General features: G+C 40.2%; 2 protein-coding genes across 2 annotated transcripts; one reads left to right on the top strand and one right to left on the bottom strand.

The window, feature by feature from the left end:
- Positions 1–29,787: 29,787 nt before the first annotated feature.
- On the bottom strand, positions 29,788–34,560 carry LOC136877533 (2-aminoethanethiol dioxygenase). Its single transcript, XM_067151655.2, has one exon. It carries the CDS (start codon positions 34,417–34,419, stop codon positions 33,688–33,690), a length of 732 nt encoding a protein of 243 aa, XP_067007756.1. The 5' UTR covers positions 34,420–34,560; the 3' UTR covers positions 29,788–33,687.
- A 20,892-nt stretch (positions 34,561–55,452) lies between these two features.
- LOC137501492 (uncharacterized) lies at positions 55,453–58,238 on the top strand. The gene is made up of 4 exons (XM_068228538.1): positions 55,453–55,970; positions 56,072–56,203; positions 57,461–57,672; positions 57,762–58,238. The coding sequence occupies exons 1-4, from the start codon at positions 55,739–55,741 to the stop codon at positions 57,828–57,830; spliced, it is 645 nt and encodes a 214-aa protein (XP_068084639.1). The 5' UTR covers positions 55,453–55,738; the 3' UTR covers positions 57,831–58,238.
- The last annotated feature ends 13,226 nt before the right edge of the window (positions 58,239–71,464 follow it).

The raw sequence follows: 71,464 nt of genomic DNA, 5'->3' as shown, positions 1-71,464 counted from the left end.
GTCACAGAAGTCTGCCACCTGGAAATGGAACCAGCATGTGGTATTCGTCTTCAGCTCTTCGTCCATGTGAAAATGCTGACAGGAGGACAGGAATTTTTTGAGGTGCAAGGAAAGATGTTACCCCCTGTGAGTGGAGATGCAGGCGAAGAATACAGCCAGGGTATCCCCTGCCTGTCGTAAGAGGTGACTAAAAGGAGTGACCAAGGGATGATCAAATTAGAACTATGGGACTATTTATAATTAGTACCATCACGCAAGGAACACCATGGGTCGCTTTTACTTGCGCAAAGTACCACTATGTTAGGTACACAATGTGTTTGTGATTAGTAGCGACAGTGTGTGCTTCCAGCTGGGTTTTACAGTACCTGTGATTAGTACCACTATATGAGCGACACCATGGGTCTGCCTTGCCTGTGATTAGTACCCACTATGTGAGGAACACCATCAGATAGTACGAGTCCCTGTGGTTAGTGCACTTATGTGAGGAACACCATAGGTTTGCGTTGCCTGTAAATGGCGCCGCAGTGTGAGAAACACCATAGGTCTGTGTTGCATGTGCACATTACATTACCTGTGAGTAGTACCATAATGTGTGGAATACCGCAAGTCTACGCTACTTTTGATTAGTACCGCAACATGACAAATACCATGGTTCTACTTTCCTAGCGATAAGTACCATTATGAGGGGCCGATGACCTGGATTTTGGACCCCTTTAGACTACAAGCAACATTGTTTCAGTATAGTGCTTTAGAAGCAGTCCCTTGGTCAGTCATACTGTTGTTAAATGCTAGTTTCTGGGAATGTGGGGCATTGCAGGTCGGATCCACTGATTGTTTTAAATTCATATCCATCCATTCATTCTTCATCCTCACATTTTGCATTCTGGTCAGTGAAGGATTTTGGACTTTCAAATTGTCATTATATTTCACCTCATTTCGTACCATTAGTGGTCGATGACCTAAATGTTGGGCCCCTTTAAACAACAAGCATTATCATCATCAGAAAAGATAAAAATTGCTGGGAGCAAGATCAGGACTATATGGTGAATGATCAAATACCTTCCCAGCCAAACTCCTGCAGAACAGTTGCTGAGCTGCATGTGGGCGAGGATTGCCATGGATCAGCACAACCCCTGCACTGAGCATTCCACCCCTCTTGTTTTGAATGGAACCATTGACGCCTTTTTAAATATTTTGTATAATTTCTTCCAAACGGTGGAGTCCAAAAAGATGTGAGTATAATATACGAAATGCATAATATTTTGGATTAAATACTACATGGAATAAGGGAAACTGTTCCAATGAAAACATTTATTAAAGTATGAAGGCTTTCACGGCCGGTGTCAATATAATAAAAATCTTCCGGGCTATTATGCCGTGGTCCACTCCTCTCGCTTCTCCCAGACGTTTCGACTACTGCTGCGGTAGTCATCTTCTGTGGCGTCGTGTAGATACGCTCTCCTGTATCCCGCTGGCGACTGCATTTATGCAAGAAGATTACCCGAACATCATTTGATAATATCAAATACCAAAATGTATTCTAAGTTACACCCAAATATATTTATACATGCAAAAATAAATAAAAACTAACAAACATACTGGTGATTTCACAATTGAAAAGGGCTATAGATTTTAAATACTTTAATACTTGCAATCAGTGAAATTAAATTATGGTTCCCATCTGGGAACTTAATTTTTTTAATTACTATTTGTACAACCCCCAGTTATTTTCCCGAATTCACAACTCTGTAACTAGACTATTATTTTAGTCTTCATTCATGACTATCTGCAGCTGGCGCCTAGTTTTGTATATCTGTAGGAGGCTAGGAGCCGATAAGTTTGCAAAACTGTGGGTTAGTTCGTAGAGAATTTTTGCTTATATAGGGACAGGGAAGCTTGAGGTGTGGCTTCTTTTTCTACTGAGAAAAGTTTATCAAAGTCCTTAACATGGGTCCCAACATACTTACAGAAGAAACTAAAAGAACATGGGAAATGTTTCTGTTTCAAGAAGGCTTTTATTTGAAATGGTGTGAACATATTTGTTCAGCTTGAGCAATATACAGCCACATATTTTGCATAAAAGCATCGTACACACATTTATTCAGGTATTCTGCCTTATGGCAAGTCTTGTCATGGGATGAACTTCTTCCACTTTTGCCTGTCCATAGCCAAGTTTTTCATCTCCAGATACTTCTTTCCTTTGATGTTGTCCAGCGCTGGCCCCGCAGTTAGGGTTAGCATGTCTGCCTCTTACCCGGAGGCCCCGGGTTCGATTTCCGGCCAGGTCAGGGATTTTTACCTGCATCTGAGAGCTGGTTCGAGGTCCACTCAGCCTACGTGATTACAATTGAGGAGCTCTCTGATGGTGAGATGGCGCCCCTGGTCTAGAAAGCTAAGAATAACGGCTGAGAGGATCCGTCGCGCTGACCACATGACACCTCGTAATCTCCAGGCCTTCGAGTTGAGCAGTGGTCGCTTGGTAGGTCATGGCCCTTCGGGGCAGTTGCGCCATGGGGTTTTGGGGGGATGTTGTCCAGCATTTTATATCTTTTCCTTCCTCTTCTTCTTTTGCTTTTAACCATTCTTTCTATTCCTTCTTTCAGTAATCAGTCTCTCCTCAAACAATGTCCAATCCAGTTCATTTTATCCTTCTAATGATTTGCAACATAGTCTATTCTTCTCGAACTCTTCATAATACTTTTTCATTTCTTACCTAGTCTTCCCATTTTTCTTGTTCTATTTTCCTCCATACCCACATCTCTAGTGCCTCCAATTTTCTTCCATCTTGCTTCCATACTGTCCAAGTCTTTGCAACATACAGCACAGTGCTCCAGATATACCACTTGGCAAGTTTTTTCCTCAAATCTTTGTTTATTAGCCCACAAAGCAATTTAAATTTTCTCTTGAAACCTTCTTTTGCCATGTCAATTCTTTTCTGAATTTCTGTTGTGTAGTACATATCTTCCCTGATCATACTTCCAAAATATTTAGTTATTGATTTGCTCGGTTTCTTCATCCCCTATATTAATACAACATTTTCTACCGCTTCCTCCGATTATCATACGTTTGGTCTTCTTCTTAATTCCCATTTCATATTATTCTAGTTTTGTGTTGAGTTCATCTAATATTTGTATCATTCCTAATGCGCTTTCTGTCATCATAACCATATCATCTGCAAATCTTATAACTCTACTCTCAGACCTCCAACACACAATCCACCTTTTTCATTAAAACTTTCATTGATTATTTTCTCGAGATAGATGTTGAACAGTATCGGTGATAAATAGCAGCCATGTCTTACACTTCTTCCTAATTCAATTTCTTCACTCATCTCATCTCCTATTCTTGTTCAATCAATCAATCAATCAATCAATCAATCAATCAATAACTACTGATATGCATTTAAGTCAACTGCCTGGGGCAAGGATTCTAATCCTGACTTATGTTTTGTTACCTGCAATGAAAGAGGTTTCCCAATCAGTGCCACAAGAAAAGTGATAGATGCGTTCCCCCACGGCCAGCACAGACCTGTAATAATACAAATTGGTTGTACGGTCCCTGTCATACGATCAACTCCACATGCTAGATGGAATTTCCAGAAAGCTGACTGGACAAAGTTTTCAAGGGAACTGGATAAGTGCATTCGCTGGATCCCTCCATCTCATAAGAACTACCATCGGTTCAACGGTGCAGTAACAACAACAGCTAAAAAGTGTATGCCAAGAAGATATCGAAAAGAATATATCCCAGGATGGAATGATAATGTGAAACACTGTACCAACAATTCCAGCAAAGTAGTGACCAAGAGATAGCTACAGAACTTTAGACCAGCTTAGACTTACCTCGAAGGCAAAAATGGACAGACACAGTTGAAAGTATGGACTTTACCCTCTCAAGCAGGGAAGCATGGAGCCTTCTGAGGAGATTGGGAGGAAGTGGATCAGTATGCAGAAAACCTTTAGGAGTAACACCTGACCAAATTGCTTCCCACATCATTACCACATTAAGAGTGCCTCCCGACAAGAAACATACCAAACATATTAGACGACAGCTTCGTGATTTGAAAAAGACGACATCTCCCTCATCTGAATATGCACGTCCCTTCACAGTTTTAGACATTGACATGGGACTGAAGGACCTCAAACCTTTCAAGTCACGTGGTTTCGATGGCATCCATCCAGAATTTCTGATTCATTTGGGAGGATATGCTAAGAAATGGTTGGCAGAGTTCTTTACTGGCATCCTGCTGACTGGTCAACTTCCATTGGAGTTCAAGAAGGCAAAGATAATTTCTATTCTGAAACCTGGCAAACCCAGCAACAAGGTAGAAAGCTATCGACCCATCGCCCTTCTTAGCTGCTGCTACAAACTTTTCGAAAAGTAGCACAATCCTAGAGCATATTCCAGTTGAACAGGCAGGCTTCAAACCAGGACGTAGCTGCTGTGACCAAGTATTGTCCCTTACATCCTTTATTGAGGCAGGATATCAAATGAAGCTGAAAACATCTGTAGCATTTGTTGATCTTACTGCTGCCTGTGACACTGTATGGAGGGAAGGCCTTATCTACAAATCTCTTCGTATCATACCCTGTAGAACGATGGCTCAACTGATTAACATGTTAAGTGATCAGAAGTTCCAAGTAATCACTGAAAGCGAGATAAGCAAGGAGAGGAAGCTAAACAACGGATTGCCCCAAGGATCAGTTCTCTCACCATTATTGTTCAACTTATATCTCTCTGACCTTCCTGAGACTTCATCCAGAAAATTCTGCTATGCCGACGACTTCGCTCTAGCTATACTAGATCAGGTAATGGAGACGACTGAAGAGATTCTGACCAAAGACCTGTCTTTACTGGAAAATTACTTCAAAATCTGGAGACTTCAACCCAGTGTGAGTAAAACAGAAGTGTCTTGCTTCCATTTAAATAATCGTTTGGCAAGCGTGAAACTGAATGTTAGTTTCAAAGGGAGAATTCGTCATAACTGGAACCCAAAATACCTTGGTGTCATCTTGGACCGTACACTATCCTTCAAACACCTCCTGAACTTGGCACAAAAGTTGAAGTCTCGAAATAACATCCTTCATAAACTGTGTGGAACTACCTGGAGATCTTCAGCAATCACTTTGCGATCTTCAGCCTTGGGTTTGGTGTATTCAAGTGCTGAGTATTGTGCACCTCTTTGGATGAACAGTCACCATACAAGGCTTGTTGACACTCGGCTTAATACCACAATGCGCATCATATCTGGCGCAATCACATCTACTCCAGTTCATTGGCTTCCACTGCTAACTAGTATAATGCCATCTGATCTACACCGATCTAATGCCTTTATGAAGGAATTCCACAAGATCACGAGAAATCCTAGTCTACCCGTGAACGGTGATCTGCCACTTCTGAATCTTAATAGACTAAAATCACGCCATCCAACTCTGCGTGATGCTGCTAACATGGATGCTAAGGATTTTAAATCTCTTTATGAGTGGAAAAGTAGGTGGGAATCAGCAACGGATGTGCACCTTCATACCTTCTTCTCAGGTCCCAGACTTCCAAGTGGATCCCACCTACCATGCAAGACCTGGACTGCCCTGAATAGAAACAGAACAGGACATGGCTGGTGCAGAGCCGTTCTCCATAAGTGGAATTTATTTATTTATTTATTTATTTATATATTTATTTATTTATTATTGTATGGCATATACATGAACAGTGCAATAAATTACAGGTTTATACTACATTATTTACATAGGTAATCGCCTGTGGCGTCGCCAGGAAAAATTCACTTGTTTCTCCATTGAAACGTCTCAGTGGGCATTCTTGTGTGATGTGCTTCACGGTTTGCCTCTCAGCACCACAGTCGCAGCAGGATGATGACTTTTTCCTCCATTTATACAGCAGATCTGCACACACACACACACACACACACACACACCATGGTTAGTCCGGATCCGGTTTAACTTGGACCATACTTTCTGAGGTTGTTCAGATCCAGGTACCTTCTGTGCAATGCACAGCATATCTAAGGATTCTGCTGAAGCAAATTGTCTCCATTCATTAGACCATCTCTCAATTAGATTGAAATGACTGGCTATAAGGTTCTCCGCCGTACAGATGGGTGGACGTCTTGACTTAAGTCGTATATATGTAGGTGGGGCATATCCTCATGAATGGGCAATCTTTGATTATTCTGGATCTTATTGTATTCATCATGTATTCATAAGTGGAAAAGCTACCTAATCCAGACTGTGACTGCGGAGCTCCACACCAGACTATTCATCATATCATCAGGGAATGTAAGATTCGAGTCTATCATGGTGATGAAGATGACTTCCTGCTGGTATCTCCAGATGCTGTACATTGGATTGAAAAACTTGATATTCAATTGTGAAGCACAAATTACTTTGTTTCTCAGCTGTAAATATGTATATAAATATATATATATATATATATATATATATATTACTGTCTGTTAGGTCATCAGCCCAGAGGCTGGCTGGATACTCAACTCAAATAGCACCACCAAAGGTTATGCGGTTATAAGGAAACCCCCAAAAACTAATGGCAGCACCAAAATGAGGCGTACTAGGCAATATGAGGAGTGAGGTAGTTTGCCATTGCTTTCCTGATATTGTCTGTATAAGCCATTCGCTAAATAATAATAATAATGCATTTAGGGCAGTCGCCCAAGTGGCAGATTTGCTATCTGTTGTTTTCCTAGCCATTTCTTGAATGATTCCAAAGAAATTGGAGATTTATTGAACATCTCCCTTGGTAAGTTATTCCAATTCCTAACTCCCCTCTTATAAATGAATATTTGCCCCAATTTGTCCTATTATTCCAACTTTATCTTCATATTGTGATCTTTCCTACTTTTTAAGACACCACTCAAAGTTATTGGTCTACTAATGTCATTCCACGCCATCTCTCCACTGACAGCTTGGGCCATACCAATGTAGTTGGTCCGTTATTGGACATTATAAATTTTCCAGCTAACTCATTCCTGGTTGCCAACATTTCACCCCAGTGTGCTAAGTTGGGCTCATCAGTTGGTAAATAGCACACCTACGAAGATGCATGGCTAGTGCATACCATAGAGGCCACTGCGTAGGCTAATTGGAGCCACCGGCAGTGCCAGTGCACTATGAGGCACTTCGTCTCCTTTTCTTCAAAAATTGATGCCTGCCTGGCCATCAGATGATATAGATGTCGATTCTCATAGGGAACTTTAAATATTTGTCCTGAATGAGTAAATTTATAATACCAATGTAGTTGGTCCGTTACTGAACATCGGCACTGCCGGTGGCTCCAATTAGCCTACGCACTGGCCTCCACAGTATGCACTAGCCATGCGTCTTGGTAGGTGTGCTATTTACCAACTGATGAGCCTAATGTAGCACACTGGGGTGAAACGCTGGCATCCAGGAAAATGTATAATGTCCAATAAAGGACCAACTACATTACTCTTTCGGGACAAATATTTAAAGTTCCCTATAGGAATCAACATCTGTATCCTAACATACCACTTAGTTGAGCACCTCGTCTTCTTTCTCCCAGCCCAAACTTTGCAACATTTTTGTAACGCTACTCTTTTGTCGGAAATCACCCCGACAAATTGAGCTGCTTTTCTTTGGATTTTTCCAGTTCTTGAATCAAGTAATCCTGGTGAGGGTCCCATACACTGGAACCATACTCTATTTAGGGTCTTACCAGAGACTTGTATGCTCTTTCCTTTACACCCTTACTATGACCCCTAAACACCCTCATAACCCTGTGCAGAGATCTGTACCCTTTACTATATTTACAATCCCATGTATGTGATTACCCCAATGAAGATCTTTTCTTTCCTTATATTAACACCTAGGTACTTACAGTGATCCCCAAAAGGAACTTTCACCCCATCAACGCAGTAATTAAAACTGAGATTTGTGAAACCTACAACCCAACTTTTAACCCATTTTTGACCATACCAATGCCTGCTGTCCATCTCACAACATTATCGGATCCTTTTGCAGTTGCTCACAATTTTGTAACTTATTTATTACTCTATACAGAATAACATCATCTACAAAAAGCCTGATCTCTGATTCCACTTCTTTACTCGTATCATTTATATAAATAATAAAACATAATTATTACAGGGTCAGATAAAGTTTCACCTACTCTAATTCTCTGAGGTCTACTTTCTAGAAATATAGCAACCCATTCAGTGAGTCTTTTGTCTAGTCCAATTGCACTCATTTTTGCTAATAGTCTCCCATGATCCACCCTATCAAATGCCTTAGACAGGTCAGTCACGATACATTCCATTTGACCTCCTGAATCAAAGATATGTACTATATCATGCTGGAATCCTACAAGTTAAGCTTCAGTGGAATCACCTTTCTTAAAGCCGAGTTGCCTTCTATTGAACCAGTTATTAATCTCGCAAACATGTCTAATATAATCGGAAATAATACTTTCCCAAAGCTTACATGCGTGCATGTCAGACTGAATGGCCTGTAATTTTCAGCTATTTGTGTAGCACCCTTTCCTTTGTACACAGGGGCTACTATAGCAACTCTCCATTCATTTGGTATAGCTCGTTCAACTAAACAATAATCAAATAAGTACTTCAGATATGATACTATATCCCAACCCATTGTCTTTAGTGTATCCCCAGAAACCTTATCAATTCCAGCTGCTTTTCTAGTTTTCAATTCTTGTATCTTATTGTAAATGTCATTGTTATCATAGGTAAATTTTAATACTTCTTTAGCATTAGTCACCTCCTCTATCTAGACATTATCCTTGTAACCAACAACCTTTACATACTGCTGACTGAAAACTTCTGCCTTTTGAAGATCCTCGCATACACACTCCCCTTGTTCATTAATGATTCGTGGAATGTCCATCTTGGAACCTGTTTCTGCCTTAAAGTACCTATACATACCCTTCCATTTTTCACTAAAATTTGTATAGCTGCCAATTGCACTTGCCATCATGTTATCCTTAGCCGACATCTTTGCTAGATTCAATTTCCTAGGAAGTTCCTTCAATTTCTCCTTACTTCCACAGCCATTTCTAACTCTATTTCTTTCTAACATGCACCTCCTTCTTAGTCTCTTTACTTCTCTGTTATAATATAGTGGGTCTTTACCATTCTTTACCACCTTTAAAGTTACAAACCTGTTTATACATTCCTCAACAATTGCTTTAAACCCATCCCAGAGTCTGATTACATTTTTATTTATCGTTTTCCACCTATCATAGTTACTTTTTAAAACTTACTCGTGCCTGCTTTACCAGCCATATGGTACTCCCTAACAGTCCTACTTTTAAGACCTTCCTTTCTATCGCATTTATTTTTAACTACGACAAAAACAGCTTCGAGATCACTAATATCGTCTATTACTTCGGTTTCTCTATGGAGCTCATCTGGTTTTACCAGCACCACGTCCAGTATATTCTTCCCTCTAGTTAGTTCCATCACTTTCTGAATCAACTGTCCTTCCCATTATAACTTATTTGCCATTTGTTGGTCATGCTTCCTGTCGTTTGCATTACCTTCCCAATTGACATTTGGTAAATTAAGTTCACCCGCTACAATTACATTCCTTTCCATGTTGTTTCCCACATAGCTGATTGATTATCTTATCAAATAATTCTGAATCTGCGTCAGCGCTGCCCTTTCCCGGTCTGTACGCTCCAAAGACATCAAGTTGCCTATTATCTTCAGAAATGAACCTTACACCTAGAATTTCATATTCTCTGGTTTGAGTACATCGGCACATTAATTAAGATCTGCAAGGCATCTTCATAAGCTGTCAACACATAACAGCACTCGCCATGCTTACCTCCTGACAGTTCAGGAATGTTGCATTTCAGTTTTTTCTGCTGAAGTAAAATGATCCCAAGCACTTTGCCTTTGCAGACTGAATGTGCACAATTTTATTCATTTGAAAAACAGATAAACGTTCTGTGAATGTAGATATACAGAGATAACTGAAATATGATATAAGCATAAGTCCTTAGGCACAAAATTTAAAGTAGCTACTTTTAAACACCCCTTCTCCCTTTGGTATCCATTGTGTACCACCCTTTTTTCAAACCACCAGCCACCACTGCAATAGGGCTCCTGGCACTTAAAAGTTTTAAATGACATGTGTAAAAGTGTTAGAGGGCCAGGAATCAATTTTGATGTCTGAAACTGCTAAATATAGATTGTTTCTATGTGATTGATTGATTGATGAATTATATCCTGAGATATATCAGTTTTTATTGCAAAATTAGTCCAAAATCCTAAACTGAATGGTAAAATCAATAGGAATTTGAAAAGAAAAAGTGAATTACATAAGAATTAGTGAAAAAAATTACAAAAATGGCTGAGGTTTCACAACTATAAATTGTTCTCAAATAGTGCAGCAGACATGGAGACACTTATAATGCTTTACCTTATACTGTTATTTATAAGAATTTGTGAAAAAGGGTCTTACCAATCACTCATGGACTAAAATGGTTGTGCACCAAGTAGGATGCTGGTTTGCTACAAACCTGAGCTGTGGCGAGTGCAATTTGAATAGCGGTAACAAACCTAGGCCTACAACAGTCAACTAATCGCTGGCGTCTCATTCCTTGGAGGATGGAGGTAATGATAATGTACTTGTAATTCTCTCTTTATTGCAACAGGTTTACAAGCATTAAAAGCGGAGAATGAGATTTTAAAGGAGAAGGTACGTTTACTGGAATCGAAAGTACCGGTACCAGCAAACACTCAGAACACGGGTGGCTCCATGAATTCTAGCGCGTGGTGTCAAGTTGCTTCAGATTCTAGGAGGAAAAGTGTACAGTTAAATAAGGACAACTTTGTAACTGATACCAAAAATAGAAAAATTCTAAATTCCCATGGAGGGAATTAGATATTTTTCACCAATAGAGCATGTCAAAATGTCAAAAACATATCAGATGTAAGGCTTTTCAGGCGTTTGCTCTATTAACCAGCGTTTCGTCTTAGGTCTGACACCTGCATACACCCCAGCGTCAGTGGGTAGGGTCTGACATATCCCAATCTGATGAGTCTAGTGTCAGACCTAAGACGAAACGCTGGTTAATAGAGCAAACGCCTGAAAAGCTTTACATCTGATATGTTTTTGACATTTTGACATGCTCTATTGGTGAAAAATATCTAATTCCCTCCATGGGAATTTACAATTTTCCATTTGGAATTGCTAGGTGGGCAATAATTCCATTGTGGAGATTTATCTCCCGTATGCAGTTATCAGACTGTGCCTCTTATAAGGGCTTCTGATAAGTTCACTTGCATACACCCCAGCATCAGTGGGTAGGGTCTGACATATCCCACTCTGATGAGTCTAGTGTCAGACCTAAGACAAAACACTGGTTAATAGAGCAAACGCCTGAAAAGCCTTACATCTGATATGTTTTTGACATTCTGACATGCTCTATTGGTGAAAAATATCTAATTCCCTCCATAGGAATTTAGAATCTTCCATTCGGAATTGCTAGACGGGCAATAATTCCATTGTAGAAATTTATCTCCCGTATGCAGTTATCAGACTGTGCCTCTTATAAGGGTTTCTGATAAGTTCACTTGCATACACCCCAGCGTCAGTGCTTAGGGTCTGACATATCCCACCCTGATGAGTCTAGTGTCAGACCTAAGACGAAACGCTGGTTAATAGGGCAAACGCCTGAAAAGCCTTATATCTGATATGTTTTTGACCAAAAATAGATTTTCAGCCCTGAGGGAAGTAAGCGATACGCAAGGAATTATCTGTATGGGAAGCAGTCAAACGTATAGTGCAAACTCCGTTATGACACGCGGCAAAGTTAGGCCTAAAATCCCGCACAGTGCACCGGCGAAAGTGTCGAACATTGTTAAATTTGGTGATAGCCAGGCGAGGAGAATTGCGAAGGAAATGAAGATATTGCAGAATCGGCCGTCATCTATCCTGGGGTCCCAATCAAGAAGGTATTGGAAAACACGGAGCAGGCAGCAAGAAATCTCGGAAGTAGTGATCATCGGCGGGACGAACGACGTAGCTCACAACGATGCTAAGAATGTCATTTCTCAACTTAAATGTACACTAGGTAAGCTGACTCACACTGACTCATCTTTGTAGTGAACGTGCCCCTCAGGCATGATTTGATTAGAGACTCGTGTGTCAACATTGAAGTGGACAAAGTTAATACAGATATGGTTAAAATTTGTAAACATTTTCGTAATACTCGGGTAATTGAGTGCAGCAGTTTCAAGAGACACTGTTACACAAAGCATGGCCTTCATTTAAACAATTCAGGTAAATGAAAGATTGCAACTATTGTTCTAGATTTTATTAATCTTAAGATATGTTCTGTTAAAAAGGCAACTCCCTTGAGTTATAATACTGACCTGGAAAACTAGTAGAAAGAGCCAGTTGTACTTCAAGCTGGCTCAGTCAACTAGAAAATGAAACTCAGGAAAGTTAAGAATTTCAAGTCACCCAATTGCAACAGTCAAGTTTTAGGGAGGAAGGGGGTCTGAGATTGCTCTTGATAAACTGTCAGAGTGTAGTAAATAAATAATTAAAATTCGGTACATTGATGGAATCTTATGAGACTGATGTGGTAATAGGAGTGGAATCGTGGTTGAGAGAAGGGGTGGGTAATAGAGAAGGGTATACAGACTATCGTAGAGACCAAGGAAATAAAATGGGAGGAGGGGTGTTTATTCTGGTGAAGGAAACGTATTGTTCACATGAATGGTTTACTGATGAAAGGGATAAAATTAGTTTGTGATAATATGAAGGAGGTGGGAATTATAGGAACATATAGGCATGGAAGAGAGGAAAGAGACATGGAAATATTTGAGAAAATAATAGATTATACTCATAAAAACAATGATAATGATATGGTAATAATTGGGAGAGATCTAAACTTGCCTAAAGTTGAATGGAATGGAGCTGCAAGTTAAGCCCATGAACAGAAACTGGCAAATAAGTTAATTTGGGAGGGAGGATATACACAAGTAGTACAAGAACCGACTTGTCTCAATAACTTACTAGATGTATTCTTGGTAAAACCATGGGAAATTGTTGATAAAACAGGTAATTGAAGGAATAGTTGACCATAAGGCTGTAATAATGGATGTAGGACTGGTACCAAAAGGGCATAATAAGATGGTCACACAAGACAAGAAATTGTACAGAAAAACTAAAGTTGATGAATTTGGGACTTACCTTAAATCACAATTCAGTTTTTGAATAAGTGAAGGGAGTAATGTGGATGCACTTTGGGCTAAATTTAAAGAAGGGTAAAATGACCTCAGACCCTGTTTATTATACAAGAAAATTAAAAAGAAAATGTAGAATAGTAAACAGGAAAATCAGAGGGTAGGGAGAGTAGAGAAACTATTAACAGCTAATGAGGGAACTGAATAGAGTGAAAAAGGAAGCAAAAGAGAATTATATGAATGGCATACTTCAAGAGGATAATGACCACAAAGGGAAATGGGAAAAGCTGTATTCATGTATCAGGAATCAAAAAGGAAAAGGAATCCAAATTCCTACAGTGGTGGGAGAAGGGCGTGAACACTATTTAACAGATACTGAGAAAGCAAAGCTATTTAGCAAGGAATTCAGAGATTCAGTAGAAGATTGTCAGGAGTTGGAAACCAAAACAGAAGATAGAGAGGGAGAGAGACATATGGAAACAAGAAGCTTCTCATTCACAAGTGAAGATATTTTCAGAGAAATCCAACTGCTTCAGCAAGGAAAAGCAGCAGGAAGTGATCAAGTTACTGGGGAGTTATTAAAGACAATGGGGTGGTACATAGTGCCTTATTTAAAATTTCTCTTTAACTATGTCATAAATAATAGTGTAATACCAAAGAAATGGAAGGAATCTATAAATAATACCAATTTATAAAGGAAAGGGTGATAAAAGGAAACGAGAGAACTAGAGACCAATCAACCTGACCAGTATAGTTTGTAAAATACTGGAGAGTTTAATATCAAAGTACATCAGAGGGATATGTGATGATAAAAATTGGTTCATGAGGAGCCAGTATGGATTTAGAAAGAAATTTTCTTGTGAGGCACAACTAGTAGGATTTCAGCAGGCCATATCAGATTAGTTGGATTCAGGAGGCCAGTTAGATTGCATAGCCATAGATCTTTCCAAAGCCTTTGATAGAGTGGAACGTGGAATATTATTAAAGAAATTGGAGGGAACAGGATTGGACGTAAGGGTTACACGTTGGATAAAATCATTTCTAAATTCAAGGGTTCAGAAAATCAAAGTAGGAAATAATGTATCGCAGGAAGAAAAAGTTTGGAAGGGAACTGCACAGGGTAGTATAATCAGTCCATTACTTTTCTTAATATACGCAAATGATTTAGGGAATAATATAACATCAAAAATAAGATTGTATGCAGATGACATACAGTACTTGTTTATAGGGAAATAAATAACATTGAGGATTGTTCAGAATTACAAAGGGACCTTGAGAGTATCCAACAATGGGTTGAAGAAAATAATATGAAGATTAATGGAGGCAAATCAACTGTTACAACATTTACAAACAGGAGTTTTTAAACCAAATTTGAATATACTTTGGATGAAGTAGTTATCCCAAAAGATGGCAAGTGCAAATACTTAGGTGTAGGATTTGAAAGTAATTAGCACAGGAAGGGTCATGTGAATGCCATTGTTGGTAAAGCATACAGATTGTTACATGTCATAATGAGGCTACTTAACCCTGACAGTAACACGTCTATAAATATCGCTTTAGTTACACCACACGTCTCGAAGATGTGCCACTCAAAGCCTATTATTTAAAGTTTCGTTAAAGTTACCAGACGGAATGATCAAGAAATAGAGGTCCTTATGAGGACTAGATGGCATTCATTCGCACGACACGTCAGAAAATTGTATGGTGTAATTGTCAGGGTTAAAGGATGCAACAAAGAATTAAAAGAGAAAAGTTACTTAAGTATGGTTCATCCATTATTGGAATATGCAAACAGTGTTTGGGATCCTCACCAAGAATACCTAATAAAAGAAATAGATAATGTGCAGAGGAAAGCAGCAAGATTTGTAATAGGGGATTTCAGGAGAAAGAGTAGTGTATCAGACATGTTAAAGGAACTTGGGTGGGAAACTTTAAGTAAGAGAAGGGAGAAAACTAGACTTATATGATTATATAGAGCCTATACAGGAGAAGAAGCATGGGGAGATATCTGTGAGAGGCTTCAGTTGGAAAATAATTATATCGGCAGGACTGACCACAAGTATAAAATTAGAAGGAATTTTAGCAGAAGCGATTGAGGTAAATTTTCATTCATTGGGAAGGGCGTGAAGGAGTGTAACAGTTTACCAGGGGTAGTGTCTGATCCTTTTCCAAAATCTGTACAGATATTCAAGAAGAGAATAAACAGCAACAGAGAAAATAAATGAAATGTTAGAGGGCATTCGACCAGTGCAGGTTATTGTAAATAAAAAATGTGTGTGAATAAATTAATTCCATCCCCTGGTCTAAGGAGTTTGGACAACCAAAGTAGGGGACTGCCGGTAGGGGTGAAGTACAGTGGGGACTTCAAGGGCCCTGGGACTGCTACGGTAGCTGTGAAGGCCCTTCAGGAACTCTGAAAAGTGGTGGCAAAAGGGGCTCTGGTTAAGACGCAGTAGGTCGTTATGCTACTTAGGTTCCAAAATGGGTAAAAAATAAATAAGTAAATAAATGCAATGTAAATTTTAATCTTATACCAGTTGTATAGTATTATTTGAAGTAATTCCACATACTGTATATGAGTTGACTGTGCTTGTGAGACTATGTTTTGTAAACAATATAAATTTATTAAGGATGAGCTGTGTGGTTAATAGAAAAAATTGTTAGCGTAAATTGTATAATATTGTATTCTAGGAAAATTTTCTTCTCTTGTTAATTTAAAATTTAGTGCTTGACAATAATGGATTTTAGTGTACCATTTGCCACCGAGGTAGACACCTCATTTGCAAATAAAGAGATTTTGATTTTTTGATTTGATTTGATACAGTTATATTTAAAATTTACAAACTTCATCATATAGATCTGTATTGTTACAGTTTAAATTAAGAACTGGTGTTAGGTTTAATGGTCCACCCAATCAATACACTTCATAGACATAAACATGGAGAAACTTAAATTGCTTTACCTTATACTGTAATTTATAAGAATACTTATACTGTAGTTATACTGTAATTTATTAAGTGTATTGATTGGGCGGACCATTAAACCTAACACTAGTTCTTAATACAGTTATATCGCGGGCAGATAGTCGAATAATTAGCATAGCAACACAATTGGTTGAATGGTCTTGCCACAACAGGACATGAACCTGCTCTCATCCATGGCGTATAAGAAGGTTCACACAGGCTACTCAAACATAGTGGACTGCTGTTCGTGGTTATGTAAACCTTGTCAACCATTCAACATGCTTCTACAATGCAAATGAAAAGAATTTACCCAGTTGACAGAGTTTAAGAGGGGATGTATTATTGGAATGCACAACGCTAAATGATTGTATTGGCAAAACACCACCCACCTATGCCATTCTGACCAGACAGTTAGGGTGTGTTGAGACCATTGGATGCGTGAGGGCGCATTTATGCACATATGTGCGCGCAGCAACCGGGCTCTGGGCACTGTAAAATTACTAACATGAGGAACAGTTGTCCTATCCTCCGAGGAGCATGTGCAGATCCAACTATTTCATCGCCAGACATCCAGAGAAAGGTAGCACCAACATAGCAAGCTCCTGTGTCACCCGAACCATTTCCAGGTGCTTACCTGAAAGGAATTACGTGTTCTGGTATTGACACCTGTTCATTGTCGCCTCTGTTTACACTGGTGTCGGAAACGGGAAACCTGGCCTGCTACAGACTGTAACCGGGTTGTCTTTAGTGACTAATCCAGTCATGTTCCTTGTTTGGCAACCTCATGGTGCTTGCCCCAATTCTGCATTTTCTGTGGCATGACCACACCCACTGCTGGTGGGACAGTCTGGGATGCCATTACATACGACATGCAGTCTGCCATAGTAGTGATACGAAGGTCAATAACGGCAGAGTGGTATCTGAAGGACTCAATAGTTCTCATTTTTGTCAGTAATCTCCCATGATCTACTCTATTAAAACCCTTGACTAGGTCAATAGTGACACAGTTCATTTGACCTCCTGAATCTATCTTGCTGGAATCCTACAGGTTGAGCTTCACTGGAATGACTTTTCCTAAACCCAAACTACCTTCTGTCAAACTGTTAGTAATTTTTCAAACGTGACTAACAAAATCAGAAAGAATGTTTTCCCAGAGCTTACAAACAACCCATGTCAAGCTGACTGGCCTGCAATTATCCACTTTATGTTTGTTACCCTTCCCTTTATACACTGGGGTTACTATTGCAACTCTCCACTCATTTGGTATTGCTCCTTCCTGCAAACAGTAATCAAGCAAGTAGTTCACATATGGCATTATATCCCAACCCATAGCCTTTAATATATCCCCAGACATCTTATCAATCCCAGCTGCCTTTCTAGCTTTCAACGTCTTTATTTCCATACATAAATTTCAGTAGTTTGCCAATATTGGTTGCCTCCTCCCTTATCAGGACATTTATCTTTATATCCAACTACCGTTACATATTGCTGACTGAATACTTCTGCCTTTTGGAAGTCCTCGCATATACACTCCCCTTGTTCATTATTAATCCCTGGAACATCTTTCTGGCTTAAATTATCTATACATATCCTTCCATTGCTCCTTAAAATTCATATGGCTGCCAATTATGTTTGATATTATGTTATCCTTAGCTGATTTTTTCGCAGAATTAAATTTCCTAGCGAGCTCCTTCAATCTCTCGTTACTTCCTTAACCATTCCTAACTATTTCATTCTAATCTGCACTTCCCTCTTAATCTCTTTACTTCCCTGTTATAATATAATGGGCTCCTTCCTATTCCTTACCACTTTTAAAGGTACATAACTGTTTTCACACTCTTCAACAATTGCTTTAAACCCATCCCATAGCCTGTTTACATTTTTATTTGCCATTTTCCATTGATCATAATTCCTTTTTTTTTTTTTTTTTTTTTAATTTCCACATTCCCCTCGTATCAGCCTTATGGGGTATTGCCTAATAGTCCTACTTACTTGACACTCCTTTCTAACACATTCATTTTTAACTCTGACAGAGACAGCTTCATAATCACTTATACCATCTATCACTTCAGTTTCCCTATATAGCTCATCTGGTTTTTTCAGCACCACATCTAGAATATTTTTCCCTCTAGTTGGTTCCATCACTTTCTGATTTAGCTGTCCTTCCCATAATAATTTATTCACCATTTGGTCAGGCTTTCTGTCATTCGCATTCCCTTCCCAGTTAACATTTGGCAAGTTCACATCACATGTTATAATTCTCATATTTTGGTCCGTATTGAAATGTACAATGAAGTCAAATAAATAATAAAGTTTAATTATTCCACCTATTCAGTACATAAAAAGAGATGTTAATAAAGAATTAAATCTGTAAATAAAACATCATCTTCATATTCATATGTAATTTAATTACAATCAGTTCTGTGAGAATATTTCTGTATACATACTTCTCAGCCATGATTCAATTCCTATTACAATATCTTGTAAATGTATGTCTATCGAATTAGTTACCGTAATTCTATTCCTTTCTTAACAATACTTCTACACTTAACATTAACTATTTTATGTCGTCCTTATTTGATTTCATGCTTCTTATACTGTCATCACTGCTCTCTGGTTCACCTCATTTCCCTGAATGTACCTCCCTATAACTCTTCTAAACAAATCCCCTATGTTATATGTACCCCTGCAGTTCAAGTGAAGGCCATCTGAGCATAGATCCCTACCTCCTACCCGCCCCATTAGTATCTAAAATCGCATCAATCACAGCTCCAAGTATTCATGGATTCATTTGCTTCCCAAAATGTCTGTGGTCTACTATCTGCCCATCACACTGTCTCCACTCTCTTCCATCTTTGATAGGAACACGGATCTTTGCATAACTTTCCTTTCAAAAATATCAAGCATGTCTCAGTCAATTCTTCCTAGCTTTCCATATTTCAGAGCCATACAAAACAGTCAGAAGAATGATGGTGGTGTAAAGCTTTATCTTCATTCAACACCAAAGGATTTAAAATATCAATGTATTAATATAGGCTAAAGAAGCACCTGTTTTCTGCCTGAATACTCTCTTGCACACCTAATGCCCACCTCGTTACATGTGGTAAACTATGCTCATGGCATTGTCTTCAAAACCATTGTTCTTTTAAAGATCTTAGAACTGGTAACAAAATATCTGTTATTGAGGCTGTGACCAAGATGCAAGTTGTATACCTGTTGCAGTTTACTTTCACTTGATGGTTTAGGCACCATCAAGAAGTTTTGAGGACAAAATTGACAATTAATGGGCTTTTCTCAAGTCTAAGCAGTATTCATTCATACAGTACCAAGGCACTCAACGTAAATATTACACTGGCACAGAACCATGCACTATCTAACAATGTTAGGCAATATTGAAATACACAAATTTTAATTATTATTTAATATATTACAGAAAATGTACATAATCTACATACAGGGTTTAAGTACTACCAAAAGTGGCTTCAAATTCACAATAAAAATTAACGTAATAATAATAATAATAATAATAATAATAATAATAATATACTGATGAAGAAAGAAACTCACTATTTTATATTCATATATTCCAAGTCCTCTCTCATGTGATGTAATACAGATAGTCTTTAGGACTATAAAAATACTTTTATTGTTGTGTATAGGCATTTTAAAATTGCATGATTGTACCAAGCAGGAAGTTAGCATTTCAAAATGTTAAGAAGAAAATAGGGCAGGGCTGGAATTTATGACATCCATGCAAATGATATTTCAGAATTTAATTGGAAAATACCAAGTAGCAGTACACTAGCGGACCACTGCAAAACAGCTAAAAAGGAAAATCACTCACAAATTGATCTTCAAATACTGAACTGACATCATCTAAAATAACCCAGGACTTCACAAGGTCATTTGGCAGAAAAAGAAATACTGGAAACACTAGTGAGCTGTTACTCTTATTTTTATTCTGCAGTTGCATAGTGCTGTCACATCCATGAAGAATCCACCATTTTGTTTTAAGTCAACAGAACATAACTCTTTGCATAACATTTCTGTTATTTAACTCTACAATTTTTTAAATTGCTGTCGAGTATTTCAAATTAAAAAGAAAGAGCATAGTACTTCATACAATTATCTTTCCAGAGAGCATCAAAAATTAAACATCACTTTGAATTTGCCTGCCCGAAAGAACTATGCAATCTAATGCATACAACAAAATATCTGTTATTGATGATGTGACCAAGATGCAAGTTGTATACCTGTTGCAGTTTATTTTCACTTGATGGTTTAGGCACCATCAAGAAGTTTTGAGGACAAAATTGACAAATAATGGGCATGTTTTTAAACTCTCAGCAAATTGTGCGCTGAATTGTATCAGTGATGTCACTGATTTATATCCACTGGATGTGATAAATCACTGGAATACAAAACAACATATTGGAAAAAAAATGTAAATGGTTGATTATATATCTGTATTATACTGAAATGGGTTTAAATAGATGGTCATTGGTTACTTCACCAGGAATATTGGTCCTACTGTGCTAAATATATCCCTAGGATTTTCTTATATTTGTACCTCCACTGAAGTTCTTGAAAGCCTGAAGTGAGAAATCATTATCCCTGTACCCTACTGTGCTGCTAAGATAAGTAATTATGTACGTTTCTGTGCTTGTGACAACCTATAATTAGTAGGTCACTGTCATATCACCAGAAGAACTTTCGTTTCAATCCGAAGAATCTTCAGTAAGTTTTCTAGTGGCAGTATATCATATCATAACCTCCATTTCTAGTATTTTGTATCTAATGACTGGTGGCAGCTATGTTTCATCTGTTTCATCAGCTTCTGAGATCAACTGAACTGACTGAAGTGCACTGGAAACAAGAATGCCTTGTGAAGTTAAGCGAGGAATTAAAGAATGCATAGATAGATAATTGATAGATGTGCGCGAGTATCTGATGAGTTTACTAAAAATGTGCCCAAAATCTTGTTTGTTCACTGCGTACAATGCTCACTTATCATCATAATTTCTTCACTCCAGCAAGCTGGGTGCGGTTGTATACGAGCCTCCTCCAATTTGTTCTATCCATCCACAGATGCGACACCAGTTCACATCTCTAATTTCAAGGTCCTTCATTATCTGTTTTTCCCGAACATCACGAGGTCTTCCTCTTGGTCTCTTCCCAGGAACATTGTGGTCAAGGTATGTTCGAGGAGTCCTGTGAGGGTTCATTCTTTTCCTGTGACCATGCCATTGCAATCTCTTCACTTCTAAGAGTCTCCAGCAAGCCTTTCCAATCCAAGCTGTTGTCAGATATCCACATTCCTTATTTTATCCATTTTTGTTTTTTGTAGACAAGAACGGAGAAACTTCATTTCTGTTGCCTGAAGACGACTCTTTGTTAGTCCAATAAGTGTTGCTGCTTCCAGGCCATATGTCAATATAGGAACTAGATATATTTGTACAAGCTGGTCTTGGAAACTAACGGAAATGTTTCATCCCAACGTATTTGACGTACAGCATGATAGAATTTGCAAGCTTTCTGTATTCTGTTACTAATCTCTTGAAGTATGGTATTGTCTGATGACAGAACACTACCTAAATACTGGAAGTTGTCTACAATATCCATCTCCTCATCTCCAATTCTTAGATGAACAGTTGGAGAGTTTCTACTCATCACCAAGCCAACTGTCTTAGTTTTGCTGATTTTGAGACCTAAGGTTGTAAAAGCTTCATGCCAGAGATCTAGTCTAGTTCGTACTTCCGCTTCTGTCTCACCCCATACCATTACATCATCAGCAAAAACTAGGGCATTAGTTGTTGGATCCTTTCTCTTAACCGCTTTTAAAACTTCATCCATTATGATTATGAAGAGAAGTGGAGAAAGACAACTTCCTTGCTGGACTCCATTCTTCGTTTCAAACCAACCTGACCTTCCATCCTGGACCTGTACACAACACTTGGTTTCATCATATAATCATTGTACTCGTGCTAATGATGTCATCGGGCACTTTCTTATGTCTCAAACATTCCCATATATGCCTGCGTGGTACATGGTCATATGCTTTCTCGATGTCCAGAAAAACGGTTATAAGTGTTTTACCTTTCTCCCAATACTTCTCATAGAGCATTCAGGTGGCAAAAATGAGGTCTATAGTTGATCTATGAGGTATAAATCCATGTTGTTCCTCCTCAAGTGTAGGTTCAACATATTTTCTAATCCTGCTCTCAAGGATGGATTTGTAGATTTTGAGGCCATGTGGCAGCAGAGTTATACCTCTGTAGTTGGCACATTTTTTCCTTACCTTTTTTCAACAATGGGATGATGACTCCTTGCTTCCAGTCATTGGGTATTACATTCTCTTTCCAGATTCTATTTAGTACCCTGTAAATCCACCTCTCCTAGTGCTTTGATCATCTCAACACTTAAGTCATCTGATCCAGTTGATGTGTTGTTTTTCAGCTTAGATATTGCTGTCTCTACTTCCAACCATGTCAGATGAGTGGTATTTGTGCTGCCAAAATCATAAGGTTCGTCGTCTAATGGGGTAACATTTTCATAACAGTTCAGCAAAGTTTCAAAGTGCCTTTGGAACTCCTGTAATATTTTGGTCTTATCCCTAGTCACCTCACGATTAGGAAGTTCTACAGATTGGATAGATTCATTTTGAGTTCTTCTATTCTTAACAATACTGTTTAAGTTTTTTATTTCCATCCTGCATTATTTTAGTAGCCAGATCTTCCTTGCATTTCTGCTTTTCAGCTACAACCAACTGTTTGATCTGTAATTTTTTTCTTTCTGTAAAGTGACAGCTTCTCCTCTATTAACCAACTGAAAATTTTTGTATCCAACCACCTGCAAATGCTGAGGTATAATAAAACTGAACTATCAGAGAAAGAGAAATAATACTGAATTCCATTTTTCTGAAGCACATCAACTGTATATGGTGAATAATTTCTTCATCTTACTGCTTTATTTAAATTAAGAATTGTCTTGTTTTTAGAGGCAAATGGTGCTGAGAGCCGTATATCTTATGTACTTATTCTAATTAAGTTCATAAAGGTTATGTGGCATATCAATATTAGCTGTTCACAGTACACTGACATCCAAGTCAGTAATGTAATTGCTGGTGCTATTAGCATCCTTGAAGGCTTGGGTTTGATTTCCAGTCCTGCCAGAGATTTAAGATTCCCATGAGGACTGGTACTTGACTAAGAAGATACATACAGTTCACATCCCTCTGGGTTGCACCATTGAAAGGAATGTTAGACACATGAATGACCAGTGAACTGTCCAATATGAAAGTTTTCTTATAGTATCATGTAACTTCTGTGAGCTTTGTTAAAATCATAAAACAAGACAAGACATTATGGAGTGGTTTAATCTGTCACTTTATTCAAACATGGGCTTAAAATGCTACTGAGCAAGTGGCCATATGGTTCGGGTCGTGCAGCTGTGAGCTTGCATTCGGGGGATAGTGGGTTTGAACCCCACTGTCAGCAGCCCTGAATATGTTTGGATGTAAGGCTTTTCAGGTGTTTGCTCTATTAACCAGCGTTTCGTCTTAGGTCTGACACTAGACTCGTCAGAGTGGGATGTGTCAGACCCTACCCACTGACGCTGGGTGTACACCCACTCTGACAAGTCTAGTGTCAGACCTAAGACGAAACGCTGGTTAATAGAGCAAACGCCTGAAAAGCCTTACACCCGATATGTTTTTGACATGCTCTATTGGTGAAAAATATCTAATTCCCTCCATGGGAATTTAGAATTTTCCATTCTGAATGTTTTCCATGGATTCCCATTTTCACACCAGGTGAATGCTGGAGCTGTACCTTCATTACAGCCACGGCTGCTTCCTTCCCACTCATAGCCGTTTTCCATCTCATTGTCATAAGACCTATCTGTGTCAGTGCAACATAAAGTAAATTGCTTAAAATGCTTTACTCAATCACGGCATTTGAAAATTGAAAGCCGGAAAGAGTTCCTCTTAACATCATTTCAAAACTAAGATGCTATATTACATACAAAGGAAGATAAATCATATTAATTGTGCCCACTTTAGGAGTTAGCATTATGAAGACCAATGGTATAAAAGCGAAACAATTTCTGGAAGCTGAAGTGGATATGGTACCCAATTTAGATAGAAATAAATCAATCAATCATCAAAAGAACACTAACCTTTTAAATTCAGAAGTGCAACAGTCAGAGGCCAATAAAATCTTAAGTTCCACAACTGTGAAAATATTCAATAATTTGCAACAGATCCACTGTTCACAGGAATAGAACCAGCTTTTGGGTGGTTAGGCCGTGTGCGTTTGCAGAGTTTCGCCCAGACGTGCCATTCGGGCTCATCAGTTGGAGGGGCGTGCCAATCTGCAAACGCACATGGCCTAACCACCCAAAAGCTGGTTCTATTCGTGTGATCGTAAGATCTGCGGCCGTGAAAGCCATTTTTAAATCCACTGTTGTTTCGAAAATGTTTAGTGTGAAAGGTAAAGTGTTACACCAACAGCTGCATACGCTACCTTGTCTCAAAGATTTAAAATTTTAACAAGAAAATACACATGATCAGGAGACACAAAAAACAAAAATTGTAAAAAATGTTTAAAAAATTCTTTAATGCCTTGCATACATTTTCCTATGTGGTACACAAATACTGTGTATGAAGAATTCTTGATCTTTTTGCACAGAAATTTTTCTTGAGCATTTGTGCGCATCACTGTTGGCTTTTAATTCAATTGTTCAGCAGTATGGGAATGAGATGTGATCCATTCACACAAAGGATCTGAGGAATATACTTTTACGCAACCATTCTGCAGGAACCTGAATTACCTTCAGTAATTGACAATGGCATTGAATTCTTCTGGAGTTCCCCCTCCTACTGGAATTTAACATTTTCTGCTACTTTGATTTTAATTAGAATTATTAAGATATAACATTCATCCCTCATGCTCTGTATACTTACAGACAATCAGCAACGCATTGTATTAGTTTAGATAATTTTCCTGGTGAAATGATATTCATCCATCTCATAACAGCCTAAATTAAAAAGAATAAGTTTGACAACTTCTATGTCTGTTTAAACTCTGTAGATTCCAGAATGTGAATATAAGCTGCCAAGAATTGAGAGTTAATAATATCACCATACAAATGACTACTTTCTGCCTGCTGATAAAGAAAACTCTACACAGAACACTTATAAACATAAGGCAAGATAAACTTACCTAATTATATCATGCCTTGGGCAATCTATAGTATATACATAAACACATTTCACTTCTTTATTCAAACCAATAGCAAAGAAAGTAATTAAAAACGGTTTCTGGCTCCCAAATCAACACCACTCAGTCCAGTTAACTACAAAATATCATTATCAATTTTTAACTTCACTGTAACCAAATATCTATTATATACCAAATATTATTTGCAAGGCTCCAAATTTTCTGAAAGCATAACAACTTATTTTAAATAAACTATTTAGACTATATCAATTGCATTCATAAAAAGAACATAAAAATACAATCATAAGTAATAGCAATCACGATGAATGAAAACATAAATTACGAGGTTGATAAGAGCATGATCTAAATCTTCTTGTTAATATCCAATGACAATTAGCATTATCCAATAACTGTTCTTGCACTTATCATACACTAGCACAATAATTTTTATCTCCTACGAGGTAACACATAATATGGAGGGTTTTAATTAAAGCTATATTTCTTATATCTGTGCAATGGATAAAAATTTATTCATCACTAGACAAAGAACTGATTTCTGAAATACTGTTTAGAGCCAAATTAAATCTGAAATCTCCCACTGTGTAAATTATCTGAATTTCTTTTTTTTTTTTTTGTCGTAATCTATCGTGTCGAATGTTGAATGCTGACACCTCTCCTCGTATGCATGTACACCTCACTTCTCTAAATACCTTTGAGATAACGAATCAAAGTCGAAACACACTCTCCTCAAGCCCCAACAAAGGATCAGGATAATTGTTGAATGATAAAGGGCAAAAATTTGCCCACACTTTAAAAAAGGTACAATATCTGGGAATTGAGACTATTTGTGAATTAACTACAGGGAGAGGCAGCACTTGATCCAGTACTGCCGCACAGGTGAACTGGGGAAATGCTTGCTTTGTTCCTGAATGGCAGGGATCAAGTGCAGTCAGGCAGCATAGCGAACATGGTTAGCGGTAAGAATATGGAATTAATGTTTAGTTTACGAGTGGCGTTCTTGTTGAACACACATTGTTAGAGTTGTATTCCAACACTTATTAAACATTATTTGTGTTAGCTATCAGTACATGATGTATAGTACTGGACAATGAAATTTTTCCTAAAGAAGAAATCATACGACAGAACCGTTGCAAATTTAAGTGTGTGTGATTCCCATTTGTGAGGAACTTTAAAACAGAAAGTGGACAAGATAAATCCACATACTCTTGAAGCCCTCGAAAATGAAATCCAACAAATGAGTTCTGAAATTTCAGAAACAGAGATATGAGCATTTTTTATTATTTTATACCGATGCAATGTTTGTATCAAAAATGGACATCATTTTCAACAGTGGCTTTGATGAAATTTAAGATCTCATTAGTTTTCAAAATATTTAATTCATTATTAATTCCCAACTAATAATTTAGGCCTACCGTAATGATACTGAACACCAGCCCACGCTGCTACGCCATACCATTAAGTCTACCAATGGATTACTGGCAATCTGTTCCCCTGACATCCCCTACATATTGCGGTAACATTTCGTTGCCTATCCCTGTACTTCAGCAAAAATATCAGGCTTAACAGAGAAAAGCAATCAGAAATATGACATCAAAATGCACTGATGATTCAGAAATTACATACATTTGGACAAAGAACAAGTTCCAAAAATAAAGAAGACAATTAGTAAACTTGTGCACATAATACACACAATCTCAATGTTGTAGTTTCCCTACCATACCGTATCAACAGCTTGTGTTAAATTATTGCAATTTTTTTTTAGCAATAAATCAAATTTCATATTACAAGATAAATAAATCAAATTTTATATTATAAGAGAAAACAAGATTTGTAAAATATTAGATGCATGATTCCCCCCCCCCCCCCCCTCCAAGTAAAGTATGCATTACAAGCAGTCTCCATCTGGATAGTATAACAATCATCAAAGCTACAAGTTACTTCTTCAGCACTTAACCCTTTGTTTACTAACAGGACTTTAAAATCCCACTTTTTAAAAATTGCTGCAGGAACTGTACGTTACCTGGAAACCCGATGGGACTTCTCAGTCGTCTTTAGAAATAGTTTAGGAATGTAGTACAGAAGGCAGCATCGATCACGCATGATATACAGCAATTATATGGCTGAAATCTGTGGTACTATGCAGTAGTGGTGAAACCATTTTGGTAAATGCTGGAATGCAATAACATTTCTACTGCTCAAATGGCAAGCTTATATTTTTTTCCCCACTAAACTTACAAATGCTTCTTCATGAACTTGACTTCATGCAGCACTGTGCAATTCTAGTGTTTTGAAATACTGGGGACTTCAAAGTCCCATCAGGTACCAGAGGCACCAATTAGTGATTGAGACTATGTTTGAAATTTGCTAACTACATTAGTATTCCCGGGTTGTTAGACCTCGTATTCATGGTAAATAGCATTAGTGCCAAGTACAAATTACTCTTTAGCTTTATTTCAGCAGTTGAGTGTTCAGATATATTTTTTACCACTCTAATGAAGTAATTGATATAGCATATGAGCTGGAAAATATACCTGAGGAAATAGGTACTCCTAGTGAATTTAGTAATGACAGTGAGGTGGCATTTTCTGTAGAGATTCATAATGATGAAAAGCAAGAAAGGATTTTTACGACAGACTTCATAAGTATGGCAATCTATATCCATCAGTTGCTGAAATAAGGTAAATAATTACTACTACAGTTACTAGTACTGTTACTATCACAGTCAGATAATAATAACAGTAATGACGCATGGCACCATCAGAGGTCTGGTGCAAGTCTTTTGAGTTAACGCCCTATAGGTGACCTGTGTGTCCATGAGGACAGGACCCAACCTAACAAGTAAGATAAATTCTAATGACGAAGATGGCGCAAATACCCAGCCCCCAAGCAAAAGGAAGTTAAAATCCCCGACTTGGCTGGTCATTGAACCAACGGCTGGCATGCTAACCATTTATTTAGCCATGGAGCCGGACAACACTGTCAGATGAAATTTACTAATTTTTTGGCTTACAATTCCTTTTTTGGCTACCATGATAGTGAAGTAGTTTGTTATTCATATGCACCCTGAGAATATTACCGTCAATCCCGTCGGGACTTTAAAGTCCCAAGTTAAATTTAGGTCCAAATTACTTATATTTCACATATTTATGGTTTCATACATGTTTGTATTTCTAAATCTACATATCAGTAAACCATGTTAAAATGTTTGACCAAAAAGGCATAAAAATTAATAATTCAGTAAACAAAGGGTTAAGCTTGCTAACAGATAGCTCAACAAAAATAAGTAGCTCCTGATGGATACAGTTGTGCTTCTTGTCATTATTTCTTAATTAGTATTACAAATATGAAATCAATCACTAAATCCATACATACAGTGTATTCAAAAAGTCTCACAACCCTACGTATCTCTTTCCTAGGTGCAAAACAGAAACCATGGTGGTGATGAACACTGAACTGATCAGTCGTGGGTTATAAACAGAATATATTCCTTTGTCACACATAAGGCCATTACAGAAAAGTATGCAGAAAATGTTCCGAGCGAAACCTCTATCAAACGGATATGCATCGAGCTTCAGAAGCCTAACACAGGAAATGTTGACCAACGAGTGAGCTGCATAATATGTTTTCAATCCCAAAAAGTCGGTGCAACATCTCTGAAGACAGTCCAGGGTCTCCGTTAGTAACGTCCATATAGTGTTGCACAAGTGTTTGAAACTTTTATGACGCATATCAGCCACAGCTGCCGTAGACCTCGCATCTCAATAAGCTTACTGGATGATCAGTATTAGTCTGACGAGGCATGGTTGCATCTCAATGGTTACATCAAATACCAGAATTTGTGAATATGGGCCAAGGATAATGCGCATGAAATGCTGAGACTACTGTCCATGCACAGAAAATTGTCTGGATGATAATCACATCTTTCTTGCATTTCATGAAGATACAATGAGCAGTGACCAGCATAATTTGTCAAAATACGTTGTTGGCAGGGAAGTGCCATGGCTCACACTGCCAGGAACACTACAGCTTACTTGGAAGTGTGTTTTCCTGGACGAGTGATCTCTCAGCAGTTATAGCCAGCACCATCCCTGGATTTAACATCCTTAGACCTTTTCTTGTGGAGGACCTCAAAAATTCTGACCATGTTACTCATCCAAACAGTATTTTGGAATTGCATGTGAATGTTCAGAACTGTATAAATGCTATCTCACATCAGCTGCAAAATGCTTTCAAGACTGTGATTAAATGTATCAATTTGTGTGAAGCATAGAACAGCTGCCACTTTCAGCATTTACTGTTTTTCTTTAAATGTTCTCCATAAGATTGTATGACTTTTTGAACACCCTAAAATGTTGCATAAGTAACACACACAAATATATATTGGGAAAGAGAGAATATATTATTCTTAACATATTATTACAAACAATAATACTGTCGTTCAGCCACAAAGATAATATAAAATGATCACTTGTTTTGACTAGGGTTTCTGAAAAGCAGTTGAATGAAACACAGACACATTTGCAATGCCGAAACTGCCTAACATCCAGAAAGAAGTCCATCACTTGTCATAGTTCACCATCTTTCTCAGTCTAATGTATCCACACCTTCAAGTGTTATAGCCTCATTCAAGCACAATTGTGGTGTTTTCCAAGGATATGAAATGAGCTGTTTTAAAATGTCACACTGTTATAGTTCTGATTCACAAACATATACATTGTAGTTAGAAATAGAGACGTCAGTGGATCATCCACCTCGCTGATGTTTTCTTTGCAATTACCATATGCAGACTGAGGTTGCTACCATATAATTTTTTGGACAGTCCTGACTACTTCTGTTTCTCGGACAGTCTTTCAACATTGCTTTGTTGCATTATGATCTTGTGAGGAGGGTTTAATTGCAATTAATAACAGGGATGTTATATGTGAGTTGATCAAAACTTTTGAAACTTGGATGAATTCTCTCTCTGGCTGACTGATTTAAGTTTCATATATATCTTAGTTACCAGCTCCAAGAGAGGCCAAAAAGTGACAGACCCAGATCCCAGAAAAGATGGCAGTATGTTGAGGTTCACAATGCAAAGAATACAGACATCATTTTAACCTAATGGTGCCCAGGTTAATATACTGTATATATTATTTTTTATAAGACAAGAGTTGCTCACGAAAATGTCATTGGTTTTATATCCCATTAACTAAATATTTATGGTTTTTAGAGACACCAAGGAGCCAGAATTATGTCTCACAGGAGTTCTTTGTGCTCCAGTAAATCTACAGATACAAGGCTCACATATCTGAGCACTTTCAAATACCACTGGACTGAGCCCAGGATTGAACATGCCAAGCTGGGCTCAGAAAGGCAACGTTCTACAGCCTGAACTACTCAGCCTTGCTCAAGGAAGATCTAGAAGGAAGAGATAACAGGAATTTGATATCCTTTTATTTGCTTATGGTTTCCAGTGGTGGAATTTATTCCTAAAAAGTAACAGTATAAGTTGCTTTACGTCACACCGATGATGGTAACGATGGGATAGGAAAGGCCTAGGAATAGAAGGAAGCAGCCATGGCCTTAATTAAGGTACAGCCCCAGCATTTGCGTGGCGTGAAAATGGGGAAACCCCGTAAAACCATCTTCAGGGATGCCGACAGCAAGGTTCAAACCCACTATCTCCCGGATGCAAGCTCTCAGCTGCATGCCTCCAACTGCACGGCCAACTCGCTCGGTATATTCTAAACAGGGAAGTTATCTAAGCTGTCAGTAAAGGCAAAGGAGATGATTACCGCTTCAATGGGTTTAAAATCAAAACCACTGGCCTTTTCTGTAAATCAAGTCACACAGGTCTCGTAATTTATAGACTCTTCTTACCACCTGAAATTCTACGTAGGCCTATGCCAATAGTGCTTCATGAAGGAAATTTCTACCATAAGTTGAAGCAGATGCTATCAAAAGGCTCTGTGGAATATGGACCTACCCCTCCTGTACTGTTAAGGTGGATTTTTTTTTGATCCTTCAAATCTAGGTATTAGACAAATTTATTTATTAAATATGAAAGTGCTTGTTCATTAATGTAATTTTACTTGTCTTTCATAGATCACAAGCTTCATCCCTGCAAACATCTAATATACAACATAGATTGTACTGTCTGCTGAGAAAATAATCAAAATGAGAAAAGTAAAAAATAAAGTAATAAGTAAAAAGGCATATAAAACAATGTCATCAATGATTTGTGTCAACTACCTCCTTTAACTAGGAGTTATAATCAGGAATAAAAATTGCATAGGCTTATAAGGGACATATTAAGCAGGATGCACAGCACAATGCTTTTTGTGCTGGTTCAGAAGTGCCCAAGTGCTGTAGCAGTACTTTTCATAAACGTTCAGAAACCACATAAAGGAAAATATTTGCTTGAACCAGGATTCAAACCTTAGATCTTCAAAGGGTGTAACTTCTCAGACTGCATGCTTTACCTGCTCGGCTACAAACATTGCAGATATTAAAATGCTTTCAGAAAACTTTTTTTTTTTTTTTAATTACAGAAAGGATTTCTGAAAAATGTTAGAAGTACACTACCTTTTAAAGAGTTCAAATGCTCAACATAATCAGACTATCAATAACCTACAAGGGTTACTTGAATCACTATTACCTTTATATATGATTAAGGGAATTTGTTTCCATCTCATCTTTTTTGAGACCTGCATAATACGGACCTATCACCAACTCCTTTCCATAATTCCTAACAATTTACTCAAAGTACAGTAGCATTTTATTCATAGAAACTAGCTGGAAACATAAATACCAAACAAGATGCACAAACATACAATTCCTAACAAACCTCATCAGGCCTACCAAGTAGGCAACTGCTCTAATAAATAAATTTACATCATACCAATATTATATAGCACTGAAAAAAAAAAAAAAAAAAGTAATACAAGTATTTTCTATAATCTCCAATTTCAATACAGTATTGCAAGTGATAATATCATGGTGCACATAATTAACACCACTTTCTTTATATATGCCTTAAACAAAACAGTACTTCACAACCATAGAAAAATCATTCATAAGGTATATACTCAAGCAAAATCTTTGCAATTATTTTAGGAAGGGTAGGAAGTAAAATACTGGAATACTGCCATATTTTTGCAGTTCTAAATGTAAGCACAAAGATATGCAATCAACTTTGTAAATAGTAACTGCACTAACCTCAAACCCCACCATTTCTCCATACATCACTTTTATAGTAGTGCACACTCTTTCAACATCAATAAAAACACTGAAGCTGAACTAGTGAGTTTTTAACTGAATTTAGTAACACAATATTATTGAAGTTTGTTTGTAAAATTATTTTCCAAATTTCGAAATACAATTAATGACCAACTGATGTTCAACCAACATGCCAATAAGTATGTTTTTCTTCAAAGTTTCATGCTTAGGCCTATTATAGTTTTAAATCATAGTTGCACCTGCGAAAACCATTACAGTATGTGACGATACTCTCAGAGAAATACTGACCCACAGCACATGCATCATTAAGGAAAATTCTTTGGTATAACTCCCACAATACTGAACCTTCAATGACAGAACCTTACTGGCCAAAATGATAAGTTAAAATATTTCACAATGACTTTTTACGGGCATAATTATTTATTAACTACTGAAATAAGGAACTAGGCCTAGATCAATAACTTGGGTCAATCCCAACACCCTCAATCCATTTAGTGCCTAAAATAGGCTACATGACCTTAAAAGTAGTCATCCAAATGAAAACTGCAAAAACCAATATTAAACTCTTTTGCTTAAAAAAGTTACAGTCAGTCTCAATATTCATGGTTCAGTTGCAAAATAAATATAAATGAACTCAAAACTATTTCACGTAATGCCTGTTAAGGACTAACTTAAATACACGAACATAAAAGAAATTTACAGCTTGCTAGTTATGAATTTCAATATATTGTGACAGGACAATAGATAATACTTAAATTTCACATCACAGAAGGAAGGAATTACAATAGTGCTGCCTTAAACACTCTTGACCTTTCATACCAGTTTCACCACCATTTCTTGAAACAAGAATTTGGCAAAGGATTTATCAATCACCTGATTCAAAGTCAAATCCTCCACCAACATAAAATATTACCTACCATGGGAAGCTACCTTAGTATATTTATTTTATGGCCCAATTTCACTATACAGGATTTCAAGATACTTCATTTCCACAATGAATTAAATCTTGTTCAGTCTGGCTTAGCTGTTTGGGGGTAGCAGACAGACCTACTGTATGTTACCTCAGAACAGGACCTTTATAAGGAGCTGAATCACTCCAGAAATCTGGTGGACTGGGTATATGAAACAGTTTAGTAAAGGTTCTCTCTCTTGGTTCTTCATGCCTTCTTTCTTTGGATGGCAATTCTTTGTAGTAATGGCATGCACGATTACCAGTTCCAGGAGCATCTGAATCATATGGTGGAGCCAATATGTCCAGGAAAGCTGCAGCACCATTTACACTATGTATTTCATGCAGATTTCTATCCACAGGTGTAAGAACACAAGCTAAACTAGTTTCATTCAAATGAACTTCTGGTACTTTCTCAGCAAGTAGTGTGTTTTTGATGGAATATTCTTCTGTAGAGTCATTTTGTAATTCATTGGGCAACACATTGTAACTCTGAATTTTCACAGTGCCAGATAAAACCTTTAAAATACCATACATCTGTGGGTGATCATGGAGAGGAATTTTCGCCCCAGGTTTTAGAATAAAAATGCCTATAGTAAAATAACTGTCTTCATAGATTTCTATGTAAGTCACAGGTGGTTTCCTCCTATTTAAATGTCCAATACTGTGATAAGTTGCGTCTAATAAGCGGCTATCGAGCTGGACATCAGATGCTGTAATTCGGTCTGCTAAAGACTTCAACTTAGCAAAATTGTCATCAAATGCATGAGCTGCAACGAAGTTATGTTTGGAAAATGTTTGCACTGCTTGCCTCCACACATTCTCAATGACCGTCACCATTTTGGACTAAGATATGTTCCATAGGTTGTAGAACATTTGACATCCTGACATCGATCGAGGAAGAAAACATGGAATGCGCAACATCATGAAAGATCAATCTGGTGAAACGTATTTGAGTATTTATCGTATGTAAACCCCAACAGCGCCTTCTCTAGGAGGCGCTGACCCCGAGTCCAACCGTTGCCTATGAGATACACAAGGCCGGGAAATAGACTCGTCCTCGAGATACTTCCGGCAATTGCCGCTAGAATTCTCTTTACTATCCTGTCTCGCCCGCACATTGCAACACGTTCGAATACGAAAAACTATAATAAATTCATTAAAACTAGTAATTTCACAAGGCAGCAAACAGATACGAGATCAAAGATAGACCAAGAGCAATTGTTTGACTTATTTTCTACAACGTATTTCTTACAATATGCTTAAACGAAATAGGTAAGTAATTCACGAAAGAAGCAGAGAAATCTAATAGCGAGTTTGTCACTTCTTACCGATTACTTTAATTGTGCCTCAGAGTATCCGATAAGCGGATCGAGATTGCGGTCATAAATAACTTTGGGTTTAATAATCCTTTCACCAATTATCAGCGATCCAACCTTTTCCTCCGCCCATCTGATATTCAGTAATAGAATTTATTGCAGCCATTGGCCATATGTTACAATAAATAAGGAATAAATAACTAGTCGCATAATTCTTTCAAAGATTTCTTCTTCGGGCACTTATCGAGATGGTAACGATCACAAGTATTATCGCAGAGAGAGCATACACAGTTCACGGTAGGTGCATGAAACTTGGTTGTGCGGCAAACTTTATGGTAAAAACCATGTACCGCAAATCTAGTAACAAGATGACGTAACTTGTAGTTGGAAACTGACCATTCTCTGATGATCATAGCGTCAGTAGAGTAAAAGTCACTCCAAATCTCCGCTTTTTTTTTTTGATAATGCTCTTGCAGTAGTTCCTGATAAGGCGTCGTTGAAGGTAGTGACAGGCTGAATCTCAGGTCTTCCAAGGACATCGGTTCTCGACATAATTCATAGACCAGTCTGGATGGTGTCCACTCAGAAACACAAAGCACACTTTTCAGAAAAGTAGCCTTAAGCTTCTCGATATTTTTCAAATCTGATTTAGTGAGATGTTCCCATATTAAATGAAGTCCATATGAGATTATTGGTTTTACTTTCATTTGAAATAACGCTAGTGCAGTTTTCAGAGATAATTTTTGCAGTTGCTGAATATCATGAGTAGCAAGAATCGCTGCCGACAACCTCTCCTTAACACGGATAGTGAAAGTTGTTCCGTGAGTTTGAAACGTTATACCTAGATATTAAAATTTGTTTACTGTTTCCAGCTCTTCATCATCGTACGTGATGGTCTCGGATTCACTGCGTCTCCACCTCGTTTAAATGTCATCATTACTGTTTTCTTTTTGTTTATATTGAATTCGTTGATTCGAGGCCAAACTAGTAGCTTGTCGAAGGCTTCCTGAAGTGCATCTCTAGAAGCTGAAGCGAGGACCATATCATCAGCATAGATGTAGGATTGTACTCCATTCGTCTTAATTGCTTTCATCACATCATGGGTCGTAATGTTGAATAATATAGGACTCAAGGGATCCCCTTGTAATACCCCAATTGTCTGATCAATTCCTGTACATATGGATACAGAGTCGTTAATTTGAAGTCTGTTCTCTGCTAAAATGTTATTAATTATACGAACTAAAGGGTTGTTCTCACCCAATAAATTTGTTAATTTATCCATCAGTTTTACTCTGTTAATTGAGCCGAAAGCCTTAGTGTAGTCCACAAACACCGTAATCAACTTCCCTCTTTTAAACCGGAGAGCCTCGTGAATATCATTTTGTAAACACTGAATTGCATGAATAGTCGATCGACCTTTTCTGTAGCCAAATTGCTCCTCAAAATCAAATCAAATCAAAATCTCTTTATTTGCAAATGAGGTGCCTACCCTCGGTGGCAAATGGTACACTAAAATACATTATTGTCAAGCACTAAATATTAAATTAACAAGAGAACAAAATTTTCCTATAATACAATATTATACAATTTACGCTAACAATTTTTTCTATTAAACACACAGCTCATCCTTAGTAAATTTATATTGTTTACATAATTCTACTAATAATATCTCCTGTACTACTTACAAATATAGTCAACTGATATACTTTATGTGGAATTACTTCAAATGATACTGTACAACTGGTATAAGATTAAAATTTACATTGCATTTTTTACTTTTTTCTTTTTTCTTTACCCATTCTGGAACCTAAGTAGCATAACGACCTGCTGCGTCTTAACCAGAGCCCCTTTTGCCACCACTTTTCAGAGTTCCTGAAGGGCCTTCACAGCTACCGTAGCAGTCCCAGGGCCCTCGAAGTCTCCACTGTACTTCACCCCTACAGGCAGTCCCCTACTTTGGCTGTCCAAACTCCTTAGACTAGGGGATGGAATTAATTTATTCACACACATTTTTTATTTACATTAACCTGCACTGGTCGAATGCCCTCTAACATTTCATTTATTTTCTCTGTTGCTGTTTATTCTCTTCTTGAATATCTGTACAGATTTTGGAAAAGGATCAAACACTACCCCTGGTAAACTGTTCCACTCCTTTACACCCTTCCCAATAAATGAAAATTTACCCCAATCGCTTCTACTAAAATTTCTTCTAATTTTACATTTGTGGTCAGTCCTGCCGATATAATTATTTTCCAATTGAAGCCTCTCACGGATATCTCCCCATGCTGCTTCTCCTGTATAGGCTCTATATAATCATATAAGTCTAGTTTTCTCCCTTCTCTTACTTAAAGTTTCCCACCCTAGTTCCTTTAACATTTCTGATACACTACTCTTTCTCCTGAAATCCCCTGTTACAAACCTTGCTGCTTTCCTCTGCACACTGTCTATTTCTTTTATTAGGTATTCTTGGTGAGGATCCCAAACACTGTTTGCATATTCCAATAATGGACGAACTATACTTAGGTAACTGTTCTCTTTTAATTCTTTGTTGCATCCTTTAAGTAGCCTCATTATGACATGTAATGATCTGTATGCTTTCCCAACAATGTCATCCACATGACCCTTCCAGTGCAAATTACTTTCAAATTTTACACCTAAGTATTTGCACTTGCCATCTTTTGGGATAACTACCCCATCCAAAGTATATTCAAATTCAGTTTTAATTCCTGTTTGTAAATGTTGTAACAGTTGATTTGCCTCCATTAACCTTCATATTATTCTCTTCAACCCATTGTTGGATACTCTCAAGGTCCCTTTGTAATTCTGAACAATCCTCAATGGTATTTATTTCCCTATAAACAATTATGTCATCTGCATACAACCTTATTTTTGATGTTATATTATTCCCTAAATCATTTACGTATATTAAGAAATGTAACGGACCGATTATACTACCCTGTGCAATTCCCTTCCAAACTTTCTCTTCCTGCGATACGTTATTTCCTACTTTGACTTTCTGAACCCTTGAATTTAGAAATGTTTTCACCCAACGTGTAACCCTTACGTCCAGGCCTATTCCCTCCAATTTCTTTAATAATATTCCATGTTCCACTCTATCGAAGGCTTTGGAAAGATCTATGGCTATGCAATCTAACTGGCCTCCTGAATCCAATTGATCAGATATGTCCTGCTGAAATCCCACCAGTTGTGCCTCACAAGAAAATTTCTTTCTAAATCCATACTGGCTCCTCATAAACCAATTTTTATCATCACATATCCCTCTGATGTACTTTGATATTAAACTCTCCAGTATTTTACAAACTATACTGGTCAGGCTGATTGGTCTGTAGTTTTCTGGTTTCCTTTTATCACCCTTTCCTTTATAAATTGGTATTATTATAGATTCCTTCCATTCCTTTGGTATTACACTATTATTTATGACATAGTCAAAGAGAAATTTTAAATAAGGCACTATGTACCACCCCATTGTCTTTAACACCTCCCCAGTAATTTGATCACTTCCTGCTGCTTTTCCTTGCTGAAGCAGTTGGATTTCTCTGAAAATATCTTCATTTGTGAATGAGAAGCTTCTTGTTTCCCTCTGTGTCTCTCCTTCTGTATCTTCTGCTTCGGTTTCCAACTCCTGACAATCATCTACTGAATATCTGAATTCCTTACTAAAGAGGTTTGCTTTCTCAGTATCTGTTAAATAGTGTTCACCCCCTTCTCCCACCATTGTAGGAATTTGGATTCCTTTTCCTTTTTGATTCCTGATATATGAATACAGCATTTTCCATTTCCCTTTGTGGTCATTACGCTCTTGAAGAATGCCATTCGTATAATTCTCTTTTGCTTCCTTTTTCACTCTATTCAGTTCCCTCATTAGCTGTTATCTAGTTTCTCTACTCTCCCTACCTTCCTTGATTTTCCTGTTTACTATTCTACATTTTCTTTTTAATTTTCTTATTTCCCTTGTATAATAAACAGGGTCTGAGGACATTTTACCCTTCTTAACAGGTACAAATCTCTTCTCTCCTTCCCAAATGATTCCTTTGAATTTAGCCCAAAGTGTATCCACATTACTCCCTTCACTTATCCAACAACTGAATTGTGATTTAAGGCAAGTCCTAAATTCATCAACTTTAGTTTTTCTGTACAATTTCTTGTCTTGTGTGACCCTCTTATTAAGCCTTTTTGGTACCAGTCCTACATCCATTATTACAGCCTTATGGTCACCTATTCCTTCAATTACCTCAGTTTTATCAACAATTTCCCATGGTTTAATCAAGAATACATCTAGTAAGTTATTGAGACGAGTTGGTTCTTGAACTACTTGTGTAAATCCTCCCTCCCAGATTAACTTATTTGCCAGTTTCTGTTCATGGGCTTCACTTGTAGCTCCATTCCATTCAACTTCAGGCAAGTTTAGATCTCCCCCAATTATTACCACATCATTATTATTGTTTTTATGAGTATAATCTATTATTTTCTCAAATATTTCCACGTCCCTTTCCTCTCTTCCTGGCCTGTATGTTCCTATAATTCCCACCTCCATCATATTATCACAAATTAATTTTATCCCTAATATTTTATCCCTTTCATCGGTAAACCATTCATGTGAACAATAAGTTTCCTTCACCAGAATAAACACCCCCCTCCCTTTTTATCTCCTCGGTCTCTACGATAGACTGTGTACCCTTCTGGAAATACTTCTCTGTTACCCACCCCTTCTCTCAACCACGATTCCACTCCTATCACCACATCAGTCTCATAAGATTCCATCAATGTACCGAATTTTAATTGTTTATTTACTACACTCTGACAGTTTACCAAGAGCAATCTCAGACCCCCTTCCTCCCTAAGACTTGACTGTTGCAATTGGTTAACTTGAAATTCCCTGCCTTCCTGAGTTTCATTTTCTAGTTGGCTGAGCCAGCTTGAAGTACGGCTGGCTCTTTCTACTAGTTTTCCTGGTCAGCATTATAACTCAAGGGAGTTGCCTTTTTTACAGTACTTATCTTAAGATTAATAAAATCTAGAACAATATTTGCTATCTTTCGTTTACCAGAATTGTTTATATGAAGGCCATGCTTTGTGTAACAGTGTCTCTCGAAACTGCTGCTATCAATTACCTGTGTATTACGAAAATGTTTACAAATTTTAACCATATCTGTATTAACTTCGTCCACTTCAATGTTCACACACGGGAGTCTAATCAAATCATGCCTGTGGGGCACGTTCACTACAAAGATGTTAGTGTGAGTCAGCTTACGTAGTGTACATTTAAGTTCAGAAATGACATTCTTAGCGTCGTTGTGAGCTACGTCGTTCGTCCCGCCGATGATCACTACTGCATCACGACTTCCGAGATTTCTTGCCGCCTGCTCCTTGTTTTCCAATACCTTCGTCATTGGGGCCCCTGGATAGATGACAGCCGATGCTGCAATATCTTTATTTTTCATTTTCTCCGCAATTCCCCTCGACTGGCTATCACCAAATATGAGAATGTTCGACACTTTCGCCGGTGCACTTTGTGGGATTTTAGGCCTAACTTCGCCGCTTCTCGTAACGGGTCTTGCGCTATACGTCTGACTGCTTCCCGTGCGGATACCTTGCGTATCGCTTACTTCCCTCAGGGCTGAAAATCTATGTTTAGTGTCAATTACAAAGTTTTCCTTATTTAACTGTACTTTTTTCCTCCTAGAATCTGAAGCAACTTGACACCACGGGCTAGAATTCACGGAGCCACCCGTGTTCTGAGTGTTTACTGGTACCGGTACTTTCGATTCCAGTAAACGTACCTTCTCCTTTAAAATCTCATTCTCCGCTTTTAATGCTTGTAAATCCTGTTGCAATAAAGAGAGAATTACAAGTACATTATCATTACCTCCATCCTCCAAGGAATGAGACGCCAGCGATTCGTTGACCGTTGTAGACCTAGGTTTGTTACCGCTATTCAAATTGCTCTCGCCACAGCTAACACAGGTCCAAGTATCTTCATTTTTAGCAAAACCAGCACTACATATACACTCAAAATGGTACCAAATTAAACACTTTTCACACTGGATACCATTCTTCACTCGCTTCTTGTTTACACCACACTTATTCCCGATTATTTCGCAAGAGAACCGGGAGCTATCTTCACTTACATCCTTCGCTGACGCCATATTGGACAGCAAGAAAACTTTCTACTAGAGATTTTAGCCTTCCTGTCATAAGTTTGGTTAACAGTTTCAAAAGAGTACATTCCAAGGCGATACCCCTGTAAGTATCAGGATCACAAGGATCTCCCTTTGCACAAGAGCTTTAGAGTAGAGGTTCTCCAATGATCCGGAATGCAACCCTGTCGAAGGCATTCATTGAACAGAAGTGTCCACGATTCCAGAAGAACAGGAGCCGCACTCTTTATGTGTTCATTGTAAATGTTATCTGGCCCGCAGGCTTTCTTCATATTCAGCTTGTCGATTATATCTTTTACTTCGTCTTGTGTGAACAGGAGTGAGTTATCAAATTCCAATATCTTGTCAAATCTCTTAGCAGGTCTTCTATCGTTAGGTCGAAGGACCTTGGAGAAGTGCTCAACCCAGATTTCCATCGGAATGTCTCGAGGGAATTTCGGTATTCTTGGTCTGAGTACACTGTATGGTTGACTTTTAGCGTTTTCAATTTGTTCCTTACCTATTTTCTCATAGTACTCTGTCTTTTTGAGTTTAATGAGATTCTTATATTCCTTTCGTCTCTCAGCATAATCACGAAGAGTAACATCTGTTGGGGAATATCTAACAACATGAAGATAGTGTAAGACCTCCTGTCGAGTTCTATAGCAGGTAGTATCGAACCATGGCTTTGCCTTCCTGTCAGCTTTAACTTTAACATCTGATATTTTGACATTCGTATTGATGCCGCTGTTTGGTGAGCGATGTTATGCACGTTACGCAAATATGTAGCGTCGTTTCACCGTATTTCTCTTTTTTCTTCCCGTAAAATTAAATTTGTGTTCGCCTCTATGGTGTAGTGGTTAGTGTGATTAGCTGGCACCCCCCGGAGGTCCGGGTACGATTCCCGGCCCTGCCACGAAATTTGAAAAGTGGTACGAGGGCTGGAACGGGGTCCACTCAGCCTCGGGAGGTCAACTGAGTAGAGGTGGGTTCGATTTCCACCTCAGCCATCCTCGAAGTGGTTTTCCGTGGTTTCTCACTTCCAGGCAAATGCCAGGATAGTACCTAACTTAAGGCCACAGCCGTTTCCTTCCCTCTTCCCTGCCTTTCCTTTCCAATCTTCCCATCCCTCCACAAGGCCCCTGTTCAGGATAGCAGGTGAGGCTGCCTGGGCGAGATACTGGTCATCCTCCCCAGCTGTATCCCCCGACCAAAAGTCTGGTGCTCCAGGACACTACACTTGAGGCGGTAGAGGTGGGATCCCTCGCTGAGTCCGAGGGAAAAACCGACCCTGGAGGGTAAACTGATGAAGAAAGAAGAAAATTAAATTCGTTCTAACAAGAATAAAGCTCCTAAATGACCAATTTTAGCATGCTTTTCAATTTGGTTTGCTTTTTGGTCAAGTTCAGATACCGTAAAACTTTTTTTCTGATTTCATTACCCGTATCCTACTTCTCAATATACAGATTATTTTCTGTAACCTGGTATTTAATTTTCTCATCCGTAAATTTTTAAGATTTAACAGAGATATCGTAGACTTCCCTTGATATAGAAACGAGACTTATACTCCTTTTTCGTTTGTGGCTGACGTATAAAGATATGGTACGTTCATCGTTACCTGAATCGAAACTTTTACTAAATTTTGATGACAACACATCATTTTTGGGAGCTGGACGCTTCCTGCGTTTGACATTTTCCTGTTTGTGAACAGGATACACAATGAAAACAGAAGGAAATTTAATTGATGTGCTTACACTGAAATCTGTTTTATGAGAAGAATTGCTAGGTACCTAAAGAGATCCTACTATATCACCTTGCGTATAAATAGTTTGCTTTAATTTCTCCCTTAAACCGCACTCGGAAGGGAAACTATGGAACCAGTGGCGGTTTCTGGTATAGCGCAATGGAGCAATGAACCTCCAGTTTATATCAAATTTTATTCAAATACTTAATATTCATAACTCCCTTGTCAATCTCGAAGCTCTTGCTTAGCCCATCTATCCGTAATATACTCATACTGGCTTTCAATTCGTGTGAACTGCGCTCGTTCCGTGGCTGGATACTTGTCTGGAATGAACCCCCTTCGAAGGCGCTCTCTCCGTCCGTACCTGGGCGAAGGGAGTGGCGAGGTGCGGGGGGGACACCGGCCGGCACGTAGACTAGACCAGGATATCGCAGAAACAGATATCCTTGTTTTACGCATGCGCAATATGCCACTCTTTCTAGTCGTGTTGTCGGGGGTGTTGGGGCAAGGTAGACTGACCTTGTGTTGGGGTATGTGCCTGCCATCTGTTGCCCTTACAGGAATTCAACTACGTAACAGAAAATGGTGCACATAATTAGCGCTAGTATTTAAGAGCATCATTCTGCCAGCAGTCACATAACTGCCAAATTCCAATTGATGTATTTTCCCAAATGTTGCCTCCTTTGGAATAATTACTTTTTGGAGAGAAAATTAACTTAAAAATCACCGAGGCAAAGAGTAGCGGGAATGTAATACCAAAGAAAACGCTAATTGTCTAGCCACAGGAGTTCTTAAAATTAAGTTACCACCATTGCGAACATGCATCCCTAAAGTTTACTCTGTTTTTCAAGTGTGATGCTAGTGTTTACAACAGTTTGTAATAGTTATCAGAATTCGTAATATTATTGTACGCTGTGCAAGCGTGTGAGTGCTTTTCTGCACTGTTGTGCCGTTCAGAAACGTAATTTTTAGGACATAAAGAAGTTACAATATTTTGTCCGTGTGTGTATTTTTGTGCACTGTAGTTGCGTCCATAATTTTTGTTCCCGGCAAAGGTAAGGAGCTACATAATAAGTTTGAAGAGTGATACAATACTTAAGAAGACAACCTTTACTTTCTCTCTCTCTCTCTCTCTCTCTCTCTCTCTTGAGCGTAAACTTAAGATTAAGATTAAGGATGCCGGACGCCCAATGCCTGATTTGATATAACGAGGCATCCTAAAAGTAAAAGTAATGAAATCGTGCGTAAATTCAGATTGGATTTATACCGTATAAAATAATCGAGTGGATCTGTGGGTGCGAAATGTTGATTTGTTTTCCTTTTTTATGATTCATGAGTGATGAAAGCAAAATGACTTGGACCAAAGTCGAAGTGGTAGATATAGGATATCTGCCCATTAAATAATAATAAAGAAACACAGAAGTTCTAAATCTCATATGCTTGCCCAGTTACAATTCTATCTCCTGGGAAGACACGATAACCGTCAGTAATTTGACTGTGCTTACAGGCAGTTTGTGGAAAGAGACAACGACCAAGTACGGAAAATTCGTTATGTGCTGTGTAAAGTATGTGGCGCGTTTGAGATGGCACTGCGTGGGCATGACGAAACAAGTGAATCATCGAATCCTGGCATATTTCGAGGCCCCGTCAATTTTAATACTGAAACTGACGTTGCATTAAGGGACCATCTGTCCAAAGCTACTGTTTTCAAAGGCACCTCGAAAGACATTCAGAATGATTTGCTTTCGTGCATGTATGAAATCTGTCGTGAGAAAAAAAATTACCACAGCGCACTTCATTTCGGTAATCGCAGATGAAACCACCGATATATCAACTACAGCACAATTTTTTATCATTCTTCCCAACAGTAAGCCAGTTGAAATATTCTGGGGTTTCCTCTACCCTCTAGTCATGATGCTAAGACAATAGCAGAGTGTTTAAAATTTTCTTTGAGCGAAGTTGTGGATAATAGAGATAAGTTGATTTCACAAGGTTACGATGGAGCAAATGTAATGAGTGGTCACCATTCAGGGTGCAAGTTCTAATCAGGGAAGATTTTAGGCATGCACATTATGTGCACCGTTATGCCCATTCTCTGAACTTAGTCATGGCACAGGTGACAGGGGGGAGAGGAGATATTGAGGGGGGGAGGATATCTCCTTCTGTTGAACCCCCAGTGACGAAAGTCACGCGCCGCCACTGTATGGAACGTCAATTTTCATGCTTTTTTAGTGTCATCCGAAATACAGAGAGGTACGCAACAGTGCACCTTCTTCTCAACCTCACAGACACTCACCGACAGAAACAATATTCACAATAAATTGCACAAAATCAACTCAGCATCACAATTACTCCGCATATCACAATGTTAAAAGTCCGCCAAGAACAGAACGGAAACCTGACATCTAGCGGCCAAACCGTGAACACGGTCGGGCCGCTTTTTCAGCGACAAATTAATAGCTATGTCCCGGCCTTGTATGTCTCGTAGGCAACGGTCCAACAAAAGAATGAAATCAGGAGTGCAAACATTGAAGAGCTAACTGGTGGTGGTCAACATTGTTTTAACAGGAAGTACAACATACACTATAGTGTTCATTTATATCTCGGGCCAGATATATTCATAGCAGGCAAGGAAATTAGTACAGCCCTCAGAACCGGCCAGTGCCAGATTACAATCTCTCTTTCATTGGTCAGATTCACCTGGAAGCATAACAAATGGACACATTAAGACGAGTGAGGGGAGATGGAGAAAGCAAATGACGGGAGATCTACGAACCTAATGAAACTAATCATTACTCATGCCGCCCAATACCTGCAATGTTACGTGCAGTTCCTGCAAAGTGTCGCTCAAGGAGAACGAAAAGTATGTACAGTGTGACGGGAAGTATGGGGAAACGTTCCATGTAAAGTGTGCGCGTGTTTAAAATACTGTTCTTAAGGCAATGCTGGCAAATCCAGGGGACATTTTGTGACATTTTAAACAATGCAATCATAACCCTACTTCTGCTAAAAGCTCTCCATACCCTTTTCAGCAGAATCAAGTCAAAGCGGACAATCCAAGCCTATAAGAAGCTGTGAACAACAAGCAGCAAATCCTGAAAGATGTCTGCAGCTCACTAGAGTTTCAGTCCAGAAAATTTGATGAACCGCTACAGCAAAAGAGTGAACTTAAATGTGCATAGACCATTTAACCAGCGAAGTGAACAATAGCAAGGCTGAAAATAGGGCTTTCAAAGAACAAAATAATCATTTGAAAGAGCAAATCAATGATTTTGAGCAGTAGGTATTCTAAGAATTATAATTTAGAAATCGCCGGCATGCCAGTCTCTAAGGATGAGAATGTGTATGGCATAGTAACTCAAGTTGCAGGTGCAGTTGGATTGGAAATTCAACCTGACCGGGACATTGAATATTGCCACCGACTCTCAGTGGTTACAGATAAGGACGGAAGAAAGGAGAGTCCCCTCATAATTGCGAAATTCTATTCACGTAAAAAAGCATGATCATGGACAAAAAAAGAAAGCATGGATATCTTCCCTGTGGAAATATTAAAGCCAGTGGAAACACAACTGTATATTTAAACGAACGTTTAACAAAACAGAACCAAAATCTGTATTAGCTAGCCAGAAATACGAAACACTTCACGAACTACAAATTCGCTTGGACTAAAAACGGGAAGATCTTCATGAGGAAAAATGAGGACAGCCCCATACTGCAAATAAAGACTGCAGCTGACCTACAGCAGCTCCTATGTAGCAGAGAGACTGAGGACTCAAGTTAGGGTATGTATACCTGAGCAAAGTGATACATAAATATACTTACGTTGAAGTTCTCTCACGATGTGTGCACCGAGTAGTTACAAATAGATATACTAAATAACAGATTATGGATATGAAACCAGATCATGAGTTAGGACTTAACCTACAAGGTGATATCACTGTAGGAATAAGCCTAAGACTTGAATAATATCGATTATTTTCAACTGTGTTGTGTGTGTAGAATTTCATTGGATTGAGTGTTTTTGTTTTGTTGTAGTTGTAGTAGTAGTAGTAGTACTAGTAGTAGTAGTAGTCGTAGTAGTAGTAGTAGTAGTAGTAGTAGTTGTTGTTGTTGTTCGCAAGATTTCTTCCATGGGTGTGTGTTAAAACAAATGTGTTCGATTATTGAGGAATTGTACCCGTCTTCTATCGTTTTTGAAGTGCATTCCCAAAATTTGGCGGCCGGGATAGGACATCAGACAGTTATATAATCATAGAAACAGTTTCATAAGTAGTATCTCTTTTTTTTATACACTGACTGACAGAGCAAATGCAACACCAAGAAGGAGTGGTTCGAAAGGGATGAAAGTTGGGGGAAGAACAGAGACGGCACGGACGAATAATTGATGTTTATTTCAAACCGATATGCAGGTTACACAATGCGCACGGCATCGACTCAGTAGGATGTAGGACCACCGCGAGCGGCGATGCACGCAGAAACACGTCGAGGTACAGAGTCAATAAGAGTGCAGATGGTGTCCTGAGGGATGGTTCTCCATTCTCTGTCAACCATTTGCCACAGTTGGTCGTCCATACGAGGCTGGGGCAGAGTTTGCAAACGGCGTCCAATGAGATCCCACACGTGTTCGATTGGTGAGAGACCCGGAGAGTACGCTGGCCACGGAAGCATCTGTACACCTCGTAGAGCCTGTAGGGAGATGTGAGCAGAGTGTGGGCGGGCATTATCCTGCTGAAACAGAGCATTGGGCAGCCCCTGAAGGTACGGGAGTGCCACCGGCCGCAGCACATGCTGCACGTAGCGGTGGGCATTTAACGTGCCTTGAATACGCACTAGAGGTGACGTGGAATCATACGCAATAGCGCCCCAAACCATGATGCCGCGTTGTCTAGCGGTAGGGCGCTCCACATTTACTGCCGGATTTGACCTTTCTCCACGCCGACGCCACACTCGTCTGCGGTGACTATCACTGACAGAACAGAAGCGTGACTCATCGGAGAACACGACGTTCCGCCATTCCCTCATCCAAGTCGCTCTATGCTGTGGAGTCAATGGTAGTCTTCTGAGCGGACGCCGGGAGTGCCGGCCTCCTTCAACCAATCGACGGGAAATTGTTCTGGTCGATATTGGAACAGCCAGGGTGTCTTGCACATGCTGAAGAATGGCGGTTGACGTGGCGTGCGGGGCTGCCACCGCTTGGCGGCGGATGCGCCGATCCTCGCGTGCTGACGTCACTCGGGCTGCGCCTGGACCCCTCGCACGTGCCACATGTCCCTGCGCCAACCATCTTCGCCACAGGCTCTGCACCGTGGACACATCCCTATGGGTATCGGCTGCGATTTGACGAAGCGACCAAGCTGCCCTTCTCAGCCCGATCACCATACCCCTCGTAAAGTCGTCTGTCTGCTGGAAATGCCTCCGTTGACGGCGGCCTGGCATTCTTAGCTATACACGTGTCCTGTGGCACACGACAACACGTTCTACAATGACTGTCGGCTGAGAAATCACGGTACGAAGTGGGCCATTCGCCAACGCCGTGTCCCATTTATCGTTCGCTACGTGCGCAGCACAGCGGCGCATTGCACATCATGAGCATACCTCAGTGACGTCAGTCTACCCTGCAATTGGCATAAAGTTCTGACCACTCCTTCTTGGTGTTGCATTTGCTCTGTCAGTCAGTGTAAGTTGCTTTACGTCGCACTTACACAGATAGGTCTTACGGCGACGATGGGAGAGGAAGGGGCTAGGAGTGGGACGGAAGCGTCCGTGGCCTTAATTAAGGTACAGCCCCAGCATTTGCCTGCTGTGAAAATGGGAAACTACGGAAAACCATCTTCAGGGCTGCCGACAGTGGGGTTCGAACACACTATCTCCCGAATACTGGATACTGGTCGCACTTAAGCGATTGCAGCTATCGAGCTCGGTAGGTAGTATCTCAAACATGGAAGTGAATATAGTAGCGACAAATAAATCAAGAGCGGTATTACGACGATCAATAACCAAGATCTACAATGAGCTCGACGCGTTACTACAGATGCCGGAGAAAGGTACGGAAAGTATCAGTGCACATGTGGATCTATTAGAAACGAAATATCATGAATAAACGGGTATGAAAACTCTTATCTTCACTAATATGATTGAGAACGCGGAGGTTAGGTATGACGAGTTAGACAACAGTCTGGCTAAGGAGGATAAGTTCAAATCTTATAAGGTTAAGACTGTTGTTACCAAATTATTAAATGAAGAGTGGCGGTGGGCTCTCAGGAGCACATGAGCACAACAACACCCAGTTTCAATATATCTTAACGCATTCATGGATAATTTAAAATTTTCCCTTTCTTTCGACCTGATTTCGACAATAGATCGAAAGCATTAGATTTATATCGAAGCTCCGTTACACCGACAGTTGTTCGTTTTGACTGACAGTGCACGAGCAATATGGATAATGCGCTATTGTGCTGAAGATTATACGCATGCGCAAATCAGATGAAGTAATGGTTTATGCACTGATAATCCCATTAGCGAGGAGCACGGTGAGGTACGTGCCTTTCCGTCTCTAGGGCCATCCTCAAACCAGTGGCAGTATTACAGTTGACGACAAGGTTCCGACACCTCCCCTATTGCGGTTAGCTACAGCTTCCCAGGAGCTACTACTGTATTGCATTATATTACCGACAGAATTCGGTAGTAATTCGGATTAGTGATTTTCTACCTCGTTGTGAACAGGTTTTCTTAATTGCGGGAAGAAGTTTGCTTTACCTTGCGACAGGAAAATCTCTTGAAGTGAAATTTATTTGAGTGTTGTGTTTTGCTTCTCGGTTTGTATGGTTTGTAACCATGGTATTCTGTGTGTAAGAGGAAATTAATTCAGTTCATGTAATTTTAACCAGTGAAATATTCACCTATCAGGATATGTTACAAATTAAAAGGCTTGGACCGGACAGACCAGATTTGATTATCGGAAATGTTACAAAAACTGACAAACGCGAGTATAGGCATAAGTTTACGAGAGAAGTGTACGAAACACGGAAGTGGCTCTGTGGATGTAGATCTAGGAATGCGCCTCTTTGTTTGCCCCGTGTATTGTTCAACAAAGAAAGAAATGCATGGAATTCAGCTGGGTGCACAGACCTTACACATTTGAGTACAAAAAATAAATAAGCATGAAAATTCTCATGCACACAAAAACGCAAGTATTGAATTCTCTAAGCTAGTGTTGTCTATAATTTCCAAGACGAGAATAATTAACATGTGATACAGTAGAACCCTGATTAACCGAGATAATGTGGAGAATATTGGGGTCAATTCGTAAACAATTATTTGAAAAAATTGACCGGTAAGTGCGGTACATATTATTTCTACGCTTCTCTTCATACCCATGTGAACTTCGTGCTATTTAAAAAACAATAATATTGCGCGCATCCTTCATTGTTCGCAGTGCAGTAAAGTTATTATGATTTTTACTTTTTATGCCTCTTACCCGGATGCCCGGGTTCGATTCCCAGCCAGGCCAGGAATTTTTACCTGGATGTGAGGGCTGTTACGAGGTCCACTCAGCCTACGTGATTGCAATTGAATAGCTATTTGACGGTGAGATGACGGCCCCCGCCAAGAAAAGCCAAGAATAATGGCCGAGAGCATTCGTCGTGCTGACCAAACGACACCTCATAATCTGCAGCCCTCGGGCTGACCAGCGGTCGCTTGGTAGGATATGGGGTTTGGTTTCGATCTACACTAACACCCAGGTGAACTTCATGCTATTTAAAAACCAAGAATAGTGCTCGAATCCTTCAATATTTGCAGTGTAGTAAAGTTATTATGAAGTTTACTTTTGTTATACACTAGTAAGAGATTAGTCTAGTATAAAATTTATATTCGGTTACAGGGGTTGTACCATATTATTTGCGAAAAAGGAACTTTACAAGACCCTTTTAGTGAAGTGATTTATGTACCTATGTTACTTTTTGCTGATTTGAGACATGAACGACAATGTTGTTGTAAACCCCCTAAAAATTTTGTCACGAGCCGCCACTGTGAATGAAGATAGGAACTGAGAAGCTACTGCAGTATCAGTGAATTCTAACTCGTCTCTCCAAGTTAAGCATTCATACAAATTGCCTTTGTTGGAATTGAAGAAGTTCGGAGGTGAACTAAAAGATTGGCTTCCTTTCTGGTCACAATTTAAGAACATTCACGAAGACACTCTTTTAGACCCTAGTGATAAATTCCAGTACCTCATACAGGCCAACATTTCTGGATCCAGAGCAAGAGATTTAGTTGAGAGATTCCCTGCTAACGGAGAAAATTATTGTATAGCAATATCAAGTTTCAAAGCACGCTATGGGAAGGATGATTTGCTGGTAGAAGTGTACATTAGGGAGTGTTATTACTATTCATTGTACAATTCCTCTGTATGAGCCTTTGGCCCGTTGGAATTAATTATTGAAATAAATATCTATATATCATCCCTCTATGATACTGTAAGCTTCAGACCCACATATGAGCCCAAGGAACCTTAGGTGTCACAACGGACAAGTGTAATTCCATGCTTTCACCACTAGTAGAGTCATGTTTGCCCGAGGTCATTCTAAGATATTGGGAGAGAACTCCTTCAGCCGCACTCATTGGCCAGTCTTCTTCAAGTTGTTCAGCAGTTGAACCAACAACTTCTAGATATAAGGCCTCGCAACCGTTCTGGGAATATACTGTGACGTCAGCATAGGGAGGCAAACTTGAACATTTTCATTATTAACACAGCAATGAGTTTGGCCATGTAACGCTGAAATTAGAAGTTTTAATTCGTTTAATGGTGTCAATTGCTAATACCGTTGTACGTAATTGTACTGAGGTGTTGCGTACTCAACTGTAAGGCGAATTGAGACAGTGATTACGAAGTGCATGCATTAAGTTTCCGAAAGACGACGTTATGCGGCAGATATGTTTACGTGCAATTCCAAGACACGACTACAGATTTACCAATAACTCAATGGTGAGTAACTATTATTATTATTACATTCTCACACAACCATAATGAGCATAGGCCTATGATGCATTTAACTACACGCAACAGCCGGTGATATGTTGGCATATTTACTCTTCAATGATATAAGGTTTTGTTAGCTCACAATCATGGGATATATTATTTCAGCGGTATTATTTTTATTTTTATTATACGCATTAAAACATACCACTTACAAGAGCTGCTGGTGTAGGCTGATTTGCTCTGGAAATAAACGAATTTCGCTCACGGTGAAACATTATTTTACAGGTATGCCACAGACATTTCAAAGTCGGTTATATTTTATGGGAAGTAACTGGTACTGATCCTCAGGAAATAACTTTTAACTACTCCTCTTCCAAGACCATGACTGTCAAAGACTGCAGTGCCGTATATCTTTCCCAACTGCCCATCATATTATCGTCACATTCTGGCAGGTGAAGAGAAGAACCAGGCAAAAAGTAGAATAGAAAGAGGAGCAAAAAACAGAACTATTGAAGATAGTACATATCTCATACACAGAATTTCAATCCACTATCTTACACAGGTGAAAAGTACAATAAACATATTGTTACCTGATAGTTGTTGTACTGTGGTGAAGGGAACGAAAGTAATTTTTCTGTACATCGATATATCAATGTAACCATACTGCATAGCAGATATAATCATCTAATAGGATACATGGCCTTTATTCTAAACGGGTTTTATTAAAGTATAAAATATTTCTAATGTATATGTTTGCCAAATTACTAATACAAATGCGGTGTATTCTTTAGTTACAAAACATCATAGCTGCATTACAAGGAATGAGTGTAATAATGTGTGGACAGATTTAAGAAATAAGTTAATTCTAGACCTAGTTGTTAAATTGAACACCGAGGATGATGTCCCCATAGTTAATTTTAATAGTCACAGTTAAAACATTTCTTAGTTCATAAGGGAGTATGTGTATGATTTTCTTGTTATTTGTTCAACCTTCTGTCCGATATCTCCTCATGTTTACACATTTATGGCCGACCCCGTAGTGAAGGGTTATAATTTCTACCTCTTACCCGGAGGCCCCGGGTTTGATTCACGGCCAAATCAGGGATTTTAACTAGATCTGAGGGCTGGTTCGAGGTCCACTCAGCCTACGTGATTACATTTGCGAGCTATCTGACGGTGAGATAGCGAGCCCGGTATAGAAAGCCACGAATAACGGCCGAGAGGATTCGTCCTGCCGAACACAAGACACCTCGTAATCTGCAGGCCTTTGGGCTGAGCAGGGCCAAGGCCAAGTCTTTCAGGACTGTTGCGCCGTGCGATTTTTTTTTTTACAAATTTATGAGACATAGTAGCAATTTAATGTTACCACATGTCAATACTTTTAAAAGAGTAGGCTCCAGTCTGAATGGTAGTCCAATATTAGGACAGAAACTTACATACTTTATAGAATACATAAAACATCAAGTTCAAGACCTCAAACAGAATGACAAATAGGTAATATCGATGGTAGGTGAAATTCTCATTAAACCCTACATGAACTTCAAGGGAGGAAACATTGTAGGCTCATGTGCAAATACTGCCAGTGATGCTACATCAGCTTAGATGTTAGGCTTATGCTAATATTCTACCTGCTAGTTTTCTTTCAAGATCATGTAATGCCTATTTAAATTGAAATATGTTTGCAACATCCTGTTGTACTGTTAGCAATTCGGCCTAAGTAAGTTAACATTGCAAAATGCTGTCGTGTTTTATAACTGTTTGCTTTTTATATTTAATGGCAGTCACTAAAATACGGTAATAACGACAGTATAATTAAATATCCTTTAAAATTTAAACGCTATTAGTGAGTAAATAAATTATTACATTTTCAAAAATATTAAAATCGTGTCTGTGTTTAACCATGTTTCGCGTTTCTCTGCATGCCATCGCCTCTTAGCGTGACGTCACCACGATGTTGTTAGGCCTTATTATCTAGGAGGTGTTGGTTGAACCAGGGGGCGCTGGTGTCAGTGACCAGTGTGTGAATCCCAAGAAGCCTTTAGACAGCTTGATGCAACTTCTTAGATGTGAAGTAGAACAGGAACAAATATTGCTTTGGCTATGTCAGGGTTTGGTGTTTTGACTTCGGTAGCTGTCAAGGGAGTTCTAAAGAAGAAGAAAAGAGGTTGAATTACACCACTAATCCGAATGAGAACATTGCTACAGCGGCAGGTCTCCTTACTGCATCTAATAGAGAAACAACAAACCGTGTATTTCGTTCGTCTAATGACAAGTCTCAAGACTGTATTAAGGCCCAGAAGAAGGCTTTTGTGACGGTATTTAGTGTACCAAACCCCCTCAGAAAACCTTTTGGACTGGTATCTGTACCGTTAAAAATTCGTATCTATGAACCTTGTGAAAGAACATTATCGCATCACATTTGATGTGTAATATCTTGCCATTCTTGTTCGAATTCGTTTATCATATCTAGTTGCGCTATGAAGTGCTACGCTCTGGCGACTAGGCTTTGAACCTTCGAGTCCGCCTGAGGGATTCTGCGCGTGTGCGTGCAGCAGCAAGGTAAGCGACGCTGCTTGGCGTACGACGCGAGCAGTTGGAGTGGAATCGCCATGAGAAGAAGTCGTGTGTGTTGTAGCGGCCGTATGCTTCGGGTCGGTGGCTTTGACCCAGTATAAAACCAGGCCTCTCTGGGCATTTGGTGTGACACAAGGACGAGCTGACTGTCGTAGGGGAAGCACGTATAAGTCCTCTCCGTGTAAGGACGTACACTAAGGGTGCAACCTTACCCTTTCTCCCCTGTAATATTAAGGTATTGGTTTATAGTGACTTTTCTTGCTGTTGGGTCTTTTTCAGTGTCGGTAACCATACAGTTTAGGGACCCTACTTGCCGATACGACGTCTTACTGTTACCGTTAATCTGGCACGTTGGCAACGTTCAGTCACTGTTCTAGCGTGAATTGTGTGTTGCCACCGCATTGCCTCTAAAGTCACTAGCGATACATTTGCGAGAATATTTAAAGCATATTTTCTTTTTCTGTGGGATTGTAAATCTATTTGGCTAATACCAGGTAAGTAGAATTGTGGCATGTTCGGATAATGCATTTAATAACATAGTTTGTGTGAAATGATGAGCACATCATTTTATTAATTACGTTCCTATTTCGTCCCATACTTATACGAACAGAATTCGATTGGGATGTCTAACAAGGAAGAAAAATCTGCAAAAACTCCTCCGAAAAGGAAACCAAGGTTACGTCCTTTACAAGCTTCAGGTCAAGAAATGCTTGTACATTGCTACGAGCAATTGAAACAGGAAGACGACGAAGAAGGTATCAGTCGTAGTGATACGAAGCTAATGGCAAGAGTTTCATTATTAACTGGGGTAAGTGTTCGTTTTTATCTTGTTTCTATGATAAGTTTCTGGCATAATGACAATCAGTTGAAAAGGAGCAGTATTTCATTCTGAACCTAACCTAACCTGATCATGTAGGCCTAGGCCTATACCGGTACCATGTCTTGTGTCGACTTCGATACGGTTCGTAGACTTAACCTTTGTGTATTCATGTTGACTTATGGTATATGTGTATGTAATATATTTCTGTGTGTGTATTCTTACAGTGTAGTTTCGGTTTAGTCCGAAAAGTAATAGGAAATTTCAAGAAGGGAGTTGAATTTTCTACACCAGGTAAACGCCGAAAGCGTGAACATCCAGTGACCGGCATAGACAGTTTTTCTAAGGAAGCGATAGCAAGGTTTATTTATGATAAATTACATAAAGGTAAGGTGACTTCATAAGGAATCTATTGCAACATTATTTATAGAAATTGGCACGCAGGTGAGATAAGCTCCCAGAAATGTTTTGTGCATGTATTGTCATACAGCTCTTTTGAGTCCCTTGTAACTCTCTTTTTTTCTTCCCACAGGAGAAGTCGTAACTGTAAGAAAGGTTTTCGACCACATGAAAGCAAATTATGACACTTATTTGTACAAGGGCTCCGAAACATCATTAAGAAGAATTTTGAAGGCCATGGGGTTTGTGTGGAGTAAAGGTGATCCCTATGCGTATGTTAGAGAAAATGAAGACATTTGTTTTAAGAGATCCTGTTTTCTGAGGGAATACATGCGTAATAAGGACAGTGAGAAACCAAAACCTGTTGTTTTCTTGGATGAGACTTGGATTTTTATGAATGGTGAATATATATGTTATATATTACATTTTATATTTAAAAAATCTTGGAATAATTTATCTTCATCAGGTGTCTTTGGTTTCAATTGTGCATTTGTCTTTCAGGGTCACCCACATACTCCTGGAATAAACCACACAAATCTGGACATGATGTTCAAGGAGTAATTCGTCGACCTGTGTCTGAGGGAGGAAGACTGGTTATTGTTCATGCTGGAACGAAGGATGGCTTTGTACCTGGTATGTTCTTAATTTATTTTACTTCATTTTATTGTAGTGAGGTGATCTCTCTTTACATAGTTATGAGGGTATTTAGGGTTTGTAGTACGGATGCAGGGGGGGGGCACATAAGTCTCTGATAAGACCCCAACTTAAGTACAGTTCCTGTGTATGAGACCCTCACTGGGATTACTTGGTTTGAGAATTGGAAAAGTTCAAAAGACAGAAGCACGATTTGTTGTGGGTGATTTCTGACAAAAGAGTAGCGTTACAAAAATTTTGTCGGGTTTGGGCTGGGAAGACTTGGGTGAAAGGAGACAAGTTGCTGGACTAAGTGGTATATTCCGAGCTGTCGGTGGATAGGTGGTGTGGAATGACATTGGTAGACGAATACGTTTCAGTGGTATTTTAAAAGTAGGTAAGATCACAGTACAGTGCTAAAGTTGATGAAAAGTGGGGCAAATATTTGTTTTTTTTTAAGAAGAGAGTTAGGGATTGGAATAATTTACCAAGGGAGATGTTCAATAAATTTCCAAATTCTTTGCAATTATTGAAGAAAATACTAGGCCTATCCCTGAAACTACATCTTCTGTCCTAAGTGCAGATCAGTGGTGACTGATTGATTGAAATTGACTGGCACTAGGTCGGAAGTGGCATTATAACTTACCGCTCATTGAGCTCTGTACGTGGTTTTTGATTTTGACTTCTCCACTGTTATTAAAAAGACTTGCAGGTATTCACTTTAGGCCAATGATTAACCTTAGAGAGGTATTTCAATCAAAACTTACTCAGTGTATTTTCATATAATATTACTGGATATTTGTATCAGTAAATTACTTGTATTGTAGGCCTATTTATTATGTTTATTCTGCATTCGACAATCTCCACCTGAATCAGTGCTTGATACCTGACTGTTGAACACCTTCCAAGCTTCTTATTTCTTACTGCCTGATATAGGTTCAGTGTTCGCAGCAATTACATTTGTTCTAAGGTATTGAAATGGGTGTTTATACTTATATCTTTTATGCAAGTGATCGTGGACTTCTAATCCAGATATAGGCCTACTAATGGAGATACATTCATGAGAGATGTTACGATAAAGTAGTGTAAGTAGTAATTAATTGACTTCATCATCAGGTGACTTTGCTACACAGTAGTTGGTTTTACTTAAAATCAGACAGCTTTTTGTATCATTCAACAGAAATCACATTTTTTATTAATAGGCCTATACTTTTTTTAGAACAAATAACTTCATACTAAAACTTAAAATTCTTACAGGTGCTGATTTGATATTTGCTACAAACTTGAAGAGAAATCAGGATTACCATGGTGCTATGAACAGTGAGAAATTTCAGATGTGGGTGAAGACGCAATTAATCGTAGGATTAAGAAATATAGGACCCTGTGTTATTGTAATGGATAATGCACCATATCACTGTAAGCTTGTTGAGCATCAACCAACAACGAAATGGAGGAAGGATCAATTAGTGGTAATTATACTTAATTGAATATTTCCTTCTACTGAATGATGTTTAATGATGTTACAGAAATTAATTTTTATTTTTCCTTTAATTTACAGTCATGGTTAAGAAGGCCAGCGCCTCGACCGTTTGAGCCACTCAGCCAGGTGTGGAGGCTAGAGAGCTGAGTTTAAGTAATTGTCGAACATCAACTAGTTATAAAGATACTGATTGATTAAACTAATACAGTAATTAGAATAACCTAATTGACTACCTACTTACAACCTAGGTACTTTGGAATTGTGTTCTATCTTTTTAACACTGCAAATAAATCCATGTATTGTTTAAAACTCCCTGTAAGAAGAGGACAGTGGATGCGAATAGGTATTATTTTCAAATGAGCTGAGCTCGAGAGTCCATTATAGCATACGATTTTTTCAGTGTACCATGACTCTGTATGTATTGCTTCAGAGGAAGTTCGGCTCCCCGCCAATGTCCAGTGTACCGATAATGAACCATGTGTGTGTTGTGTCTCACTGATCCATGACTGCGTACGATTCTTTCAGTGTGCCATGATTCACTGTGGCTCACTGCAGCGAAAGCTCGACTCCCCGCCAGTGTCCAGTGTGCCTATAAGGAGCCGTGTGTGTCGTGTGGCTCACTGAGCCGTGATTGTGCATGATTTGTGTGCCATGAGCTTGCCGTTCCTGTGAATCGATTCACTCGGACACTGAATTAATCGATACACTGCTTCGAATCAAGCACTCAGTAGCCTACACTAGTAGAGGTACATAGTACATTACCATTAAGATAGATAGCATTGCAAAGTAATTTGTCTTTACCATAATAACAATAATAATAATAATAATAATAATCGTATGGCCTCAGCTACCATGTGCAGACATTTCAAGTTGACGCCATCTGGCTGTCTGCTCGTCAATTTTGACGTTCCGTTATACTCTAGGCCCACTAGATGGCAGACCGAGTAAACCGAAACTCTCTTGGGCGTCTGTGGCTGAGATTTAATGAATTTTGTCGGGTAAACACCAAATGCGTCACCAGAGATCTTTTACATGCCGACATCGTACGACATGAAGTGTCGAATGGACTTTTTTCTGCCCTTCAAAAATCCGACTACCTCTGCCGGGTTTGAACCCGCTATATTGGGATTCGGAGGCCGTCACTCTACCACTGATCCACAGAGGCAGCTGTCTTTACCATGAAATACATCGTCGTCGTACATGACTGAATTACTATCAATATATCTTAGAGAAACTGTAATGTACATGAAACCGAAATTGAGTTAATTTCCACGATACATTCTTCCTATATAAAGGAGACCATGTAGCTTATCCACCTTCATTTCAGCCACATAAATATTCAGCAAAAATTGCAAAATCACATTAAAGGACAAATACAATTTTTTAAGTAGAAATAGTCTGGAACATAGATTAGTGAGGTTGGACATCCTGCGCGTCATCATTCAGGAGTCGCTGTTGAACATACTGTACTTGTCAAAACTAGTAAGTTTCTATTTTACACAATAATAGTGAAATGTTGATGAAGACGACATACACCCAGCCCCCGTGCCAGAGAAATTAACCAACGGTGGTTCAAATTCCCCACCCTGTCGAGAATCAAACCCACACCCTGTGACCAAAGGCCAGCACGCTAACCATTTAGCCATGGGGCCAGACAATAATAGTGAAAAAGCATGTTCACTGCAGCTATTGTTGACAGGATATTTCTTCTCTTTAAAGAACAATGAGTACCACGAATTAATATCCTGTTTTGTTGATTCCTGTAAACTTTGTATGTACGGTTTTGGTTCGCCAGTTCCTAGCGTATCTACTGAATGAAAACTTTGTAGACCAATGGATTCAGTTTTATGTTTATTGCCTTCAGTCGTCACGACAGTTTTTTCAATGACAACAGTCGCTCAATTACAAATCCTGTCAAACCTAACCTAACCCTGCGACAATCAGTGGTTTTCGATGGATCACTACCTAACCGGTCATTATAATTTGTTTTCGGTGGATCACAACCAAACCTGTCCCTATCAGTGGTTTTCGGAAGAATACAGTGGTTTTGTCACAAGTCAATACAGACTCTTGAATCAATGTGTGAAAATGGGAAAGTGTAGAAAACCCTCTTCAGGAATGCCAATCTCTAAGTCCATAGTCTTTTCAGCGTTGTCACACAGCTGAAATTCACTTTAGAAGTAATTGTAAAAAGTCGTATATAGGCTCTACAGATACATAGTACATTACCAATTCCATCTCGATTGCTATGATACGCACACTGCATAGCGGTTTTGCTCTATAGATAAATCATATTATAGTGAAAAAAAATTTGTTTAAAAAAAAAATCTGTCTGGCATGAAGGTCCAGAAGGAAAATACTTTCATTGAATTCTTATTTATGTGCTCACCACCCTAGTAGGTTTAAATAAACCTTATAAATACGTTGTAAGACCCATTCTCGAATATGGATCTGCATGTTGGTTTAATAAATTCCCTAGAGAAAGTTCAAAGAAGAGCGATGCGTTTCGTAACTGGGAATAGAAGGAATACCATTAATTGGGAAAGTCTTGAATCTAGAAGAACTAGAGCTCGCCTGTGTGGTCTTTATAAGAGCTATACGGGAAGGGCTGCTTGGAGTTGTATTAGGAATAGGTTATAACCTCCCTCATTGTATCACTATTTGCAGCGATAGCCAGGAAGCGTTAAAAGCACTATGTGCAGTTAAAACAACATCAAAAATGGTATGGGAATGCCAAAGGATGTTAGATCAGCTGTGTGAATTTAGCTCAGTTACCCTATTACGGGTCCCTGGGCACACAGGTATCAGTGGAAATGAAGAAGCTGACAAACTAGCGAAACAAGGCTCAAAAGGTCCTTTTATAGGACCAGAGCCCTTCCTGGGAGTGTCACTCCGAAGCGTGAAACTGGTAATATCCCAGTGGACAAACCAGTCTCACTTAAGACATTTGGAAGAGGTTAACTATAGCAAGGCAGGCACGTGAACTTATCAAAGGGCCTAGCCAAAGTTATAAAAAGGTCCTGATAAATTTGAATAGGACCAGAATGCGAATGGTAGTTGGACTGTTGACAGGCCACAATACCTTACAGAGACACCTACACATCATGAAAATCAGTCAGGATCCGATGTGTAGAAGATGCGGTAGGGAGGAGGAGACCTCCGCGCATGTGTTATGTCAGTGTGAGGCTCTTGCAAGCACTAGACATCGATACCTTGGCTCACATTTCGTGAGCCTGGAAGACATCAGGAATGCCAACATCCGGGCACTGGTATCCTTTATAGGAGCACTAGGTCTGGACTAGGCAAACCCGTTTAAGGGACACAAAGGGTCTTCACAGACCTACGTGTGGAGCCCTGCGAAGGCAGGGTTCACCCATTCTTTATCTATCTATCTATCTAACCTCCCTCATACTTATCGAGAAATTATCATAAGCATAAAATTAGGGCCAGAAACCAGCATACGGATGTATTGGAAATAATTAAATTGTGTATGAAACTGTACATGATGCTGGATTTAGAATGACTAGTAGTATTTCTTGTAATATTTTTTTCCATGGAATTCCTTTTTGTACTTGAGTTGTTGTAGTTGTTGGGTAGTATGATTTAACTTTATTATCACTTGTAGTGTTAAGCTAGTAGTAAGTTCAATCTATAGTATTGTAATTTGTAGTGTTAAGTACTGGAAATACTTAAGTTGTGTGTGAATATGTATATAATGACACTGGATTTAGAAAGTTTAATTAGTAGTATTTCTTGCTTGTTGTAATGTTGTTGTTGTTGTTGTAGGGTAATTACGGTTTAACTTCACTTTATTATCACTTATAATGTTAAGCTAGTAGTAAGGTCAACCTATAATATTGTAAGCCAAATTGTTAAGCAGTGTAAATACTTAAGTTGTGTGTGAATTTGTATATGATGTTGCTCGATTTAGAATATTAAACTAGCAGTAATTCTTGTTATATTTTCCTTCCATATATCTGCTTCTTGTACTCTTGTTGTTTGTTTGTTTGTTTGTTTCTTTGTTGTAGTTGGGTAATTATGTTAACTTTATTATCACATTACTGTAAGTGACCGTTGCCACCGGGGTATTTCCCATTTGCAATTTATTAATAATAATAATAATAATAATGAGTGACAGAGGTTTAACGTAATTTGGAAGGAATGTTTTGCGTATGATAAATGAGTACCAGTTAACTATTGGGGGCAAAGGCGGTCATGCGTTGAGCTAACCACTCCACCCCACCCCACCAAGTGCCAACGTCATGGATAGTGGAAGCCTTCACCTTCCCCCTTTCCAATGGCTTTCATGGTTTGTACGGAGATGACTTTGCTTTTTGCTTTTTAAATATTAGTATTCATGTTTATTATGTTTGTTTATTCATACCCCTGCTTTGTAATTCAATGACCATGGAATGGCTCTAAATGTTGTAAATTATATTTATATTTACTTGTATTTATTTCCTTTTTCCTTATTGCACACGTTTGTTGTTGTTATTGTTATTACTACTACATATCGCTTAACATGTAAATAAACTAATATTTAATGCAGTAAATAATGCTTATCTCTTCGGATTCATTTCTTCGTTGCGTATTCGTTTTGCTATGACAACATGACTTCTTTATGATATAAATAAATATAAAATAAAAGTATTTCTTCCCAAACATATTTGTTATACGTGCACCAATCAGAGAACCAACTAGGGAAGTACCTCTTACTAAGGTGCATAATGTTTTTGTATACATGTATAATTGAAGAATTGAAGATCCATATACAGGTAAGTGGGTCGCCCATGTGGTAGGCCTATTACGCGTCATAGGAAACTGAGTGAACTGGCTGTGCAGTTTGATCACATTGCTGTTAGCTTGGTTTCAGGAGATGGTGATGTATTCGAACCCCACAGTTGGCAGGTCTGAAGTTTTTTTTTTGCCCGTCATTTTCATTTCAGGCTAGTGCTGTGTCTGTACGCTTATTTACATCTTAAATCCTAGCCCTCTTTCCTATCCAATTCTTGCATCACAACCTGTCTTCATGTGATCTAAGCCAATATATATGTAAAAATCTGGTAATGTTGTAAGCTTGAGATACACCAACTTGTAAGCTGAAAATATGTTTAAAATGCCAAATGCCGAAAACCGTAAAAGTTCTTAGTGGGATGTAAAGCTGTTAGCATTATTATTAAAAGGAAGGACATATGTCTTATGTGGTAAGTCCTTGAACTTGCAGAAACCGCAATGAATTATTCAATCTATATTCCCTCCCCCCTTTCTTTAAGAATGCAGTTATAGTAATGCATACATCAGAATCAGAATAAAGGCAGGAAATGTTTAACATTATTTTAAGCGAGTGAAGGAGAGAATGTATGACTAGCTCATGTTGGCGGATTCGAGTTCGGCGGTATTTGAAAGTGCTCAAATACTCCAGCCTCATGTCTAGATCTACTGGTACATAAAGAACTCTTGCGGGACGAAATACTGGCACCTCGGTGTATGTGAAAACGATAGAAGTAGATAGTAGAACTAATATTCAATTCTGCAGTGAGCTTGAAGCTGACCTAATTTCCGTTCACGTAGCTTGGCACATTAGTATTCCTATATGTTTCCTGATAACCGTGAAGATATAACCAGCCTGCAGGCTGAAAATATGCCCAATCTCTCTCCTTAGGCTACGGGTTACCGGTATTGAAGAGAGAAGGAAATGTTCGCGCAAAAGAAAGGGAAGTCATTGGACTTTCGAAAATCACACTGCAAAGACTTATTAAACAAATTGCATCGTTTAACACGCCCCTATTTTCAAGAATATGGTTATAGTACGCCTACTGCATATCAAAATAAAGACAGATATATGTAACATTAATTTGAGTGAGAAAGGGTGTTTATTTCCTAAATTTCTCATTGAGCGTGGAAACCGACTTAATTATGAATATCTTTATTTATTTCATCTTAACTTTTATCATTTACTAGGGTAGGGAAACATTTATTATCGGTGTTTACATTGAGGTTAGTTTGTTTGGTTATGTCTGGTGATTTTAATATGTAACCAAGCAGGTTGGCAGCAGTGATCAGCCATTACAAAATAGAGAAAAGAAGAGCATCGGGCGGCGATATTTACTTTCTGGGGTATTTCGTTACGTGGCTATTACTATACGTGCCTCTCGCTGCGCTCTCTCTCTCCTTTCACCGAGAACTTCGAGAGAATACACTACCTGTCCCAGCCGGTTACCGCCTCTCGGTACCTAGGGTTAGATAGGGAATCTGTAGGCCAGGGACCCGCTTAACAACGGATCATCCCGCGTCTACTAGCTCGAATTCGTATGTCCCAACAGCTACACACACGGAACCAGGCTTGTTATTCAGAAAAGAGCAATGTCACGCTTCGGAAAGAGCAATTTGTCGGCAAGCCTGGAACCACACAGACAAAACTCCGAGAACTTCTAGAAATGACGGAGAGTGAGGAGCTGTCGTTATTACGGCACTCTGACCACTCTACGGCCGTCAGTACATCAGCGGAGGGCATAGCGCAGTTATCACAGCGCCGCCCCCCCGCCAAATACCCCAACCGGCAATATATTGTTTAATAATAATATATTGCACTTGTCTGCAGGGTGGAATGCTACAAGCGCGCATAGCTTGTCGCTACCAGTCCTCGCTCGGGTCAATGACCCGGCCGAGCGGGAGCTGGAGGTGACTCAGCGCCTAGCGTGCTCCGAGAGCAGGAAACGAAATGTGCAGGAGCTGGGAGCAGACTTTACCCCTGACTCCCAGCAAATAAACCTGACGGGAAACGTTTACCTGACGGGGCAAGCTGTGCGTAACTATGCGTGCGCCACCACCACCACTACTACCTACACCACGACATCTCCGATTACCACCCCGTCAGTACAAGCCAGCTCGCACATACCAGTGCAGCCGCTCCCCAATCGGCCGGCCAGCCACAGGGCTGACCCCCGAAATAAGAGCAGGCGAAGCCTGGAAGCGGAGCTGGAGTGCGTGACGCTGTGCTCGGGCGACCGGGAACCGGGGCTAGCCCCTGATGTGCCGGAACCCGAACACGGGAAGGAACAGTCGTATGGCTCCACTGAGCTAGCGGCTGAGGAGGAACACGAAAACAAAATGGAGGCTACTCCTCCCCCCAACACGAACCGAACCCTCGAACCCAACCCAGTGGTCAGCCAGTCGGACGCCGGGAAAGCGGGACCCAGTTCCGCAAACCCGAGCGCGAAGACAACAGTGCACAAGGGAAGGAATAAGAGGGGGAAACGGACTCGGCAGATGGCGCCAACTACAGTCCAACCCCCACCCGGGCGAGCGGGAAACTCGGACTCGGAGTCGGACGAGGCCCCACTGGTGATCGACCTTTCAGGCGCATCCCGGGAGGCCGAATCTGAGAGCTCCGAGGGAGAGGGACCCAGCCAGCACGGGGTGACCGAACCCGAGGTCCCAGCCACCCAGCCGGGAAACCAGGGTGACGGCTTCAGGGAGGCAAAAGGGAGGAAGAGGGGCAAGGGAAAGGGGAAAGGAAAAGTAACCCAACCCCTGAGCCGCAAGGCCCAGGCAGGCGGGAGAAATAAGCCAAGTACCCGAGTCGATAGTAGCACCGAAATATCTATCGGCTCAACCCAACCCCAGCACTCCACACACAAGAGGCAGACTCGTCAGAGCCCACCTCCACCACCACAACAAAAGAAACAGATCACCCGTAAGGGGTCAACCCCCCCACCCCTTACGGTATACACCACCAACACCAAGACACTCGAAACGGAGCTCCTCAAAAAGCTGCCGCATGAAGAGAGAAAATATTATTTCTCTAGGCCGAGAGTAGACGCACATTTAGCGATTCGGCTGCACATGACGAGCTTGGAGAGCTACGAAACCGCTATCGAGGTGCTAAAACGGCTGAATATTACATTTGTAAGAATATTGCCCAATAGCACTATGAAGCGGTTCGTAGTGAGGACCCCCGTTAACGGAAGTAATGCGGACGAAATCCAGCTTGCATTGAAAGCTCAGGATATCCCCGCATTCTCCGTTGTGCGGATGCGGGCAGGGAATAGGCCAGCCAAGGGCAACCTATTCCTAGTTGCAGTGGCGGACACCCCAGACGCGGACAATCTGCGGAAAATGCGGATGCTCGCGAACATGCTGGTGTCGGTCGAGCCATACCGCCCCCCAGCCACTGGCCCCCAATGTGGAGTGTGTCAGAGGCATGGCCATCCAGGGGCGGCGTGCCGACTGGAACCCAGATGCCGCAGATGCGCCGCCTCCCACTTGTCCCGCGACTGCCCCCACGGCAACGACCCCGCGTACTCTAAGTGCGCTAACTGCGGGGGAAAACACGCGGCCAACTTTAAAGACTGTCCTAGCCGCAAGGACTACGAAGCCGCCCATCAAGGCAAAGGGCCAAAGGGTAATAAGCGTGGCAACCCTAAGGCCCAAGCAGGCCCATCAGGCACAGGCGCTTCACGCAAGAAGAACCCAGGCCCATCAGGTACAAAGGACCCTTCAGGTCTCGCAGGCCCGTCAGGCACAAAGGGCCAAAAGCAAGGTCCTTCAGACAACCAGCGCCCATCAGGCGGAGGCATTTTAAATTTCAAGCCCGTACGGACGGTAGGCAAGCAAAACCACGGGCCCTCAGCCCAACCAGCCCCCACCACCGTCCGAGCTAAGACCTCAAGTAAGAACAACAAGAAGGCCCAGCCCCAAGAAACCAAACAAAGGCAGGTTAAGTCCACGCCAGCACTTCCCGAGCTACTAGAAGGCCCACCCCAGGCCAGCTCCACCCCCCGCAGAGAACCTGCCGATAGTCAGCCGGCATCCGCACCACCACCCCCCTCGCCCTCACCTCCCACCACACCAATCTCACCAACAACACAGCTACAGGCACAACAGCCAGCGGGGAACATGGCAGTAAAGGCGTTCAGGGAAAGGATAGAAGAAATCCTGAAAACCTTCTTTCCGAACCTGAACCTGTCGGTAGCCATAACCACTGGGGTTATGATGGCCAACATGCTCCCCTACCCCTGGCTAAGGGACCTGGCTAATGCAATCTCCGAACTCCTAACCCTGGATGGCTGAACAACCCAACGAAGATAATAATAATAATAATAATAATAATAATAATAATAATAATAATAACAATAACACGCAGGAGCTTCGAGTTCTAATATGGAACTGCCAGGGCGTCAGGTCCAGGAAATATGAACTCGAAGCCTTCCTAGCCGCGAACTCAATACACGTAGCTCTCCTAACAGAGACCTTCCTCCCTCCGGGGAGGAAGTTCACTATAAGAGGCTACAAAATGCACAGAAGCGATAAGGCTAACAAAGTTGGAGGAGTGGCAGTCCTGGTAAGGAAGGACATCAAGCACATGGAGGTAGACATACCAGAGCTGGTCACGCTAGAGGCATGTGGAATAGCCCTACCAGTGCAGGGAACACTCATAAATGTAATAGCAGCATACTCCAGACCGACAAGCCTTAACACTCAGGACATAGAAACAGTACTAGGGCTAAATCGAAACACAGTGCTAGGAGGCGACTTAAACTCGAAACACGCCACCTGGGGATGCCTGAAACCAAACCCAGCAGGCACAAGGCTGTATGACCACATGCTATCCCAGGACTATGTGGTAACTGCCCCCAGTGAGCCCACGTTCCTAGCACCGAACGATCACGTATCCGACATACTTGACATAGCCCTATTGCGACATATTCCTCAAAGGCATAGTATTAAGGTAGTGAACGACCTGGGGTCGAGGCACCAACCAGTGATATTTACACTAGATGCGAACCCAGAGGAATATGAGAAAAACCCCAGACGCCGGCTCAACTATAAAGCAGCCAACTGGGGCAAATTCGAACGCAAGCTAGACACACTCCTACAGGGAAGCGAAGGCATGCTAATAGACAGCACAGCCCAAATTGACGAAGCAGTCAAAACCCTCGTAGAAGCAATTCAAACAGCCACAACTGCCAGCATACCGCTAAGCAAACACAGAGAAACACCTCTTTTCGAGATTCCAGCGCACATTAAAGAGTTAATACGCAGGCGCAACAGTCACAGGCGTAACTGGGCTCGACATCACAGAGACGAAGACCGCGAGATGAAAAACGAATTAAACACGGAAATACAAAAGCAACTATTCGAATACAGGTCGGAAAAGTGGAACAACCACCTCAAACTTTTCGACACCAACACCAGGCCAGTGTGGAACTTAGCGAGACACTTCACGCGAGAACCACACAACATCCCTACCATCAAGGGACCTAACGGCCCGGTATACGAGAACCGTGACAAAGCCGAAATCATAGCGGACTCCATAGAGGCGGCTTTCACCCCAAACGAAATACCATCTGACCCAGCCTTCATCAGGCAAACTGAGGCAAAGGTAGCAGAATTCCTTGAAAACGCACCTAAGCCGGAGGTTAAGAGGACAAATATACACGAAATTAAGTGGATTATAGGTCATCTTAACTCCAAGAAGGCGCCAGGCCCAGACGAGATCCAGAACATAATAATTAAGAAATTAACTCACAAAGCCCTAACACTACTTACCAGCATCTTCAATGCAATGTTCAGACTCCAATACTACCCTGAACAATGGAAAAGGGCTAGGATCCTCGTATTTGGAAAACCAGGCAAAGACAAGTCAGACCCCAACAACTACAGACCCATCAGCCTTCTGGACGCCCTCAGTAAAGTATTCGAGAAAATACTACTGAAAAGGTTAATAGGGCATATCAAGGAAAAAGGCATAATTCGCAACGAGCAGTTTGGCTTTAGGAACGCACATTCTGCCCCACAACTGCTCACTCGATTCATAGAACAAGCCACCATAGGTCTCAACAAACGAAGAGACACAGGAACGGTTTTCCTTGATATCCAGAAAGCATTTGACAAAGTCTGGCACGAAGGCCTACTAGCGAAACTAATAGACCACGAATTCCACCCAGGCTATATAAGACTTATTAAATCTTATCTGGAGGGCCGAGAGTTCAAAGTAGACGTACATAACACGCTGTCAAGTACTCGCAGGATTAGAGCGGGCGTAGCCCAAGGGTCCCTTATCGGCCCAATCCTCTTCGTCCTGTATACAAACGACATGCCTACGACAGAACTCACTACCACACACCTCTACGCTGATGACACCGCTATCTCAGTTCAACATCCACAACTAGCGTGCGCTCGAAAGAGGCTCCAAGTAGCACTAAGAACTCTCGAGCCTTGGCTAACGAAATGGCGCATCAAGGTCAATGTTGACAAGTGCCAAGCAGTGCTGTTCACTAAGAAGAACAGACTCACACGCAAACCAGTCAACATAAAAGCGCTAAAGCTTTTCAACGAAGATATAGTGTGGCATGACAAAGTCAAATACCTAGGAGTAATCCTAGACAGAAAGCTCACCATGCTACACCACATCAATGATATTCAAAGAAAAGCACACATACGACTTAACCAGCTATATCCTATACTGAACAAAAAGTCCAGTATTAAAACGGAAGTAGCCATAAACATGTATAAGGCCTTAATCAGACCAATAATCATGTACGCAGCCCCAGCGTGGGGGTACACTGCAATGACGAACCTGGATAAGCTGGAATTAATACAAAATAAATGCCTACGAGCAGCGACCAGACTCCCTTTCGACACGCCAATACGCCAACTACGCAGTATTGCGAAAGTCAGCTCAATAAGGCACCAAATACGTAAACAGACACTAAACATGTACAGAAAGTCATGGAGTAATAAGATCAACCCGTTAATAAGCGGGATCGGACGCTACGACGTTGATCTGTACAAAAAGTATCCTACACCGAAGCACATTCTGTTCAGCCACAGGGTTGGGTGGGCGAGGGGCCGATAGCCAACCCACTCCCGCCAAGCTGACACCTATATACCACATACACCCACACACTGCAGACTCCTATGTAAATATGTAAATATGTTTCAGCTGTCCTAGACCCAGGGACCAGGCGAGGAAGATTGACAAAAAGTACAACTTAAGAAGACGACGGCAACGCAGCCAGACGACCAAGGACGTGTCAATCCACCCCCGCCCCACTACAGAGACATGGGAGCGGAACACCAGCCCGCGCCCTATAAACAGCACTAATATCTATCTGTTATCTCTTTCCTATCTAGGTTGTAAGCTGGACATGAGAGCAGGCAAACAGCCGGCACTCCAATGAGAACTTGTATATACATATGTTATTAATAATCTTAGTTTTAGATCTGCAGTGACAAGTGTGTTCAAACAACACCGCATAGAGGGACATCGACAGGAGGAAGAAGATAGCCCCTTGCATGCAAGGCTTGGCTCTAATTCCCCCCTCTCCAAAAGGAGACTTGGCACCAGGGACTGCTGGCTGCTGGACAATGGGACGAACCTGTGGCCCAAAGCCCAGACGCTAGCAGACCCGAGCCGACCCGGCAGTGACAAGAAGGACTGATCCCCATAATAACAAAATTGCAAGGAAATGGTTATGAATGCATGACACCTATTCCTAACTAACACAACCTCTGGACTTTATCCAGCCCACATCCTTGCATGTGCTATCACAAGATGTCAGGTTTTACATGTAGGCTCTTTCTTCTTTCTGCCTATGTGGTTTTTCCCTGACCCTTCAATACCATACCTTAACACTATCCAACCAATACAAACTTTGCCGTGGTAGCGAGTCTGACTCGGAAACCGGCAGATACTCCTTGTATCACCTCCCACTCCTCCCTGCTATCTCTTTCTTCTTCTTAGAAATAATAGCATGTCGGAGGCCATGTAGATTGAGTCGATGGTCACGCGGGGGGAGCGGGCTTCGGGCCCCCCCCCCCGATAAAAAAAAGAAGCATTTGGTGTGAGGACGAGTTCGACTGCGCCAGCGAGAGGACCTACGTGCCTATCGCTCCGCTCTCTCTCCCCTCTCAACGGCTGCGGGTAGTGCCATGCACTACTCGCCCCACATCGAGACCGTCAAGAACTTCGAGATAGACACACACTCGCCCCAACCGGCTACCGCCTCTCGGTGCCTAGGGTTAGTCAGGGATTGCCGTGAGCCAGGGGCCCGTTCGTGTCGGATCACCCCGCGTTCACTAGTTCGCATTAGCTCTTCCCCACATCTACACACACGGACCAGGTTCATTCTTTCCAAAAGAGCAATCTTTCGAAAGAGCAATTTGTCGATGAGCCTGGGACCACACAGACACTCATCGATCGCCGAGAACGTCCAGAGATGGCCGCCAAGGCGGAGCAGCTGTTATCACAGCACTCTACCCAAACAGCGGGCGTCATTTCGCCGGTCGTGAATGAAGTGCTGTTCTCACAGCGCTCTCACTCTACGGCCGACAGTTCATCAGCGGAGGGCAAATCGCAGTTCTCACAGCGCTGCCCCCCGCCAATAACACCCACGGGCAATATATTATTTTTCAGTAGCAATGTATTGAACACGTCCTTAGGGTTCAACACTACCAGCGCGCATAGCGTCACGCTACCGGCCCTCGCTCCGGTCAATGTCCCGCCCGAGCGACAGCTGGGGATGACTCAGCGCCTAGCGTGCTCCGAGAGCAGGGAACGGAAAGTACAGGAGCTGAGAGCAGAATTTACCCCTGACTCACAGCTAATAAACCTGACGGGAAACGTTTACCTGACGGGGCAAGCTATGCGCAACTATGCGTGCACCACCACCACCATCACTACCACCACCACGACATCTCCAATAACCACCCCGTCAGTACAGGTCAGCTCTCACATACCAGTGTAGCCGCTCCCCACTCGGTCGGCCAGCCGCAGG

The sequence above is a fragment of the Anabrus simplex genome, chromosome 7 (assembly GCF_040414725.1).
Source record: "Anabrus simplex isolate iqAnaSimp1 chromosome 7, ASM4041472v1, whole genome shotgun sequence".
In the NCBI taxonomy this organism is placed as follows: Eukaryota; Metazoa; Arthropoda; class Insecta; order Orthoptera; family Tettigoniidae; genus Anabrus; species Anabrus simplex.
The sequence above is the reverse complement of the archived record's forward strand: the minus strand, read 5'-3'. Positions and strand labels throughout refer to the sequence as shown.

Coding starts and splice junctions, on each gene's coding strand:
- LOC136877533 (XM_067151655.2), bottom strand. CDS start 34,419: ATGGTGACGGTCATTGAGAATGTGTGGAGGCAAGCAGTGCAAACATTT.
- LOC137501492 (XM_068228538.1), top strand. CDS start 55,739: ATGAAAGCAAATTATGACACTTATTTGTACAAGGGCTCCGAAACATCA. Junction 56,204..57,460: donor GAAGGATGGCTTTGTACCTG/GTATGTTCTTAA, acceptor AAATTCTTACAG/GTGCTGATTTGATATTTGCT. Junction 57,673..57,761: donor GGAGGAAGGATCAATTAGTG/GTAATTATACTT, acceptor TTTAATTTACAG/TCATGGTTAAGAAGGCCAGC.